This window comes from Balaenoptera acutorostrata, chromosome 15 (genome assembly GCF_949987535.1).
Source record: "Balaenoptera acutorostrata chromosome 15, mBalAcu1.1, whole genome shotgun sequence".
NCBI classification, from domain to species: domain Eukaryota; kingdom Metazoa; phylum Chordata; class Mammalia; order Artiodactyla; family Balaenopteridae; genus Balaenoptera; species Balaenoptera acutorostrata.
In genome coordinates, this window is record NC_080078.1 from 68,419,539 (window position 1) to 68,485,125 (window position 65,587).

A 65,587-nucleotide genomic window follows, 5' to 3' on the forward strand; every position below is an offset into this window, starting at 1 on the left:
GCATCAATTAGTGCTGGTTTGAGGACTTTATAGAAACGGCATTGCTCAGGACAACCTCTTTTATGTCTGGCTTCTCTCACCCAACTGCATGTTCAGGTAAGATTCATCTGCAGTGTTGCGTGTACTTGTAAATAGCTCGTTCTTTTTGCTCTGGAGGATTCCATTGTGTGGCTCACCTCAGTTTATGTATCCATCCAGCTTTGATGGATATTCTGTTGTTTCCAGTTAGGGATTATTAAGAATGTGCTATTGCCAACATTCTTGCACATGTCTTTTGGTGAAAACTTGTAATATTCTAGTAGGATATAAACCCAAAAGTATAATTGCCAAAGCCTCTTTTTCATAGCAAATATTTTATGCTTCCTTTCATTTTAGTTTTCTGAAATGAAATTCACAAGGGATAATCTACGGAAACACATGTATATCAATACGATGCCCAGTCTGTAATATAAAGGAGGTATAAAAGGTAAGTCATTTATAATAAAATCATGTGTATCTCCATATGTTCTTGGGCACAACTACCCAAAAAGACATAATAACCCATATCTATTCATAATGAGTAAGTTTGGATTCCAAAGATGTAAGCAGATCAGACACCCATAAATGCAAGAAGTGCAGAAAAATGACAGGGCAGGAGGTGCAGGTGGAAATTAAAATAAAAACGGTTGTTAGGGCAAGACCCAACAGACCCAACAACTCATTTGTATACGATAAGAGAAAGAGAGAAATAACCTTAATTGAAGTAGGGAGAACACACCAAGACACATCGCAACCTGTCAGGTGGAGAGAAAAAGGAGGGTGAACATCTAAGTGTAGTGATAAATAATTCCCATTTTATGGCACTCAACAGGTGAATGGTGTGACCACGCAGAAAACACATCTTCCTTAGAATCTCACTCCTCAACAGAGGGGTGCTTTCTGCCTTCAGAACTTTAAAAAAAAAAAAAAAAAAAAAAGCCTTTTACTACCACATCCCTCATTAAGGATTAGCAGATGGATCACAAGAGGAAGCTTTCCATTCAATGTTATCGAGAAACCATGTGGTGCATCCATGGGGACAGTTCCTGAGTAAGACTGAAAAACAACAGGTAACCCCCAAATAAAGCATCTCAATGTGTAGTTTTCACAACATAGATTCAAAGCAGCTGTCCCTAAAGAAACTCAGATTTCTTGCATCTCTAATTTAGTAATATTTGGCTCTAAACCTGTAAAAAAAAAAAAAAAAAGAGCTACATATCTCTTCTATTCAATATTTACAGTTGGTTTCACTGTCTTTGCTGTAATTGCATCCATGCCCTGGAAACTTTTCCTCTCAATATGTGATAGTCTAATACATTGACTAGACAGACTGCCGAAAGAGAAGATTATTCAATAACTGAGTTGCTGTCCTTATTCCATTTATGCTTCCCTGTCAATAACAACCTTCTCCTAAGTTACTGAGTTTTTCACATGATGTCTCATGAAAACCTTTCAGTACTGTGATGCACTAAAGCCTGACCTATTTATATGTGTCTTGTGTTTTCATCAGGTGGACATTTGAAAGTTGTGAAGGATGCAGGGCAATTACCAACAGGGTGAGACTATTCTGTGCGTTGTGAGATGCCCAGGATCCCTGGCCCTTGCCCCTAAATGTCACAAGGGCCCCCCAATTGTTAGTGACAGCCCAAAATGACCCCATGAATTTGTAAAATGCCCCCTAGAGAACTACTGGCTTAAATCTGCTTCATCTCAATCCTGTCCTCTTCATCCCAAACTCATTTGTTGGTATTTGGGTTCAAGTACAGGGTTTGACATTCACCCTTATTATATTTCATCTTCTTATATTCAGCCCATTGGTCCTGCTTGTCAAGGTCTTTGGACACTCTGGTTCTGATACTCAATGTCCTATTGCCCTTCCCAGCCACACTGTAAAGGGCCATCTTTCCATCTTAAAATGATGGACAGATAGTTGAACAGGATGGGGCTGGGACAGAACCCTGTGACAATCTACTCTAGACCTCGGGCCAGAGGTGAGCTGATATTTAACATCTTCTGGCTGCTGGTTATTTGTGGTCTCACAGGATGCAACCCACATTGCATCAGTTTCTTCTTAGAATGTTTACATTTTACAACTTCCTAGGAGTGGAAAGAGCACAACTCAGAACAGAGAATTGACTTGCCCAAGGTCACTTGGCAAATGAGGGTCAGAGACGGGGTACAGCTGGCTGCCCCAGGGCTGACACACTCCAGGCTCCAGAAGATTTACATTCCTCTAATGGCTACTAAGCAGCTCAGGGTGGACCATGCACTGCTCTGATCTGGTCTAAAAAGGGGTGGAATCCAGGGGCCTCTCCCAGCCAAGGGCACCGTGTCCACAAGTCTATTTTGGCATCTGGCTTGTCTCTGGAGAATGCGCAGGGAGCCAGCGCTCCATGGAGAGTGTGGGGTGAGCACTCATCAGATTACAGACACCAGCAGCCGCCAGCTCAGGCATCCGGGACAGAGTGGTGGACAGAGTCCCAGGACAGGTGACCCAAGCTGAGTCTCCATCCTTCAGTCCTCTATTTCCCTATCTGTAAAGTGAGAGCAATCCCTCCTCCCTTGCTTACCTCCCAGGGGTATTATAAGGAGCCAACAAGGAGGACCAGACTGTTTAGGCCTTCTAGAACATTCCAAAGACACTGTCTTTTACCCGGGGTTTGATGGGAGCCATTGAAGGAATTTGAGCAGAGGAGACAAGAGATCTGACTTAGGTTTTAACAGGTGTTCTGGATTCTGCAGGGGTGAAAGCTTGAAGTCGATAGACGCTGAGGGGGCTACCGCAACATCTGGGTGAGAAATGATGGTGGTAGTCCGGGAGGTGGTGATATATCTGGATATATCTTGGATATATTCGCATATATCTTTTTTTTTTTTTGGCCGCACCATGCAGCTTACGGGATCTTAGTCCCCCGACCAGGGATCAAACCTGTGACCCCTGCAATGGAAGTGTGGCGTCCTAACCACTGGACCACCAGGGAAGTCCCTATCTGGATATAACTTGAAGTAGTGCCAGTAGGATTTGCTAACAGATTGTGAGAGACAGGCATCAAAGATGATTCCAAGGGGGACTTCCCTGGCGGTCCAGTGGTTAAGACGCTTCCACTGCAGGGGGCATGGGTTCAATCGCTGGTCGGAGGGAGCTAAAATCCTACATGCCACCTGGTGCAGCCAAAAAAAAAAAAGAAAAGATGATTCCAAAGGTTCTGACCTAAGGAAGGAGGAAGTTTTCACTGTCTGCGATGGGACGGCTGTGGGAGGAGCTGGCCAGAAGTTTGATTTGGGACGTGGGAAGTTTGAGTTGCTTCGAGTGGGAATATCAAGTTGATCACCATTACATAAGTAAGCCCTGATGCTTCTCCCAGAGAGACACTTGACTCTGACAGTGTGCACTTGATTTTGTGATGGTAGCTTGGTCAAAAATCGGTGTCTGTATCTGGAACATCCACCCCTCCACCCTTGCTTGTTTGCTCTCTCTGCTTGCGCCTGGATATACTTGCCTCAATTCCCACCATCTCTTTTTGTGCCTCAGGTCCAGCTCTGCTAGATGGTAGCTGCCTTCTCCCTGAGATGCCCCGAGTAGACCTGGAAACCCCAACGTGAGTTCTGAATACTCTAGCGCGGCCTATATTTAACATCAGACTGTCCCAAACATACCCTCCCTGGCGTGTGAAAATCCACTCAGTTGTTTTCGTGTGATATGGTAACAGTTTATGTAAGTGGGCTGTAGTGCATGCAGAAGGGCTCTGGAACCCATTCCTGCTGCTGAAAGGTGAGGAATTATTAGTGAGCTGCTGAGTCTCTGAGCCTGTTTCCTCATCTGTAAAATGGCCATAATGTCCTTTCCTGGGTGGAAGGGAAGAAATAATCCCAGTGAGGTTCAGAACCGTGTCTTCCTGTCACTAGCTCAGGGTTAAACAGCCTCCTGAGTTAGGATTCTGGGATTCAGCCCCAACCGTCAATTGCACTGGAAGCAACCCCTCAAGACCATATGGTTCTAGCTCCCAGCCTCTAAGAAATCTAGGACCTACAAATGGGCAGTGGCTTTCTTATGTCACCCAGCAGCACAGGCCTGAACTGGAGCTGGGACCCCGGCTCTCCTGACCCCAGTCCAGGGCATTGCCCTTACCCCAGCCTACCCGCCCCCCCCAACATGCACACACCCTCAGGGTCTCTTAACCTAAAGTAAAGCAGTCCATCCTCCCAGTCAAAGAAAGATGGTTTCCACCTGCCACACGTTCTACCTTGCCCTGGAGCCTCCCTCTCTTCTCCTCCCTCCCTCCCTGGACACTCTCCCTGTCTGTCCTGCTGCCTATCTGTTTGGCCTTGCTCAGGTCTCCAGGGACTAGACTTTCAGGGAAGGGTCTGAACTTCGGGTCTCCCACAGGTCCCTGAATCTAAGTACAAACTTATTATGGTGTGTGCCAAGCGAATATAATATCGCTTATCCAATCTTCTTAGCAACACCAAGAGATGGAAACTATTCTTAGTCCCATTTTACAGATGAGTAAACTGAGGCCTAGCAAAGTTAGAAGGCAGAGCTGGGATTTTAAAAAGCAGCCATCAGGCACTTAACCACCATGCTCTGCTTGTCCAGAAATCTCACCGTGGTCGAGCACTATGGTCACTGCTACAGGCAGCCCCCTTGGCCCTCACTGCTGCTGGTCTCTGGTGTGGGAGAGCCAGGCCCCTGAGGGTGGCTTCCAGGGGAGATATGCCCAGGCTGAAAAGCAGGAAATGCCGACGTGGGGCCAGGCCAGCGTTGCCCCCTGGTACCTCCCTCCCCAGCTGAGGCCTGGCTGTGCCAGGGGCTGGGCTGAGCCCTGAGGCTAAGGACAGGCCACCCCCAGGGAAGGCCAGGCCCTGAAAAACAAGCCTCCTCCCTCTGCCAGCTCAGCCTTCCCAGCCCTGCTGGGGGCCTGGTGGCAAAGCTGCCATCCCCTGGGCTGAGGCTGTGCTTGGTGGGACTTTCAGCCCCAAGAGTTTGAGGCTCCCAGCCCTGCCCTGAGCTCCGGCTTCCTCTTCTGAAAACAGACTCCTGTTCCCTCCCTGAGCACATGTTTAGGCCCTTCATTTTCCCCAGTGCCAAGAGACAGGGAGAGGAGCCCCAGAACTCCCACAAGGACTTCTACAACTGGGGAGATTGAGGCAGTGAGTGTGGAAGTGACTTCCCCAAGGTCAGTTAGCTAGCAAAGGAGCCAGATATCTGTCTGTCTGACTCTGCAGTCCAGCTCCCCACACACCGCAGGGCCTCCCAGAGGAGGTGGGAAGAGGCTGGGCGGGTACAGTGTGTGTGGGAACCCCCAAAGGGGAAGGCGTCAGTTGCTACCCCTGGACTTGCCAGATGCTCCCGTGATGCCAGGGCCCACGATTTCCTGGAAACGAGAGAGTTAAGACAGGGCCCCTCGGGACTGAAACCGTTTCCTTAGAAAAGGAAAAACCAAAAGTGAAATGAAATGAAATCCAAAACCAGACAAACCCACAATGAGCAGTTAGACCCACCCCCAGCCCTGACATTTGAGCTACAAACTTAGATGATAAATCTGGCGGTGGCTTGATGTCTTCATTCATTCATTCACCAAACATTTGTTTGACCTCCTACTGTATTCCAGGCCCTGTGCTGGGCGTTTGGGATTCAGTAATGAGCAAACCAGTCCCAATTCTCCTGGAGGCAGACAAGTCAAGAGGCAATTACAAAAAGGCACATATGTGGCCAGCTCTGTATTGGGTCGGGAACTGGAGATGTGGGTGCCCAGAGAAGGCGTTAAACCCCACCTGGGGAACAGCATGGTCAGGGAAGGCTTCCAGCAGGAGGTGACATTGGAGCTGGGCTTTAAAGGATGTGTAGGAGTTCACTGGACAGGCAAATGATAACAGTAGGTGCAAAGACCTGGAGGAGCAGGAGAGTGCAGCTTTTTAAAGAACAGGTAGGAGGCCAGGCATCCTGAAGTGAGGCTTGGGGAACCCATGCAGATCCCTGATGCTTAGGTCTCTGAGTACTTCATGACCTGCTCTGACCCAGACAAGGGGCAGGAGGGTGCTGTGGGCATGCTGGAGACTGGGCCAACGACACTCAGCAGGGACAGGAAGCTGCAGGCCAGGCAGTTTCTTCGGAAATTTATAGAACAGACCCCTGAGCTCCTGACACATGCACAGCTCAGGGCCAGGGTGGCTGCTTTTCTGAACTTGTATATCCCATTTGAGGCTTCAACAGGTGGTGGGATCCAGGATGTTTAGAGTTAGAACTTGCTGGTGACAGAGATGGACACTTACTGTCACTGAGACCCAACATGGACTTGGCCTGGATCAGGCACCCCACAAACACAGTTTCTAATTCTTGCTGTTGCGTATTACAGAGGAGGCTGGGGAGGCGGATGAAGGTGCCCAGGGCTGCACAGTTGGTCAGAAGCAGAGTCGGGGCTGGACCCAGGAGTGTCTGACTCGAGCTTCTGCCAGGTGTGAACGGGGTCCTGAGTGAGAGGAAGCAGAGCCCGGGACAGGATTGCGTGCAGGTGGTTTATTAGGGAGTGTCTCCAGGAAACACCAGAGGCTGAGTGGGGAAGTGGGACAGGGCAAGGTAGGAGGTCAAGCAAAGGTGCACCAACCAGGTAAGTGCCCTGCCGGGCAGATGGGGCAGAGAGCTGGAGACTTTATTACCCTGTAGGCAGGAGGCACACCCCAGGAGTGGGCAGGGGGCCTCAGTTCCCAGGTACTCCCAGCTCCCCACCGGCATAGGAGATGGGGCTTCTGGCAGCCCGAGGCAGCCCAGGACAGAGACCCAGGTTCAGGCTGCGGAAATGAGCGCGCACCAGAAGCTGGTGTGAAGGAAACAGGAAAGAGATCCAAGGATGTGGGCAGAGCACAGCCCGAGAGCTTCTGAGGGAGCAGAGCCACGGTCCCAGTCCCTGGGCCAGCCCCTGTGGCCGCCTTGTCGTCTATAATATGCTCCTGCACTGTCTAAGCGTCTGCGCGTGTTGTGTGTGTTCAGTCAACCAATGGGCATCGAGTCCCTGTAACATACCCGCCATGTGCTAGGCTCTGAAAACGGAGGTGACTGGAATAGCACCTCATGGTCCCTGCCTGGTGGAGGTTAGAGCCTGGCTGGGGACACAGACACCAGACCATGACTGCAAATAGATGTGGGCTCTGAAGGGAGAGTGTGTGACTCTCTGAGAACAGAGGAACTTGACCTAAACTGAGGGTATCAGTGAGGGCTTTCTGGAGGAAGTGACATCTGAGGAGGATCTGGAGGAGGAAGGGGCACAATACAGGCAGTGGGAACCGTGCCTGGCACTTCCCAGACCAGGGTCTTTCCACCCAGGAGCTCCTGTGGGAGATGGGCCCTGCTCAGGACACTTGGACAAGCCAATTCCCTAGGCTGAGCCTCAGTTTCCTCATCTGTACAATGGTGCAGAGGAGGCTTGGATATCCAGCTCTGATCCTTGGCTCAAAACATCCACTGGGAAGTGGGAATAGCAGCCTTCTCAGGACTCTCAGTGACCTCTCTCCTTCCTCCCTGTGCCCTCAGCCTTCCTCCCTGTGCCCTCTATGATTAGACCGTGACCTCTGGACTTATCAGTCTGACCGCTGAGTTCCGCCACATATGATGCCTGGAGTTGTGAAACAACTGCCCAGTTCTCTGGAAGGCTGCCAGTTCAGACTCACTCTGCCCAGACCCCAGACAGCTGTTCTTACTGCCCAGGAAATGTCAGCCCCCAGGGGAGGCTGACCTGGGGTCATTGCTTTAAGGGACCTTCCAGAAACAGCTCCATTTCTGGAGAAAGCCTGGGCTCAGTGCTAGCAAACCTGGGTCCTGGGCTCAGAGCCGACAACGGCCTGGAAGCCTGTGACTGTACAGTCATCACATCTTATCCTTTTAGGGCTTTTAAACCTTCAGTGTAAGTTTCTTAATTTGACAAATATTTACTGCGTACCTACTATGTGCCAGGCACTGTTCTAGGCACTTGGAGAGACAGCAGTAAACAAAAACCAAGCAGAAAAACAAAAACAAAACGCTTGCCCTGGGACTTCCCTGGCAGTCCAGTGGTTAAGATTCCATGCTTCCACTGCAGGGGGCATGGGTTCAATCTCTGGTCAGGGAACTAGGATCCCACATACCTCGCTGCAGGGCCAAAACAAACAAACAAATAAAACCCTTGCCCTTGTGAAGCTCACATTCTGTTAAAGGAGTTGACAAAAAATGGACCACAATGTTGAGTGGTGACAAGTGCTTTGCAGAAAAATGCAAAAAGGATAGAAGCTACTAAATAAGACAAGGAGGTCAAGGAAGTATTACCTGAAGCGGCAAGATGTGAATAAAGTGAGAGAGGGAACTGTGTGGATATCTGGAGAAAGGATATCTCCTCCAAGCAGAGGAGAAGGCAAGTGCAAAGGTCCTGAGGCTGGAATGTACTTAGTATATGAGGAAGGGCAAGAGCCAGTGTGGCTGGAGTCCAGTGATGGAGATAAAGAGTGTTAAACGTCAGGGTTGCATCTGGGAGTTCACTTTGTCTGTCTGTGTGTGTGTGTGTGTGAGAGAGAGAGAGAGAGAGACAGAGACAGAGACAGAGATGCAGTCAGAGAAAGAGAAACCTAGAGACTCACAGTCTCCTGTCTTTCTTTCACCTCCCCCTCCTCATCTTAGCATCTCAAGATTAAGAGGGGGGAAAAGACAGATGATTAAATGATTTAAATGTGCAAGTAAAATAACACCTCAGTGAGTACATTATGCAAATCTATGCAATTAACATCACAAATGAGGTGAAGCCACGGGGGCCAAGGAACTAATTTCTCTGGGAGCTCCAACTCCATTCTTGCCCCTCCCTGCAAGCCAGAAACTTCTCAGGGTGGAAGGGAAGAGGATGGGCAGCCGCTCACAGGACTGAGGGCCTGCCGAGCGCCGTGTGCTGGGCTTGTAGGCAAAGGGTCTTTACCCTCCCTTTTCCTCCATCCTTCCTGCACCTGTCAGGAGCAGGAACAGTTATTGCTCTATGTTGTAAAAGAAAAACGTGAGGTCTGCAGAGAAGGAGGAGATTAGAACCCAGGTCTCCTGGGGTTAAACTTAGAGCTTTTTGCTGAAAATTTTCCGTTTCATCCCTTGGGGAGGTTTGAGCTTCTGGGAGGGGCCGCAGTTTCCTCAGGCCTTTAAGGAAGGCAAACATTCAGTAAAGGACCAGTTAGTAAATATTTCAGGTTTTTTGGGGGTTTTTTTGAATTTTTGAATCTTATTTTATTTATTTTTTTATACAGCAGGTTCTTATTTGTCATCCATTTTATACACATCAGTGTATACATGCCAATCCCAATCTCCCAATTCATCACACCACCCCCCCCACCCCCCGCCGCTTTCCCGCCTTGGTGACCATAGGTTTGTTCTCTACATCTGTGTCTCAATTTCTGCCCTGCAGACCGGTTCATCTGTACCATTTTTCTAGGTTCCACATATATGTGTTAATATGCGATATTTGTTTTTCACTTTCTGACTTACTTCACTCTGTATGACAGTCTCTAGATTCATCCATGTCTCTACAAATGACCCAATTTTGTTCCTTTTTATGGCTGAGTAATATTCCATTGTAATATATGTACCACATCTTCTTTATCCATTCACCTGTCGATGGGCATTTAGGTTGCTTCCATGACCTGGTTATTGTAAATAGTGTTGCAATGAACATTGGGGTGCATGTGTCTTTTTTAATTATGGTTTTCTCTGGGTATATGCCCAGTAGTGGGATTGCTGGGTTATATGGTAATTCTATTTTTAATTTTTTAAGGAAACTCCATACTGTTCTCCATAGTGGCTGTATCAATTTACATTCCCACCAACAGTGCAAGAGGGTTCCCTTTTCTCCATACCCTCTCCAGCATTTGCTGTTTGTAGATTTTCTGATGATGGCCATTCTAACTGGTGTGAGGTGATACCTCATTGTAGTTCTGATTTGCATTTCTCTAATAATTAGTGATGTTGAGCAGCTTTTTATGTGTTTCTTGGCCATATGTATGTCCTCTTTGGAGAAATGTCTATTTAGGTCTTCTGCCCATTTTTGGATTGGGTTGTTTGTTTTTTTTAATATTGAGCTGCATGAGCTGTTTATATATTTTGGAGATTAATCCTTTGTCCGTTGATTCATTTGCAAATATTTTTTCCCATTCTGAGGGTTCTCTTTTCGTCTTGTTTATAGTTACCTTTGCTTTGCAAAAGGTTTTAAGTTTCATTAGGTCCCATTTGTTTATTTTTGTTTTTATTTCCATTACTCTAGGAGGTGGATCAAAAAAGATCTTGCTGTGATTTATGTCAAAGAGTGTTCTTCCGATGTTTTCCTCTAAGAGTTTTATAGTTCTGGTCTTACATATAGGTCTCTAATCCATTTTGAGTTTATTTTTGTGTATGGTGTTAGGGAGTGCTCTAATTTCATTCTTTTACATGTAGCTGTCCAGTTTCCCCAGCATCACTTATTGAAGAGACTGTCTTTTCTCCATTGTATATCCTTGCCTCCTTTGTCATAGATTAGTTGACCATAGGTGTGTGGGTTTATCTCTGGGCTTTCTATCCTGTTCCGTTGATCTATATTTCTGTTTTTGTGCCAGTACCATACTGTCTTGATGACTGTAGCTTTGTAGGAGAGTCTGAAGTCAGGGAATCTGATTCCTCCAGCTCCGTTTTTTCCCTCAAGACTGCTTTGACTATTTGGGGTCTTTTGTGTCTCCATACAAATTTTAAGATTTTTTGTTCTAGTTCTGTAAAAAATGCCACTGGTAATTTGATAGGGATTGCATTGAATCTGTACATTGCTTTGGGTAGTATAGTCATTTTCACAATATTGATTCTTCCAATCCAAGAACATGGTATATCTCTCCATGTGTTGGTATCATCTTTCATTTCTTTCATCAGTGTCTTATAGTTTTCTGCATACAGGTCTTTTGTCTCCCTAGGCAAGTTTATTCCTAGGTATTTTATTCTTTTTATTGTAATGGTAAATGGGAGTGTTTCCTTAATTCCTCTTTCAGATTTTTCATCGTTAGTGTATAGGAATGCAAGAGATTTCTGTGCATTAATTTTGTATCCTGCAATGTTACCAAATTCATTGATTAGCTCTAGTTGTTTTCTGGTGGCATCTTTAGGATTCTCTATGTATAGTACCATGTCATCTGCAAACAGTGACAGTTTTACTTCTTCTTTTCCAATTAGTATTCCTTTTATTTCTTTTTCTTCTCTGATTGCCATGGCTAGGACTTCCAAAACTATGTTGAGTAAGAGTGGCGAGAGTGGACATCCTTGTCTTGTTCCTGATCTTAGAGGAAATGCTTTCCATTTTTCACCATTGAGAATGATGTTTGCTGTGGGTTTGTCATATATGACCTTTATTATGTTGAGGTAGGTTCCCTCTATGCCCACTTTCTGGAGAGTTTTTATCATAAATGGGTGTTGAATTTTGTCAAAAGCTTTTTCTGCATCTATTGAGATGATCATATGGTTTTTCTTCTTCAATTTGTTAATATGGTGTATCACATTGATTGATTTGTGTATGTTGAAGAATGCTTGCATCCCTGGGATAAATCCCACTTGATCATGGTGTATGATCCTTTTAATGTGTTGTTGGATTCTGTTTGTTAGTATTTTGTTGAGGATTTTTGCATCTCTATTCATCAGTGATGTTGGTCTGTAATTTTCTTTTTTTGTAGTATCTTTGTCTTGTTTTGGTATCAGGGTGATGGTGGCTTCATAGAATGAGTTTGGGCGTGTTCCTTCCTCTGCAATTTTTTGGAAGAGTTTGAGAAGGATGGGTGTTAGCTCTTCTCTAAATGTTTGATAGAATTCACCTGTGAAGCCATCTGGTCCTGGACTTTTGTTTGTTGGAAGATTTTTAATCAGAGTTTCAATTTCATTACTTGTGATTGGTCTGTTCATATTTTCTATTTCTTCCTGGTTCAGTCTTGGAAGGTTATACCTTTCTAAGAATTTGTCCATTTCTTCCAGGTTGTCCATTTTATTGGCATAGAGTTGCTTGTAGTAGTCTCTTAGGATACTTTGTATCTCTGCAGTGTCTGTTGTGACTTCTCCTTTTTCATTTCTAATTTTATTGATTTGAGTCCTCTCCCTCTTTTTCTTGATGAGTTTGGCTAATGGTTTATCAATTTTGTTTATTTTCTCAAAGAACCAGCTTTTAGTTTTATTGATCTTTGCTATTGTTTTCTTTGTTTCTATTTCATTTATTTCTGCTCTGATCTTTATGATTTTTTTCCTTCTGCTAACTTTGGGTTTTGTTTGTTCTTCTTTCTCTAGTTCCTTTAGGTGTAAGGTTAGATTGTTTATTTGAGATTTTTCTTGTTTCTTTAGGTAGGCTTGTATAGCTATAAACTTCCCTCTTAGAACTGCTTTTGCTGCATCCCATAAGTTTTGGATCGTCATGTTTTCGTTGTAATTTATCTCTAGGTATTTTTTGATTTCCTCTTTGATTTCTTCAGTGATCTCTTGGTTATTTAGTAATGGATTGTTTAGCCTCCATGTGTTTGTGTTTTTTACATTTTTTTCCCCTGTAATTGATTTAGAAATCAATTACAGGGAAAAAAAATCTCATAGCGTTGTGGTCAGAAAAGATGCTTGATATGATTTCAATTTTCTTAAATTTACTGAGGATTGATTTGTGACCCAAGATGTGATCTGTTCTGGAGAATGTTCCGTGTGCACTTGAGAAGAAAGTGTAATCTGCTGTTTTTTGGATGGAATGTCCTATAAATATCAATTAAATCTATCTGGCCTATTGTGTCATTTAAAGCTTGTGTTACTTATTACTTTTCTGTTTGGATGATCTGTCCATTGGTGTAAGTGAGGGTGTTAAAGTCCCCCACTATTATTGTGTTACTGTCGATTTCCTCTTTTATAGCTGTTAGTAGTTGCCTTATGTATTGAGGTGCTCCTATGTTGGGTGCATATATATTTATAATTGTTATATCTTCTTCTTGGATTGATCCCTTGATCATTATGTAGTGTCCTTCCTTGTCTCTTGTAACGTTCTTTATTTTAAAGTCTATTTTATCTGAGAGTATTTTGCTACTCCAGCTTTCTTTTGATTTCCATTTTATGGAATATCTTTTTCCATCCCTTTATTTCCAATCTGAATGTGTCCCTAGGTCTGAAGTGGGTCTCTTGTAGCCAGCATATATATGGGTCTTGTTTTTGTATCCATTCAGCAAGCCTGTGTCTTTTGGTTGGAGCATTTAATCCATTCACGTTTAAGGTAATTATCGATATGTATGTTCCTATGACCATTTTCTTAATTGTTTGGGGTTTGTTTTTGTAGGTCCTTTTTTTTTCTTGTGTTTCCCACTTAGAGAAGTTCCTTTAGCATTTGTTGTAGAGCTCGTTTGATGGTGCTGAATTCTCTTAGCTTTTGCTTGTCTGTAAAGCTTTTGATTTCTCCATCGAATCTGAATGAGATCCTTGCCGGGTAGAGTACTCTTGGTTGTAGGTTCTTCCCTTTCATCACTTTAAGTATATCATGCCACTCCCTTCTGGCTTGTAGAGTTTCTGCTGAGAAATCAGCTGTTAACCTTATGGGAGTTCCCTTGTATGTTATTTGTTGATTTTCCCTTGTTGTTTTCAATAATTTTTCTTTGTCTTTAATTTTTGCCAATTTGATTACTATGTGTCTTGGCGTGTTTCTCTTTGGGTTTATCCTGCCTGGGACTCTCTGCGCTTTCTGGACTTGGGTAGCTATTTCCTTTCCCATGTTAGGGAAGTTTATCGACTATAATCTCTTCAAATATTTTCTCGGGTCCTTTCTCTCCCTCTTCTCCTTCTGGGACCACTATAATGCAAATGTTTTTGCGTTTAATGTTGTCCCTGAGGTCTCTTAGGTTGTCTTCATTTTTTTTCATTCTTTTTTCTTTATTCTGTTCTGCAGCAGTGAATTCCACCATTCTGTCTTCTAGGTCACTTATCCGTTCTTATGCCTCAGTTATTCTGCTATTGATTCCTTCTAGTGTATTTTTCATTTCAGTTATTTTGTTGTTCATCTCTGTTTGTTTGTTATTTAATTCTTCTAGATCTTTGTTAAACATTTCTTGCATCTTCTCGATCTTTGCCTCCATTCTTTTTCTGAAGTCCTGGATCATCTTCCTATAATTATTCTGAATTCTTTTTCTGGAAGGTTGCGTATCTCCACTTCATTTAGTTGTTTTTCTGGGGTTTTATCTTGTTCCTTCATCTGGTACATAGCCCTCTGCCTTTTCATCTTGTCCATCTTTCTGTGAATGTGGTTTTAGTTCCACAGGCTGCGGGATGGTAGTTCTTCTTGCTTCTGCTGTCTGCCCTCTGGTGGGTGAGGCTATCTATGTGGCTTGTGCAAGTTTCCTGATGGGAGGGACTGGTGGTGGGTTCAGCTGGCTGTTGCTTTGGTGGGCAGAGCTCAGTCAATATTTCAGGTTTTGTGGCCCATACTTGATTGTGCCCTTGTAGTGTTAAAGCAGCCACAGGAGATATGTAAATAAATGGACATGGCTGTGTTACAATAAAACTTTATTCATAAAAACAGGCAGTGGGCCAACCCCATGGCTGTCATTTGCAATTGCTCTAAGAGATCTTGTTTAATCAGAGCTTCCCTGCAGCAGGGCAGCTAGCCACTGAAGTCTGTGGTACCCTAGGCAAGTCCCTGGTCCTCCTGAACCTGTTTCTTCACCTGAATAAGAGGGGATGTTCTGGGTGAGGTTCAGTAAGGAGAGGGAGATGAGACCCACACGGTGGGAGGGGGGGCTCAGGACTTTGGGTGGGCACCCTCTAGCAAGGCCACTGCTCTCGTACACTCTCAGCATTACAAACCACCCAAAACTTCATGGTCTAAGACAAGCATTTTATTTTATTATTATTTTTTTAATGAATGTTGATCTTTTTTTTTTTTTAACTTTTCTTTAATTAATTAATTAATTAATATTTATTTTTGGCTGTGTTGGGTCTTCGTTTCTGTGCGAGGGCTTTCTCCAGTTGCGGCGAGCGGGGGCCACTCTTCATCGCGGTGCGCGGGCCTCTCTCTGTCGCGGCCTCTCCCGTTGCGGAGCACAGGCTCCAGATGCGCAGGCTCAGCAGTTGTGGCTCACGGGCTCAGTTGCTCCGTGGCATGTGGGATCCTCCCAGACCAGGGCTTGAACCCGTGTCCCCTGCATTGGCAGGCAGACTCTCAAACACTGCACCACCAGGGAAGCCCAAGACAAGCATTTTATGATGCTCCCTGGTTCTGTGGGCCAGGAATTTGGATATGGCACAATTAGGGACAGTTTTCCCTGATCCATGTTATCAGCTGGGAACACTCGAAGGGTGATTCAGTGGCTGGATGCTGGAATCACACGGAAGCATCCTCACTTGCACATCTGGAGATTGATGCAGGCTGTCAGCTAGGGGCTGAGCGGGGCTATTGCCAAAACACCTACAAAAGGCCCCTCCTGGTGGTCCCTTCTATGTGGACAATTTTGGACTGCATTACAGTCTGGTGGCTGAGTTCCAAGATGTTAGCAAGACAGTTATAAGGAAAGGATGGGGTTAAACCAGACTACATTGTATTTTGCGGAAGTAGAATACAAGGCAATAAGAGAAAGTGTAACATGCGCTGGACAAGCTTAAATTAAGAACCAGAGTGTGAATTTCAGAACCTCTCTGTGTTCTCTTTACTGATGATTGGGAGAAAGGTGAACTATAGCCTCCTATAGGTCTTCACGTGGAAACAAAAATAGGTCTTAGTAATTAATGATTTTAAAAAGAACAAAGAATGCAGGAACAAACGACAGTGATCAGGCAAGAGAAGTAACTATAGCAAAGGTAATAAGTCAATCGTGAAGACTCCCAGTTCTGTTTCAAAGATAGAGATCAGCTTGAAGCACATTTTTGAGTTGTTTTGCAGGATCCAACCTCCCTTGAGCACTCAACCACCAGACTAACTGGAGCCTAAGGAATGAAGATACTGACCTTTGCTGACCCTCGTGATTTCACTCAACTAAATGCCTGGATTTTGTCAACCTAGAGTAAACTTTGCATCACTGGTGGTGCAATGGTTAAGAATCCGCCTGCCAATGCAGGGAGCACGGGTTTGAGCCCTGGTCCGGGAAGATCCCACATGCCGTGGAACAACTAAGCCCGCGAGCCACAACTACTGAACCTGCGCTCTAGAGCCCGCGAGCCACAACTACTGAAGCCTGCCCGCCTAGAGCCCATGCTCCACAACAAGAGAAGCCACCGCAATGAGAAGCCCATGCACCACAATGAAGAGTAGCCCCCGCTCGCCGCAACTAGAGAAAGCCCGCACGCAGCAACGAAGACCCAACGCAGCCAAAAATAAATAAATTTATAAAAAAAAAAAATTTCCATATCTAAAAAAAAAAAAAAGAAAAGAAAAGCATATGAGATGGTAGGGGCTCTCGCGGCCGCCTTTGGGAAATGCATCCCGCCCCATACACGTGGTGTGAGGGCCCCTGAGTGGGGTCTGGGCCCAAGATCTCCTGGTTCAAGGCAGCATCGGTGCTGTCACTGGGAGCCCGTATGGCTCAGACCCCTCCCTCAGACCACATCATGCCTTTTCTGGTCAAACCCAGCTCATGCTCAGTCTTATATCTTCTTCCAGAGCTAATCCTGGGTCTCTTCCTCAGCGGGAACATATTAACAGCCAGAGCTGCTAAGCCTTTTTCTTACAAACAACGAAGGAAACAAGAGCAGCCACCTCCACGCACACAACAGCCCTGGTGACCCCAGCTTTGCAGGATGGTCGGCCAAGCAGGTAGGGAAATGCTGAGACAAAACCAGCTGGGAAATGCTTCCTTGAGCCACAGGACGTGGTTATGTGTTGAGGGCTGGAGGATGGAGCTGGGATCCTGGCCTGGACCCACAGAGCAGAGACCCTTGGAGAGCAGATGGTAGAAATAGGGCCCCTTTAAGAGGCCAAGGGCACCCCTGTGTTACATGGTCATGAAGATTTCAGAGAAAGAATCACTGAGATCAGGATTGCTGAGATTCAGGGGCAAGATGTGAGAACCAGGCCAGCCCCCAGGTAGATTAGCAACAGCTCCCTGATCCAGATGATTCCAGACTTCCACCTCCTCCACCATCTGATACTCTCCCCAGTAACCAGAGGAGAATCTGGGGCCTAGAGAAGGGGAGGGACTTGCCTGGGGTCTCACGGTAAACCAGTGGCCAAGCTGGGACTTGAACCTGGGGCCCCATCTCCTTCCACTGAGGTGGTCCAGCAGAGGTCTCTTAGGGTTCAGAGTCCCTTGCAAATGGATCATCAATAATGATGCCACCTCCCATTTATAGCGCTCCAATGCTGAGCGTTACATGCATCTCTGGAATACTACTCAGCCATAAATAAAATGAAATTTTGCCATTTGCAACAACATGGATGGACTTGGAGGGTATTATGCAAGTGAAATAAGTCAGACAGAGGACAAATACTGTATGATATTACTTAAGTGGAATTTAAAAGATGTAGCAAACTAGTGATATAACAAAAAAGAAACAGGCTCACAGATATAGAGAACAAGCAGTTACCAGTGGGAAGAGGGAAAGGGTGGGGGGCAAGATAGGCATAGAGGATTAAGAGGTACAAACTACTATGTGTAAAATAAATAAGCTACAAGGATATATTGTACAGCACAGGGTATATAGCCAATATTTTATAACTATAAATGCAGTATAATCTTTAAAAATTGTGAACAGCTATGTTATACACCTGAAACATATAATATTGTAAATCAATGATACCTCAATAAAAAATTTTAAAAAAGAAAGAAAAAGTCATAGCTCCTGTTTCTAAAGAACTTAATGATGCCCCCTTTTCTCGGTATAAACACCAAAAAAGAAAGTTCATTTAAGTTCTGCTTTCTAGCCTCACAACAACTTCCATGCTCTTTTTGAGACGTCAAGTATCAAATTCTTTTCCCTCAGAAGTTCCTTTTGGGGGACTTCCCTGGTGGTCCAGTGGGTAAGACTCTGCGCTCTCAATGCAGGGGGTCCAGGTTCGATCCCTGGTCAGGAAACTAGATCCTGCACGCGGCAACTAAGAGTCCGCATGCCGCAACTAAGACCTGGCGCAGGCCAAATTAATAAATAAATAAATATTTTTTTAAAAACTTCCTTTTGGGATCCTTGAGCTCACATTTCATCTTCTATTGTTTCATCCCAGTTGCAAGGAACACAAGGCCCTAGGGCTTGCTGAAGCATGAAAAGAGACAGGGAGCAGAGGTGGTGAGTGCTGGAAGCAGTACTGAGCAGGACAGCCAGGCCTCAGGGTTGGGGCTCGGGGATGGGGGCTAGACCGGGAGCCAGGGCCTTTGCTACCTCTCGGTCTCTTGAGGCTGGCTCTGGGTGCATCAGTTTTGGTCCACCCCCAGGACTACTTTTCTGCTTTCTATGTACACAGCTGGACACAGTGGCCCTCTGAACTCAAGTTTACACATGCTCAGTTCAGAAACTGCCTAGCATCTCTGATTCCCAAATCCAAATCCTGGAAAAGGAATCTTATTGGTGAGCTTGGGTCACAGGTCTATCTTTTCATCCAACCGGTTTATGACTGAGGGGCTGTGGCACGGTATAAGCAGAGAACGAAAGGGGCGGGTGTTGGACATTCACCCTGTAGGAAAGGGAGAAGGCTTTTCCAGGAGGAGGGCACAGCAAGGTCAAAGTCTTAGAGATGGGGAATTGGAGGCTTCATGGGGACAGTCCTGAGTGGCTAAGTTTGTGGCAGCCCTCCTGTGACTGCTTAAAGGGCAGCTCCCATAGGACCATCCCTGTCTCTGTGCCTAGTGGCACAGACATGGCTCAGAGAGGGAAATCACAAGTGAATCAGCAGCAGAACCAAAGCTCAAACCATTTCCTTCTCCCAGCCCAAGCTTGAGTGTCTGAGGCTTAGGAGGGAGTCAGGTTAGAGGAGCAGGGAGAATGAAATCAAGAAATAAGAGGCTTCACAGGAGTGATAATGACATTTTAACTTGAAAATTGCAAGGAGACAGAGCTGTGGAGGCGTATGCAAATTTCCATGCAGATGAAATGCAAATGAGCTTGCTTGCTCCTGCCTGGTGCACCTGGATGTTGCTCAGTGACAAATCCTAATGGCGCCGCATGGCTGTGTGATTGATTATCAAGGCCAGCTGGGATGACAACTGCACTCTCTTCCTGGGAGCTGGCAGAGATGAGACTGTTTGTAGAGCGCCCTCTGATGGGGGACCCTGAGGGATGGCCCTCTGTAATTCAGGGATGGCAAATTTGGGACAAGGCTAGTATCTCTATAGTGGCCCTCCTCCATGGCAGAGATCATTAATCAGTCATAGAATTCCTTCTTACTGAGCCAGCCAGGTGCTCTAGGCAGTCCCTACTAATCAATCAAAGTTGGTATTTATTCATTCATCAATTCGTCTAACAAATTTTGTCGATTTTCTTCCCTGTGCCAAGGATACATTGAACAGGCAGGTTCAGTTCCTGCTCTTGTGAAACTCACAGTTTAGTGGGGGATATGAGCATTAATAAAATATTGCAAAATGGCAATTGAGATAAGTGCTATGAAAGAACTACATGGTCTTTATAAAGGGGGATTTTGACTCCTTCAGAGTGACCAGGAAAGCCTGACCCTGTTGATGATATCTGAAGGATAAAGAGGGCTTAACTAATTGAAAAGATAGGGGAAGGACATTCCAGGTATTGAGACAAGAAAGAGCTTGTAAGCAGAAATTGTCAGCGCTATGCTAGATTCCCTATGATGATTTTTTGTTTCTGTGCATCCCTCCTCTGGCTTCTATCTGTTTTTGTTTGTTTGTTTAAAGAAAAGAAAAAGCTTTATTAAGATATAGTTCACATACCATACAATTCACCCATTTAAAGTATATAAATCAGGGCTGCCCTGGTGGCGCAGTGGTTGAGAATCTGCCTGCCAATGCAGGGGACACGGGTTCGGGCCCCTGTCCAGGAAGATCCCACATGCCGCGGAGCGACTAAGCCCGTGCACCACAACTACTGAAGCCTGCGCTCCTAGAGGCCGTGCTCCGCAACAAGAGAAGCCACCACAATGAGAAACCCTCACACCGCAACGAAGAGTAGCCCCCCACTCACCACAACTAGAGAAAGCCCGTGTGCAGCAACGAAGACCCAATGCAGCCGAAATAAAATACATAAATTTAAAAAAAATAAAAATAAAAAATAAAGTATACAAATCAATAGCTTTTACTATATTCTCAGATACGTGCAACCTTTACCATAGTCAATTTCGGAACATTTTCATGACCTCAAAAAGAAACCCTTTGCTTTTTAGGGATTCATCTCCCACTCCACAGTCCCAGCCCTAAACAACCACTAATCTAATTTCTGTTTCTATAGATTTGCCTGTTCTGGACCCATTAAATACTAATTCTTTATTCCTCCCTCCTCCCAGCCCCTGATATACTCTAACCTACTTATGTCTCTATGAATTTGCCTATTTTAGATATTTCATGGAATCATACAATATTGGTCTTTTTGTCTGATTTATTTCATTTAGCAGAATGTTTTCAAGGATCATCCATACTGTAGCACGTACCAGAACATCATTCTTTTTATAGCTGGATAATATTCCATTGTATGTATATACCACATTTTGATATGCATTTGGATTATTTCCACCTTTTGGCTATTATGAATAATGCTGCTGTGAACATTGGTGTACAAGTATATGTTTGAGTCCCTGTTTTCAATTCTTTTGGGTGTATACCTAGGAGTGGAATTGCTGGGTCATTCTATGTTTACCTTTTTGAGGAACCACCAAAATGTTTTCCACAGGGGCTGCACCATTTTACATTCCCACCAGCAATGTACAAGGGTTCCAAATCTCTGCATCCTCACCAATATTTGTTATTTTCTGCTTTTTTGATTATACCCATCCTAGTAGGTGTGAGGTGGTGTCTCATTGTGGTTTTGACTTGCATTTCCCTAATGACTAATTATGTTGAGCATCTTTTTATGTGCTTGTTAGCCATTTGTATATCTTCTTTGGGGCAATGTCTATTCAAGTTCTTTACCCATTTTAAAATTGGTTTGCTTGTCTTTTTTTGCTGAGTTGTAGCAGTGCTTTATATATTCTGGATATTAAGCCCTCATCAAATATAAGATATGTAAATATTTTCTCCCATTCTGTAGGTTGCCTTTTCATTTTCTTGATAATGTCCTTTGATGTACAGATTTTAATTTTGATGAAGTCCTATTTATCAACTTTTACTTTTGTTGCTCATGCTTTTGGTATCATATCTAAGAACTCACTGCCAAATCTAAGCTCATGAAGATCTACCCTTATGTTTTCTTCTAAGAGTTTTATAGTTTTATCTCTTAAATCTAGGTTGTTGATCTGTTTTGAGTTAATTTTTGTATATGGCGTGAAGCAGAGGTCCAAGTTCATTCTTTTACATGAAGAAATCCAGTTGTTCCAGCACCATTTGTTTAAGAATTTACCCTTTCCCCATTGAATGGACTTGGCAGCCTTGTTGAAAATCAATTGACTGTAGACCTATGGGTTTATTTTGATTCCATGTGTCTAGATGTCCATTCTCATGGCAGTACCACACTCTTTTGATTACTGTAGGTTTGTAGTAAGTTTTGAAATTGGAAACTGAGAGTCCTCCAAGTTTGTTCTTCTTTTTCAAGTTGTTTTGGCTACTTGGGGGGCCCCTTGAAATTCTATAAGAATTTGAGGATCAGCTTTTCTATTTCTGCCCCAAAAAAAGGCTGCTGGAATTTTGATAGGGATTATGTTGAATCTGAGGATCCCTTTGGATAGTATTGACATTTTAACAATGTTAAGTCTTCCTACCTATGAATACAATGTCTTTCACCTCCTTGGTTAAATTTATTACTAAGTATTTTATTCTTTCAGATGCTTTTGGAAATGAAATTGCTTTCTTAATTTCCTTTTCAGATTGTTCATTGCTGGTGTGTAAAAACACAGATTTCTGTGTGTTGATCTTGTAACCCACAACTTTGCTGAATTTGTTTATTAGCTCTAGTATCTTTCTTGTGGATTATTTCGTATTTTCTATACACAGAATCGTGCCATCTGTGAATAGAAACAACTTTATTCCTTCCTTTCCAGTTTGGATGCCTTTTCTTTCTTTTGCAGGGTAACTGCTCTTTTTCTTGTCTAATCGGATTCCTTTTATTTGTTTTTCTTATCTAATTTTCTTGTCTAGAACTTCAGTACAATGTTGAATAGCAGTGGTGAAAATAGGCATCCTGTTTTGCTCCTGACCTTAGGGAGAAAGCTTTCAGCCTTTCACCATTGAGTTTGATCTTAGTTGTGGGTTTTTCATGAATGCCATTTATCACATTGAATAAGCTCCCTTTTATTCCTTGTTTTCAGAGTAGTACTTTTTCCTGTTGTTCTTGTTTTTTTTGTTTTGTTTTGTTTGTTTTGTTTTTAATCATGAAAGCTGTTGGATTTTATCAAATGTCTTTTCTGAGACAACAGAGATGATCGCGTTTTTCTCCCTTCATGCTATTAATGTGGTATATTACATTGATTGATTTTCTTATCTTTAATTACCCTTGCATACCTGGGATAAATCCCACTTGGTCACACTGTATAATTCTTTTAATGTGCTATTGTCTTTGGTTTGCTAGTATCTTGTTGAGGATTTTTACATCTATACTCACAAGGTATATTGACCTGTAATTTTCTTTTCTTGTGATATATTTATCTGGATTTGGTATCAAGATAATGCTTGCTTCACAGAATAAGTTAGGAAGTGACTTCATTCCTTTTAATGGCTGAATAACATCCTATTGTATGGATATGCTACATTTCGTTTATTCATTCATTGGTTGACCAATATTTGGGTTGCTTCTTCCTTTCAACTATGATGAATAATTCTGCTATAAACCTTTATGTAGAAATTCTTGTGTGGACATATGGTTTTGTTTCTTTTGGGTGTATACCTAGGAGTGGAATTGCTGGGTCATATTGTAACTGGATGTTTAACCATTTGAAAGTCTGCCCAACTGTTTCCCAAAGCAGCTGTGTTATTTTACATTCCCCCAGCAATGTATGAGGGTTCCAATTTCTCCACATCCTTCCAACGTTTATTATTGGACTTTTAAATTTTAGCCATCCTAGTAAATGTGTAGTGATATCTCGTTGTGGTTTTGAGTTGCATTTCCTTGATGGCTAATGAGGTTGAGCATTTTTTCATGTCCTTATTAGAATTTTGTGCGTCTTATTTGGAGAAATGCTCATTCAGATCCTTTACCTATTTTTAAGTTGGAGTTTTAAAAATTTATAATTTAGTCGTGAGAGCATTCTATATATTTGTAATACAGAATATTATCTTCTATGGGCCCACACCAGCAACCCTCCTCCAAGCAAGCACTGCCCTAGGGTTCCTGGACCCTGCTTTGTGTGGCAGGCTTTTGCAGAGGCCTGCAGTGCCTCGGGAGGTGTATAAATACCCTCCAGCATTCCCCATGTGATCAGGCAGAGGCTGAGCCTTGATCTGAAATTGTACATTGGTTTCCTTCCCTTCTCTGTCCTGTTTCCCCTTCCTGTGGTTCCTCTCATGATCTCCTCTTCAGCAAATCACCTGCACCTGAATCCTTATTGCCAGGTGTGCTTCTAGGGGAACTTGAAAGAACTTGGAATGGCTGAGGAACTAAAAGGAAGTCAGTGTTGTTGGAACTCAGAGACCATGGAGACTGGGGAGTAAGGTGAGGCTAGAGTGGGGGGCAGAGGCCTGACCCCACAGAGCTTTGTAGATTACAGCGATGGGCAGGATGAGGGTTATCTGGAGAGCCATGGGATGCCACTGGGCTCTGTTAAGCAGGGAGTGGCATTATTTTACATTTTGCAAAGGTCCCTCTAACCTCTCTGTGGAGGATGGATAAAAGGGCCCAAGTGGCTGCAGGAGGACCACTGAGGATAATGTTACAACTGTCCAGGGGGAGAGAGGATGGAGACTGGGATGAGGATGGGAAGGTGGAGGGAGAAAGAAGAAGAAGATTAGAGAGAGATGAAGGGGGTGGATCTGGGAGCTCTGGGGAAGTTCAAGGACAACTTGTAGGTTTTCAGCCTGGGTGCCTGGATGCATGGTCAGTACACAGAGAGGGAGGCAGGATTGGGAGGGCAGATCAGGAGTTCCACAGGCCAGACGACACACGTTTGCCATCCCTGGTCTTGCCCAATCAGGCCTGAGGAAGTGCGGTGGTTCACCCAGGTCCCTGTCATGCCCCAGACTGAAGTGGGTGGGATCCAAGGATCCTGCCGCCCAGCCAGAGGGCTTGTTTATTCTCCAGGAGGCCCACTGGCTCTGGCCTCAGAGAGCTATTTTGCAGCTGGGAGGTTTCAGGCCTGATGGGTTTGTCCTGGGCTGGAAGCCAGTTCACAGCTCACAGAGAACAGAACATCTCTGTTTCAGGAGGGCAGCCTGTGTTGCCTGCTGCCCTGTCAGGGTCTGATGTGGGTAACTTGAAGGCATGAGGGTGTGGGGTCCCCACCTCAGAATGGCTGACATCTGCTCTCCTGGATTAGGCATGGACAAGAACTAGGTCCAGATTCTGAGGTTTCCCCTTCTCTAGTCCTTCCTTTCCTTGCTGTGTGACCTTGGGCCAGTCACCTCCCCTCTCCAGTCCTCAGTCTTCTCATCTGTAAAATGGAGACATCCTATAGTGTGACTTTTGTGCCCTCAGGGTTGTAGGGAATATTGGATGAAGAAATGGATGGACAAAAAATACACCGTAGTCTGTAAAGTGCCTAGACTACAATTTGGGTTCAGTCCTACAACTGCCCCAGTGGGTTTCTCAGACTTTACAAGATGGCCACCCCTCTGGAGAGGAAGAGGCCTGGTGTGGAACTCAGGGATCCCAGGATCTTATTATCCTGGCCCAGCAGGCTTGACAAACCCATTGGACAGATGGGAAAACTGAGAGGCGGCCATCTGCTCAGAGTCACCAGGTTATTAAGCCTGGATTCAAAGGCTGGGCTCTCTGATTCCAAAGACAAGAAAGATCCTTATCCATTCAATGACCTGATTGTACAGATAGGGTAAATCAAGGGCCAGAAAGGGGAAGCAACCTGCCCGGGGTCACACAGGCAGCTGGCAGCAGGGCGGAAGTGTCACGTGAGGTCCCTGACTCCCAGGCCATGCTCCTCCTATCACCTCTTGCCCACCAACCCCTGGAGCTTGAAAAGCAGTTTCCTCCTCAGTAAAATGGGGTGAAACTAGTATTGGCTTCATTGGATTGTTGTGAACATTTCAACAAGCCCCGCAAAGCTTTTAAAGGGCTTAGCACCAAGTCAGACACAAAGAAAATGCAGAATAAATGTTGGCTAGTAATATTATTATTCATTATTATATTTCATTTCTGCATCCCCTTCTCCCCTTTGGGCTGCTGTGAGTAGACAAGTTGTGGGCGTTTGGCTCTTTCTGGAGACAGAGGGATGTACAAGATGGCTTTGGGGGCCCCTCCCTCCCAAGGATTCTTGGATTATCCATACCCCTCCTCAGCCCCCCTGAGCACTAGCAGTAGCTGTAGTCTCTCAGAAGTCAGTTTTCATCCTTGCACCCCGGGTACCCTGGCTCCCTGCCTGTGGTCCCTACTGGCTAGATGCTGTTGCTATGGCAACAGCATTTTAAGAGCCTTCGGCCCCCCTCTGAGTCAACAGGCCTGGATGGAGATGGACTGATCAAATGCCTCCTGCATCCTCAGGCCTGTCTGGACAGAAGGCAGGAGACTGGAATGCAAGAATCAGAGCTGGCTTGAGGTGGGGGTTGGGGGCGGCTCAGTTCTCAGCCACAAGGGTTTCCCAACAGCACCCCACCTCACTGTGTTGCATGAACACTTGGTTACACGTGCAGACTCCAGCCACCCCTGCCCCAAGGGTCTGGTTTTAACTATCTGGGGTGGGATCCCCTAAGACGTTGCCTTTGATCAGCTCTGCTCGTGGTTCTGAGGCAGACAGGCCCCAGACCACTCTTGACGAAATCTTAAGTCCTGGAAGATTCCTGAAGACATTTTGGGCATTGAGGTTTGTGTGGCTCTCTCTGCTGAGATTACTCTTTTTTTTTTAAATAATTTTTTAAAAGTTTACTTATTTTATTTATTTATTTTTGGCTGCGTTGGGTCTTCGTTGCTGCGCGCGGGCTTTCTCTAGTTGCAGCGAATGGGGGCTGCTCTTCGTTGCGGTGCGCGGGCTTCTCATTGCAGTGGCCTCTCTTGTGGCGGAGCACGGGTTCTAGGCGCACGGGCTTCAGTAGTTGTGGAGCGTGGGCTCAGTGGTTGTGGCTCGCAGGCTCTAGAGCGCAGGCTCAGTAGTTGTGGCGCACGGGCTTAGTTGCTTCGCGGCATGTGGGGTCTTCCTGGACCAGGGCTTGAACCCGTGTCCCCTGCATTGGCAGGCGGATGCTTAACCACTGAGCCACCAGGGAAGCCCGAGGTTACTCTTGAGAAACCCTGTTTGTCCTCCCAGGCCCGCTCTGGTCCTGCCTCCCTCTCCTTCCGCAGCCTCATCTTGTGGGAGGATGTGCACCCCACCCTCTTCCTGGAGCCAGGAAAATTCCAGGGCTGGGCTACCAGAGGCCATGTTCGTGATGCATCTCAGGGCAGAGACGGGCGCACTTTCTCAGGATAATGACATTCGGGGAGGCGCTAGCCATGGTCACTCTGGGCTGTCTTCTAGATGCTCTATCTGAAATCAGAGCATCTCAAGCCTCTTCCCACTGTCCTCCCGCACCACCTGCTGGATGGGGACAAGGCTCCCTACCCTCCAGCCCCAACCACAGCAGAACCCGATGACGCCAGGCCCCAGAGGCTGTGCCCAAAGAGAGGCTGGGCTCGGGGGTGGGTCTGAGGAGCTGTGGTGGGGAGGGGAAGAAGGCAGAGATCATGGGAGAGGGAGGTGGTCCTTTCTGGGGTTCCTTGAACTTGAGACTGATGCTCATGCCTGTTGGAGGAGCCAAGTGACAGAGTAGAGGTGCAGCAGACGGTCCCCCTCCCTTACCCCTTCCTTGTGCACTAACTGGCCTCCAGCAGGTGATTCTCTTTGCCCGAGGCCAGTGGCGTCAGTGGATAAATTACATGTGGTAATTCACTTGACAGCACCCCCTTTATTCCCTTCCCAGACTCGCTCCCCTGCTCCTCCGCCAGTGTTTCCTGGGATCACTGCCAAATAAATGCGCACTCGAATCCTTGTGGGATCTGTTTCGTAGGACCCTAAGACAAGAAGCCACTCCCCCAATCTCCCTACCCTGGGTTCTATTATGAGGGCAACTTTGCCCCTTGTGCCCCAAGGGGAAGCTTACATACCCCTGAACCCCAGGTGGGCATCTGGCCTGCCTAAGTCGGATGCCCAGGTGGGCATCTGGAAGGATCGGTACCAACAGCTCTTTCCACGATGAGACTGCAGGGTTTTGGAGCCAATCTCACGCTCTTCTGCGTCCTGCCCTGCCCTCCACTCTCACTATTCTGGATGTGTGAGTCACGTCTTCCCAGAGCTTCCTGGGGCCGGGAGCAGGCGTGCGTTCTTGTCCACCGAGCACGGGCCAAACTCAGTAGCCACGTCCTGACGGATGGTCCAGGGCTCCCCAGCTCTGTCTTTAGCTGGGCCCCACCCGAGCCATACCCATCCCTGCCGGAGCCTGGTGTGACGGACGGGAACTCCCAGCTAGAGGGATGCACGGGGACTTGTGTGGGGTGAGTCCTCCAGAGACGTCTGTGAGTCTGTCCCCTCTGAGGAGAAGCTGCCCCCAGTGGGCCGGGGGATCTGACTCTGCCTGGGGAGCCGCTGCCAGGAGAAGAGGGTGGCAAGAAAACGCTCAGGGGCAGGATCCAGGGGCCCATGCGGGCTTCTGCCTTCATCAGCCTCAAAAGCCTGGCCAGCTTCCTGGGGTGGACGGGCTGCTTGGAAATTTCTGTTCTGTACGCGTCTGGGGGCCCAAGGAGGCCAACAGGATTTTGGCGAACGATCCAGACCCAGTGAGTCCTGGAGGGGCAGGTCCCGTCTTCCCTTGTAAGTGACTTCTCCATTCAGGCCCTGGCCCTTGGCGGCCGCCCCTCTGAGTTCCCGGCCCGCCGGGTGGGAAGGGGGACCTGCCGGGCATGGACAGTGGGCCAGTGCCTTCTTCAGGAGGGTCTGGATCTCCTCGTGCCTCTCCCGGGCCTCCTCCCACAGGTCCTGGCCCAGGGCCTCCCAGCTCAGAGAGGCCACCTGCAGCCGCATGGCCGTGAGCTTCTCAGCAGGGAACTCCGATGCCAGGCGCTGCAGGTAGCGGTGGAGGCGGCGCTGGTCCCCAGGGCTGGCCCTTTGGGCCTTGCCCAGCCTGAGCTGGGCCATCAGGTCCTGGCAGTCCATGTGGAACCACGTCATCTGGGAGACAAGAAGAGAGGGAGATGGGGGTTCCATGAGGGCAGGGATATGCCTCTCTGAGCCAAGAGGAGGCTTAAAGAATAAATATAGCTAGACTGAATTAATACAAAAATGTCCAATCAGTGTTAGGGCCTCTCTTAGCACAGCTGTGATTTTCTCCACTGCTGATGACGACAATATTTCCCTTTCTTCCCCAGGGAACACCACCCTCCGTTACCCACCGGGAAACAGTCCCCAGCACCCTTGGGATCTTCAGGCACAGCCTTACAGACTTAGGGGCCAGCAAGGACTCACCCCTCTCTGGGGCTCAGTTTCCCCCTCAGTAAAGTAGAGGTTGTGATACATAATCATGAAAATTTGAGTGCTGAAAATTTGGATTCTCAGATTGTATGAACCCCTCATAAGTGGTGCTGAGGGAGGAGTCTGGCTAATATTTATTGAACACTGACTCTGTGCATCTCATGTAGGATCACGCTGAACCAGCAGCCCATTTCACAGAGGAGGAAACTGAGGCTCACACACGTGAAATCACTTGTCCCAGGTCACGCTGCAAGTCAGGGAGGAGCTGGGATTCAAACTCAGCTCTGTCCAGCCCTCAAGAGGGTATCTTCCAAGCACCTCCTTGCACAGGAGAAACTGGCCCAGGCAGGGCCCTGCCCTTGCAGTCACACAGTGAGACTGTCAGCCAGCCCAGGCCCGGAGACCCCCTCACTCGGGCCGGGCCTCTGCCGCATTTTAGGATCCTGCCTGTCCCCACTTCACCCACAGAATGTCTGCAGGCTGCAAAGGAGCCAACATGTTCCCAGCAGCTCGTGAAAAACATAATCTTTCTCTCCATTAATTTAGAAGCCAACAGCAAGCTGTTAGATGGTGGGGATTGGAGAAACATTTTCTCCGAGGAAACCATCTTTCTGCGGATTAAGGGAACTTGTCTTTAGATAAATGGCTTCATATTTGCAGAAGCACACTGAGCTCATGGCTGGGAAAGGGCTCCATAAGTCTCCGTTAGCGACACAATCGTGTTATTATTATTTAGTGCCAAAGCTGCCGCATGCCTGCTCTCCAGCTGGGGCTGAGCCCAGCGCTGAGCCGTCCTGTCTGTCTGTCTGTCTGTCTGGGACCAGATATTCCAGGCCAAGCTGGACAGAGGTGGAGAACACCTCGGAAATCATCTTGCCCCACCCCTTGTTTTGCAGATTAAAATTCAGGGCCAGAGAGGAGAAGGGGCTGTCGAGGGGAAGAGCTTTCCAGGCTGAGGGAACAGCCAGTGCAAAGGCCTCAGTGCTGGAGCCAGTTTGCTTTCTCCAGGAAAGGCCGATGGGGCTGAAATCAGCTAAAATTAGTAAACAAGGGAGAGAAGCTTCCAGATCCCCTTAATCCATGAGGCATTACTCCTACCACTACTACTAATGATAATAATAATATCGGTGTTAAAAATAATAATTCCAGATTTGAGCAAAGTCGGGGCTCAAATCTGGAATTATTAGGGGCAGGGGGAGGGGTTACTTATGTTTAATTTAATTCTCACTTCTCTGCACTAGAGCCAGATGACCTGGGTTCGAATCTCAACTACGCCACTTCCTAGCTGTGTGACCCTGGGTGAGTGACTTGATTTCTCTGTGTTTCCTGCCTCACAGGGTTGGTGTGACAATAAAACCATATGTGAAATGACTAGAACAGGGCCTGCAGACAATAAGAACTCCGTACGTAAGCATTGGTTATTATTATTATCATCATTATTCTTGACAAGGAGCTGAGGCCCAGAGCAGTGAAGGCCACTGTTGAGATCACAGAGCCCATGCAGGTGTAGTCCTGACTCTAAGTCTCAGATCCTGCTGTTGTCTCACTCTCTAACTTCTGAACAGCTGGGCGTGGGGGATCCCTTCGCTGCCTCTGCCCACATCTACCTCCCTTGCCTGAGGGAGACAGAGAGTGGCCTGTCCTCCCAGTGCCCCAGGTGTGAGTTGACCAAGTCCCTCCCGCTGGCCCCGAAGCATCTGCGTTCTTGGTGCCCTGTGTGCTGGGCTGGCCTGACAGCTGGGAGGCTGGGGTCAGGCTCTTCCCATGCTCCATCCTCAGTGGCCAGTGCGAGGGGCAGCTGAGGGCACTGGGCCCAGGCCAGAGGTGTGGGTTCTTGTCTCATCTGGGTTACAGCTCTCTCAGGCTGCTCCCTTGCTCCCCCAGGCCTCAGTTTCCCCATCGGAAAAATGAAGGATTTGGCTAAATGGATTTAGGAGGGGCGGGGGCTCTGAAGTCAAATCCTGCTTGACCAACCCGGCTAGGGGATGTTGAGAAAGCCACTTTCCTCTTTGGACCTTAGTTTCCTCATCTGTAAAATGGAAACAATGTTGGTGCCCTTCCCTCACAAAGATATGATGAGAATTAAATCGGGCAAGGTTTGCAAAGTGCTTTAGGAGGGTCTGGCGTGGAGAACACAGTCAATAATGTGGGCTACCCCATAATAGTCATCTAACCCTCATCACCATCGTCATCACGTCTGCTTGGACACAAGAACTGCTTGTCATTTCCCTCCCCTTTGGAGAAGAACATAGCACATGGACACATCTGGGTTCAAATTCCAGCTCTTCTTTTCTCTAGCTGTGTGGCCTTGGGCAAGGTACTGCCCCTCTCTGGGCCCTCAGTTTCCTCATCTGTACAATGGAGCTGGTCAACCTTGCCACATTGGGTTCCAAGAGATGACAGATGCAAAGTAATGGAGTTATTCTTGCTTCCTAACTCACCTCTGCCCATGCCCCCGACCCTTGCCCCAGTAGCCCTACCCCCTCCTCCTCCCTCCTGGCCAAACACTGGGTTCCTGGTTAGGACTGAGGCCTCTGTTCTGAGGATGCTCAGAGCAGCCTCTGGGCCCACCCTCAGCCAACTGTCCCCTCCTTCCTTCCCCAGTGTCCCCCTCCAACCCATCTGTGCAGGGCAAGGTGGGGCATGGGAAAGAGCACAAGAATGGTGCCATGGCTTGCTGTGTGACCTTGGCTAAGTGATGGCACTTCTCTGATCCTGTTTCCCTAACACTGCAATAGAGGGGTGGGACGAGATCAAGGTTCTGAGCCTGGTCCTGACCCTGTGAAGTTGCCTGCAGAGGTCTACATGTGGAGGGAAAGTCTATGGCTTTGATCAGATTCTCAGAAATCCCCAGGATCCTACCCCTAATCCCAGCGTTTAAGAAGCAGGTGATTTCCTTTGAGAGGTGATATCTGGGTCACTGGGAGACTGCCTGTGTAGTGGGACAAGCTGGGGTCAGGGATTAGCCAGACCTGGTTTAAGGAGGGTAACTTAACCTTGCAAACCTTGTTTCCCTTCTGGAAAATGCAGGTAATGCGTTTTCCTCCTCACGGGACTATGGAATGAAAAGAGCCTAGTGCTGTGTCTAGGCTGCTCCTTGCCTCCACCCTACGTCCTAGGTGTTGGCGGGGGGGAGTCTATGCAGGTGGGCCGCCAGGCTCACCTTCTTGCAGAAGTGGTGGAGGTGGAGCAGCGTCTCCAGGTCTGTGCGTTGCCGCTCGGCTGCCATGTAGAAGTGGGTCAGCTTAGCCTGGAAGGCCCGCTGGGTGAAGGTGAAGCCTGCCAGCTCCGGGAGCTCTGTTCCTCCCGCCTCCCTGGCCCTGGCTGCAGCTCCCAGCTGGGCCGCCTGCTTGCACAGCTCCAGGCCACGGCGGTACTGGGCCTGAGCAGGGAGGGGAGGGGTGTCTACTCAGCTCCAGCCTTACTACCGGGTTACGAGACTTCCTGAGCCTCAGTTTCCTCATCTATAAAATGGGAACCCAGGGTTTACTTTGCCTGCTGGGATTCTGCTTAGCGTCACCCTCTTCTGGCAAAATTCTCTAACCCCAGAGTCTGGGTTACAGGCTCCTCATCTGTGTCCCCACAGTTCTCCCTTTCTGGCTATTTTCCTGTTGCCCCCAGCCCCCCATCTTGTCTCTGCCCTCCACTGGCCTGGAAGTTCCCCGAGGGCTGAAACGAGGCTGAATCATCCTGTGCCCTAGGGCCCAGCACATCAAGGATGCAGATTCTCTCCCCCCACCCCAGCTCTCTGAGGCTGACTCAGTAGGGCTAGGGTAGGACCCTGGAATGTGTATTTTAAGAAACCCTCCAGGCATTCTGAGATGTGTCACCTTTGGACTTGGTAGTCAGGGAAGGCTTCCTGGAGGAGACAATATCTAAGCTGAATGCTTTGTGATCCAAGTTGCTTTCCTCAGTGTCTTGGGAAGCTTTCTTGCACTTTCCCACCTCCACAACTTTTCCCCAGCAGTGCCACCCCCGTCTCCTGCCCTCTCTATCTGCTCCCACCCCCACCCCTCAGTTTTAGAAACACACCGCAGCCTGAAGGAAGAAGTCCTCAAACTCTGCGTGGGCTTTCTCCACTGTCTCCAAGCTTCCGTCCTTGGGGGTCAGCACTTGCAGGCACTGGCTTCCTTCCTGCTCCATCCAGTTGCTGACCTGGGGCAGGGGAGGGAGGTATGGACATGAGGGGTTGCTGAGGAGACATCCTTAGGCCAGTTCGTTGCCTTCCTGGGAAGCTGAAGTCTTGTCCTCAGTCATCTGGGGGCTGGGCCTATGCCACCGGCCTGGACTGAAACCCTCCCAATTCTGGGGAGGAGAGGAGGCAGCTTGGGGTGGGGGTGGGGTGGGGGTCACACCGTCATGTTCTTCAAGTATCCAAAGGGGTCCCCGTCCCTGGGGGCATCCAAACAGCGCCAGAGGAAGGTGCACGGACCTGCCATGAACTCCCTGTGTGAACTGCACAAGTCACTTCCCCTTTCTGGGCTTCAGTTTGTTCAGTGGCAAAATGGGGTAGACGTGAGGATTCAAGGAAGGACAGAGGGGGTAAGATGGCTCTCGATCCCATGAGCAGAAGTCTTCTTCGTATTCTGGGGTGTCTTAAAAGAGCATCACCCACTTTATCCTCACAAAGCCCCGTGCGGCAGGCACTAATATTATCCCCCATTTAACAGGTGAGGAAACCGAGGCACTGAATAGTTAAATACCTTGTCTAGGGTCACACCGCTAGTAAGTGCTAGAGCCAGCACTGGAACCAGGCCGTCTGGCTCCAGGCACACTGTGCTCCACGGCCCAGAGCCTGAAGGGGTACGTTGGTTCTAGGCATCAACAGTTGGACAGAGTGGTTCCAGGTGTGGGCTCCAGGATCAGACCCCCAGGTGTGCGACTACGGGCAGATGACATAATGTCTCCCAGTCTCAGTATCCTTATCGATGAGTAGGAGAAATCCTAGCATCTTCCCCACATCACTGGTAAGGGATGAGGTTGGAAAGCGGCGATGGACACAAAGGCTCTGGCCCAGGGCTTGGCGCAAAGTTGGTGTTTAAGAAATGCAGCTTCTGGAGTTATGTCTTCACCTATCCAGCACTATGGAGTGTCTGTCATGTGCTCCAAGAAGTGCCAGCCTGGTGTCATTATACCAGAGCAAAGCGCCTGGCTGGGGTGGGGCCTGGACAGGCAGGAGCCACCCACCCCACCTCACGTCCCAGGGCCAGCCTCCTCCTCCTCTCTCACCTGGTGGATAGCAGCTTCCAGGCGGCCCAGGTGGACGCGGAGCTCCAGCCTCCTCAGGAGGTGGTTGGACACAGTGACGAGGACATGCAGCTGTTCATCCACGTGGCTGTACAGGGCAGCAGCTTCGGCCAGATGGCTTCTGGGAGGCCGAGGAGTGTGAGAGAAAACCCAAGATGCTGACCCCCTGCCCTGGAGCCCCAGCACCCCCGCCCAGCACAGGCATGCCTCCCTGGCTCCCACCAGCTCTGTGGCCCTGGCCTGGCTATTTCAGCTGCTGACTTGCTGTGTGAGCTTGGGCAGGTCCCTACACCTCTCTGGGCCTCAGCCTTGGCCTTCCGTGGGACTGGGAGGACCAGAGGACACAGCGAGAAACCAAATGACCCTCCTTTTCCCCAGGAGGGTATGAACCGAGCTGGAGAGATCTGGGTTCAAATCCCAGCCCTGCTACCTTCCGGTAACAGAACCTTGTGCAAATTTCTCAACCTTTCTGTGTCTCCGTTTCTTTAGCTATAAAAAAAATGGGGATAACAGAACCCATTTCACAGGGAGGGTTGTGAGAATTAAATGATCTAACCCCTTGGCTCTCAACCCTGGCAACACAATTAGAACCTGCTCTGGGAGCTTTAAAAATCTCAATGCCCAGGCCCCTCCCGGACCCACCGGAGTCCTGCTCAGAGTGTGGCATGGACCTCAGCGCTTTCCAAAGCTCCTCAGGCAAACCCGCCCTCACGCACTCAAAACACTTAACACAGTGCCTGGCCCGCGGTGCTGTTAGCGCTTGTTATTTCTTTTTTAATTAATTTTTATTGGAGTATAGTTGATTTACAATGTTGCATTAGTTTCTGCTGTACAGCAAAGTGAATCAGTTATACATATACATAGATCCACTCTTTTTTAGATTCTTTTCCCATATAGGCCATTACAGAGTATTGAGTAGAGTTCCCTGTGCTATAGAGTAGGTTCTTACTAGTTATCTATTTTATATACAGTAGTGTGTATATGTTAAGCCTGATCTCCCAATTTATCCCTCCCTCCCCCTTCCCCCTGGTAACCACAGGTTTATTTTCTACTTCTGTGACTCTATTTCTATTTTGAAAATAAGTTCATTTGCTTATATGTGGAATCTAAAAAAATGGTACAAATGAACTTATTTACAAAGCGCTTGTTATTTCTATTGTAATGATGACAAATGGCTGTAACACACCTCTCCACTCTGGCCTCTATTTTACAGATAGGAAAACATTTACACGTAGGAAAACTGATCCTGCAGAGAGAGGTTCTGACTCACAAGCATGGCAGTCTGAATTGGAACTCAGTCCACGGCCTTTTCTGCACATGATTTAAAAAAATGATCAAAGCCAGCAAGACATAAATGAGGGGGTGAGGATGGGATTTCAGGAGAAACTTGGGTGAAGGGAGGAATCTCAGGGCTTTCCCAACACCCCTCAAATCCCACCCCACCCTCCTCTGCCCTTGGGGTCCTTTAGAAGGAAAAGGAAAAAGAGGAGATGGAAGGAGAGCCCGTTTTCCTGGTGGGAGCCTTGCCCTAAGCCTCCTTATCTGACTGTAGCTTCTCACAGGTCACTGCCCTTCCATGGAAGGGGTGAGCACCCGGGGTGCGTGAACAGGATGGAAAATGCCAGTCTGTCTGGCAAAGGGAGGGAGAAATGGGCGGGCAGGCAGGAGCTGCCTAAGAAACACGCAGTGGCTCACGTGGGACCACAGCGCCCCCTGGTGGAGCTGCTGGTGGCCAACGGTCTGGAGGGGCCTAGGTTGGACCAAAGGGGCTTGGGGGCCCAGTCAGTGAGGCAGGGGCATGCTGGGAAGGGCAGTGCCAGCCCCACCAGGCTGTGTGAGGGGCAGTGAGGACGACACTCACTGTGACAGTGAGTGCCTCACTGACACTCAGTGCGTGAGGGCGGGTTTGCCTGAGGAGCTTTGGAAAGCGCTGAGGTCCATGCCACACTCTGAGCAGAACTCCGGTGGGTCAGGGAGGGGCCTGGGCAGTGAGGACACCGAGCACCAGGGTCCACTGCTGCCCAGCGCTCACATCAGCATGAATCTCTCTGTGGGCAGGGCTCAGGGTGGTGTGTTCAAGATTCTGGGCTAGGCTGCCTGGGTTCAAGTCTCAGCCCCACCACATCCCAGCTGTGTGGCCCTGGGCAAGTCACTTAACCTCTCTCTCAACCTCAGGCTCCTCCACTGTAAAATGAGGGTAATACTAGGATCCCCTTTGTGGGTGGGAATTAACCACGTTAATATTCTTAAAGCCCTCAGAACGATGCTGTGTTCATACTAAGTGCTATTGGGAGGAGGAGGAGGAGGAGGAGGAGCTCAAATAAATAAAATGTTCTTGGAAGCTTATGCAAACTTTGTAATTGTGCTCATTCTAACAGAGATAAAATACATACAACTACCGGCTGATTTAATTACTGATTTGCACCCCTCCTCTACCCCACCCCTAAATTTAAGAAAATTGGTTCTTTCTAGGAATGTGTATTTCTTGCTCTGTGGTTCTGTGACCCTGGCCCACCACGAGGTTCCCCTGGCCCCTGCCACGAAGGGTAGGGCAGTGCAGGGGTTTGTGCTCAGCTGGTCTGGCTGTTACTTCCCTTCGCTTAGCCTCAGGTGTCCATCAGCCAAATAGGAGGATGTGAGCCTCACATGGTCTTTTGAGGAATAAGAGGTGGGCTCTTAAAGGGGCTCAGCCCAGTGTCTGGGTCAGAGAGCGTCCTTGGTCCATGACGGTGACCAGAAATGGGGGTGCTGTCCTCTGATGCCTGGGCTGAGGAGGGGCAGTGGAGAAGGGACTTGTCAAGGTATAGGCTGGGGGCCCGTGATCAGGCCTCAGCCCAGGATGTGGGCCTGGCAAACACCCCATCCTGGGCATCTTCAGAGCCCACCCTATGTGTCCCCTCAGCGAAGTGACCCCAGCTCCGAGTCCCAGCCTGGGGAACAGGATGGGGTGGGGAAGGAAAAGCCCGGTGTCCGTACCTGACGTCCGGGTTGAAGTTCAGCCTGCTGCCTTCCTGTCGCAGCCTGGCCAGGGTGGCTCCGCCTTCCCGCTGGAGGCCCAACAGGCCTGGGTCCCTGAGCACAGCCTCCATCAGCTCCTTGGACTTGCTCAGACACCTGGAGGCCTCCTGCCAGGGTAGGGAGGTAGCCTGAGGCTCAATCCCCACTTTCCTTCTATAACCTTCCAGGGCTCCCCACACCCCAATCACATGAGTGGTTGACTGGGCCTGACTCCCCCAGTTTGGCATTCAAGGTTCTACAGAAAGTCTCTCCTTTCCATCTCTAAAACATCTCCTCAAGCCGAGCTTCCTCTCATCACTGTGGCAACCTCACTGGTCCAAGCACCATCATCTCTTGCTGGGACGCCCATCCCAGCCTCTTCACTGATCTCTCTGCGGCACTCTGGCTCCTCCTGCAGTCTGTTCTCTGAACGACAACCGGATGGATCTCAAACTGCCAATCTGATCATCCCAGTGCCGCTGCTTAGAACTCTCCAGCGGCTTCTCTGCCCATTTAGAATCAAATCCCAACCCAACTCCTCCCTGATACAGCCCCGTGGATCCAGAAGATCCTCTCGTTCTATCCTCCCCTCCCCCACTCTGTTTCACACTGGCCTCCTTGCTCTTCCTGAACAGACCAAGCACAGACCAAGTTCCATTGCTCCGTCTCATCCTCCAAGGCTCAACTTCTATACCCTCCTTTCCCATTTTTCTCAATCTTACTTTCACAGCATTCAGCATCACTTGTAATGACATGTCCATTTCTGTTTAGTTTTTAAATTATGACCTCTCGCACTGTACCATGAGCCCCATGAGGGCAGGGACAAGTCGATTTGCCCCAGGCTGGGTCTCCAGGCCGTGACACATGGTGACTGTCCAGTAAATATCGGTTGAATGAATGAATGAAAACAGAGCCCCTTCGCTGAGCCCTTGGTCCATGAAATAAGGGATGTGGTGTGGTTTCCCCACCTCAGGCTCTTGTCTCACCTGCACCCCTCCAGGGGGGTCACCCTTCTCAAACTCCTTGATGGAAGCCTTTAGCAGCGAGGAGGCCTGGCGGAGGTCAGCAAGGAAAGGGTCCAGCTTCTGCAGGAAAGGAGGCCAGAGTGGGGATGTTAGCCTGGGCCAGTGAAGAGGGTGCCTCTCCCCTCTTCCCACCAGGAGGACACGCGGGGTGGTGGTTCTCAAACTTTAGCTGCATCAGAATCACCTGGAAAGTCAATTAAAAAGCAGGCTGCTGAGCCTTTCTCCTGAGTTTCTGGTTTAGTTTCTCTGGGGTGGGTCCTGAGAGTGTGCATTTCTAACAGGTTCCCAGGTGACGCTGATGCTGCTGGCCCAGGGACCACAGTTTGAGAACCACTCATGCTGGGAATGAGAGAGAAAAAGAGAGAAGACAGGCCTGACCTACTCCCAGGCCTGTGGGAGAGGGAATGGTAGGAGGGGGTGAGAGGGCAGGGGTAGAGGACATCCTCTCCGGGTCCCACTTCAGCCCAGCTCCACCACTTACTAGCTCTGAGGCCTTGGGCAAGTTTCTTAACCTCTCTGTGCCTCTACTTCCTCTTCTGTAAAATGGGATCATTTCCCCATTTCCTGCCTTAGAGGTTTGTGGGAGGACTAAATGGGTTTATTTGTGCCAGGCACTTAGAATAGCACCGATACTCATCCTCATTATCAGTTTTATATGCTGGCTCTATAGGTAAGATTTCATTTAAAGGGAAGGTTTTAAAGCAAAAATATAGTTCAAAAGCCCCTGGATTAATTGGAGGCCTCTGGAGAGGGGAACTGGGGGCCTGTGGGACAAATAGGAAAAGAGATTTTTTTCAGTATATACCCTTTTGTACCATTTGAATTTTGAACACAGGGTCTATTCAAAAATAGACCCAATCTTAAGAAGAATAGCACCAGGCCAAAAGCAAATAAGCAAACAGCCACGTTAGGCAATAGACCAGTGGTTCTCCGTGGGTGATGGTTTCGTACCCCAGGGGACATTTGGCAATGTCTGGAGACACTTTTGGTTGTCATAATTTGGAGGATGCTATTGTCAGAGTGGGTAGGGGCCAAGGATGGTGCTAATCACATGAAAGTGCACAAACAACGCCCCCCAGAAAAGAATTATCTGATCCCAAATGTGAACAGTGCTGAAGTCGAGCTGCCCTGGTCTAGAGAAAGCCCTGGGCGGGCAACTACGGGCACTGGTCCTGGTGCGGTTTAAGCCCATAAGCTCCTGTGTGTGGCCGTGGAAGTTGTGCCCATCCTATGCATCCTCACGTGTTAAATTGGGCATGAGGTGCCCCCTCGCAGGGTTGCGGTGAGGAAGGATTGAGGTCACACAGGAAAGGAGCCCAGCCCTGGAAGTTTCCTTACTTCCTCCCTCTTACAGGAGGGAGCACATCTGCCTCCCTCACCAGACCCCAAGCTCCCCGAGTTCTGTGTGTCCACAAAGCAGATGTCTGTAAATTTATTTGCAGTTAACACTAGCATCACTCTTAGCATGTGCCAGACACTCTTCTAAGCTCTTTACACACCTTAACTCAAGCCTCACATCAGCCCCATTTTGTCATTGAGGAAGAGGGCTCTGAGAAGGTGTATAACTTACCCAAGGTCACACAGCAGAGCTGGGATTGAAACCCAGGCCTTCTGGCCCCAGAGCTTGAGCTCTTAGTCACTCCACTCTGCACCCTCATTATAAACACTTGTTGAATGACTGTCTTTGAACCTGATAAGTTCAGTGGATCCATGGGGCAGGACAGTGAAGGGAGAAACAGAAGGGGTGAGGGTGTGGGGTGAAGGCTGTAATGGTAGGCACCTGGAAGAATTGCACCCATTCACCGTGGCAGTAGGGGAAGGGGCCTTCCAGGGCCATGGGCAGCTGGCTGGGGTCCACGTGGTGGCTGAGGGCCTTCAGTGAGGTCAGCACCTCTACCTGCAGACAAAGAAGCAAGTCAGAAGGACCAGGGGACTCAGTGTAGAGACAGATGTCTGAGAAGGTCCTGCCCAGACCCACGTCCTAGCACCACTCCACTTCCCATGGGTAAGGCTGGCCCTGGCTTTAAGAGCTGCTGTCTGGGCAAGGGAGCTTCTCTGGAAACTCTGACAAATCAAAATTGAGAACCAGACCCTGGGTAAGGAATGGCAAATAAACAGCATTTGTACTGCCACTCTCCTAGCCTGTGCCCGAGGCAGATATTAATCAATCACAGAATTCCTTCCTTCTGAGCTGGGCTCTTTCCCAGCTCAGTTGTCCAGGCAATCAAACAAACCGACTGAAGCTGGCCCATGTCATGTAACTTCTTTGTAATCATTGTACTGTTCTCTGGAGACCCATCAAGGTACTATCTTCTTGGGGCTGTTGAGAAAGGTCACCAAATCCTAACAGTATCCCCTAAGACATGGAGCAGGGACTAGGTGACCGCATCTCCCAGGCAGTGATGCTTGAGGCTTATGCTATGAATGGCTCCAGATACCTAAGCTTGGGATGGGGAGAATTCTGTGGCGTTTTGGAGCCCATTTTTCATGTCTGGTATTTAAAGTGTGGTCCACAGACCAGCAGCACCAGCATGACTTAGGAGCACGTTAGAATGCAGAATCCCAGCTCCCATCCAGAACTACTTAATCAGAACCTGCACTTTGACAATCCCCAAGAAATTCATAGGCACCTAAAAGCTTGAAAAGTACACATCTAGTTTACAATGTGCCTCTTTGCTAACCAGGAGGTAGAAGGAGACCTTTAAAATCATTTCCTGAAACAGGGCAGAGGGCAGGGTGCCCACTCTCGTGACTGTGGTGCATGGCACTGATTAAAGGGAGCTGCAGTGCTCTTTCCTGTGAAGTCCCGAATCAACTTAGCATATAAGTTGGAGATGCTGAGAGAAACTAGGGAGAGAGATACAAGAAGAGCCAGGTAAGGTGTGGAAACGGCCCCTCTAGCTTGCTGTGTGGCCTTGGACCTCAGTTTCCCCATCTGAGAAGAAGGGGGGAGGGGTTGACAAGATGAAGCTTTCAAGTGGGTTTCACGCTGTGCGCAGCTCTCAATCACGTGGTACTGCCCACCGGGAGCTGCTAGGGTTGCCAGGGAGAAATAATTCTGGGGCTGATTTGGCAATGCTTGCCATGGGGGGCTGGGCAGAAGAGTTGTAGCATCCTGGACTCGTATCTAATGGACCTACACTTGATTATTTCAGGGCCTCTCCTAGCTTGTGAATTCTGCCATTCTTCACCCCAGCTCAGCTCCAGCCCACCTCCCCTCCGCCTCAGCCGATGCTGCCTCCCCCTCACCTGGATGTCAGATAATGCCTCCAGCTGGAGAGCGGCCTCCTGCTCCCCCAGGAAGAGCATAGCACGGATGGAGGTTGGGACCAGAGCCTGTCAGAGAGAATCATTTCAGAGCTGATCTGCCTAGGCTTTCACTGAGCCTCCCGGCTAAGGTGTAGGCAAATGGGCCACAGGGATGGGGTGAGGGTTCCCATGGCTGGGACCCTTATGTGGTATGGAGGGCTCGGATCCTTATTTGGAGGGTGAGTCCAATGACTTATTGGGAGTCATTGGAAGTCAAGAGAACAGCAGGTTCAAGCTGGACTGCAAACTTCCCAGGTGCCCCACCCTCTCTGGGTCTCAGTTTCCCCATCTGTAAAGGGAGAAGGAAGAGGAAGAGGGGGTGGAGGTCATGAGGTGAGCATATGCTAAACTTCCATTTATGCTGCTGCCCATACTGGTGAGTTAGCAATCTCTTCCCTCCCCCATTCTCAGTGCATGAGCTAAGCCTAAGCCAATCAGCATGTCACATTCCCCTGACACAAAGATTGGCTGATGGATGGACAGCTGAGCGAACCTGGGCTAAGGAGACACAAAGAAACTTTTGCTGAGACTTCTGGGAAAAGAATCACTCTTTCCTACTGGACTTAAATGAAAGCCCATATGAAGTTAGAGCTGCCGGGAACCACACTGCCACCAAGAGGGGGACCTGGCTGAGAATGGCACTCTCCCAGGAGAATGGGGCCAGAAATAGGGAGATAGAAACCCGATCTTGGTGGCAATATTTGAGCCCCTGAATCAAGCCATACTTGAAGTTGGATTTAACTCCCGGACAGTCGAGTCAGATAAACCAACGAATGACCTTTGTCTTTAAGCGTGGCTGGGCTGGGGTTTCTGTTATGTGCAGCTAAGACTCCCTACCTGGGCTCCTGGTCCCAGCTCTGAGCCCCTCAGGATCTGTGAATATCCTAAGGCCCCCGGTGCTCCCAAGACTTGCAAGGCTGAGGCTGTCCACCTCCCACTCACCTGGGTGGCCTGCAAGGCACTGACCAGACCAGGATGTGGAGGCTGTTTCCTGGCATCAATCACGACCGCCAGCCCCTTGGTTTTATCTTCAGGCCTGTGGGTGGTAAACAGAATTGGCAGTCTTGCTGGATGAACTAGGGCCCTCAAGGGGGAAGGACCTAGTGGAAGCTGAGGGAAACTGTCTGCTAGAAGCCTGGATTTACTGGTGAACTCTTCATCCCATGGGACAAAGTTCCAGTGCCTCCCTGTGCCCCTGACACACACCACTTCCAGGAAGCCCTCCATGATTCTTCTCTAGGCAGAGTCTGTTATTCCCTCTTCAGTGCTCCCACAGTACCTCACACAGCTCTCTCTTACACCCTAATAATCATGAACTATAAGCTACTATCCCAGTTGCAGTAGGAGTCACCTAACCTTCATCCACCCCTTTTGTGTGGTCAGAAGGTTCACTTTGTTCAAGAATCCAATTCCCTCCATATAATCATGTCCCTCCTCTGCCAGGGGCTGGTTTCTGATTGGTTGAGGCCCACAGTAGACCCAATTACCCTGGCCAATGATTGGGTTAGATAGGGAACATGTGACATTTTCTGGCCAATGAGATGTGAGGGGATGTTTGCTGGGGGCTTTTGGGAAAGATATTCTCTCCTTTAAAAGGTTCTTACAAAGAGATATAAGGCAGAGACATAGACTGATACATTTCCTTAGCAGGTAAGACATTTTGAATTGGAATTTGTTACTTGCAGCCAAAACACCCTCATTGGTTCACAGTGCACTTTTCAGTGATTACCTTAGGATTTTCCAAAGTGGCCCAATTGCAGGACTTGTTAAAATACCAATTCCTCACCCCCACCCCCGCTCCATCCCCCAAGAAATCTGTCCAGCAGGCTGGGGTTGGAGCCAGGGAGTCTATGCTTCCAAGTGCCCTGACCATTCAGCCAAACTGGGAAAATAACCCCCAACCGCCCTCAAGCCTTACAAGCACCCCATTCATAGACGAAACCAGAGGTGGCCAGTGGGGGGAGTGGAGCTATGGCAGTCAACCGGGCATGCTGTTTCACCTCTCTGGGGGGATAATAATCGTGCGGGCTTCAGGGGGCTGTGCTGAGGACTGACGGATTCATTACTGTAAATTCATTACTCAGGGGCCGCGCAGAGTAACAGGCATGTCAATGTCTGCTGTCATCACTATCCTAGGGGGGAAACTGAGGTACACGGCGGTGGCATAGCAGACAGTGAGAGGAGGCTCTCGGAGGTGAGGCCAGGGCTCTGACTTCGTGCCCCACACCTCGCCTGCCTCTAGCTATGCCCATGCTGGGAGAGAGGCTTATTTCTACACCTGCCTCCACTACCAGCCTGGATGCCCGTAGAGGTCAAGGCCCAATATAGGAGTATCTGGGTCCCTAGCATGGCCCAGCATGAAGCCTGGCCCAGGACAGGTGCCCAGCAATGGAGTGGAGAAGCCAGCCCAGCGTATGAGAACCCTATGCATAGTTCACACTGCACCTCACCCCCACCTCTTGTGACCATGCTTGGTCCTCAGAGCCCACTTAGTCATCCCCCTTTTTCAGGGAAGCCTCAGAGAGGGGAGGTTACCACCTACAGGTAACACAGCAAGTTGGTGGGATTCCAGCATTCTGTCTACCATGCCAGTTAGCACAGAATGGGGGTTTCCATCTCCTCCTCAGACCAGAAAAGCCACTTCACTTTGGACAAGAAGAAAAATCTCAGTGGCCAGCAGGTGGTGGTGATGGCTCCTGTGGGGTGGAGAAGGTTCCAAAGAGTTCCATCAGTCCCTCCACCCCCTACCCCAGCAGCAGAACCTCTAGGTTGGGATCTATAGCCACAGTCCCAAGCAAACACCACCTCTGAGACTGCTCTGGCTGGGGGCTGGGACTCAGAGGAAAGATGGTGCCTCTTCCCCAGCCAGTCCAACATGAAGTCTGAATGGGGGGTGTGGAGGGAAGGGGAGGTGTTAGAAATCAGCCTGGTCACTCATCACTCATTCATTCTTTTACTCTCTCACTTATTCATTCATTCACCCATTCATCTTTTCCTTCATTTGTTCAACAAATATTTATAATTCATATGCCAGCTCAATTATCACCTCCTCAGAGAAGCCTTCCCTGATTTCTCAGTTGAAATTAGCTGCCCCCCACCCCCTTCTCACTCTACAACAGTGGCTCTCAAAATGTGTCCTCAGCCCAGCAGCATCAGCATCACCAGGAAACTTGTTAGAAGTAGATGTTCTCAGTCCTTATCCAGACTTAGCGAATCAGAAACTCTGGGGGTAGGGCCCAGCCATCTGTTTTTACAGACCTCTGGATGATTCTGATGCCTGTTGAGTTTGAGAACCACTGATCTACAACATCCCTGTTTTCTTCACCACATTAACACCCCTGAGAGCTGCTTGTCCATGTCTGTTTCTTGCACACCATCCACCTCCCCCACCAGCCTGTGAACGCCCTGATGGCAGGCACCAAGTCTGTCCTGCTTTCCCCCCTGGTCCCAGCTGGCTCCGGACCAGCTCTGGAAACAGATGACTGGATGGAAGGATCCCTCCATCTGCTACCTGGTGCTGGGCTCTGGGCTGAGAAGTCGAGGGGGGATGGGGTGGTCAGGCTGGCCCAGCCCCTTACCTGGGGATGGTGCACAGGTAGGAGAACAGCTTGGTGACCTCTGAGGCCGTGCACCATGGTGCCTCCCAGGGCCCCTTGGTGGTTGACACCAGAAGCAGGGGCCGCCCTGCCCTGTCCCGACCTCCTACAGGAGAAAGCACACACATTGAGAATTCTGGTGGAGCCCCCTCTACGGGAACCTGCTCTGTGGCCTCCAAGCCTTTGCCTGTACCGGTCCCTCTGCCTGGAATACCCTTTCTCTCCTACCCCTGTGAACTCTGAACTCTTATTCATCCCTCAAGACCCAGCTCAAAAGCCACTTCCTCAGAAAAGTCATCCCTGAAACACTCCTCCAAGCAGAGGCAGCCTCACCCTCCTCTGGGCACCCTCTGTACTGGGCAACCTGGGAAACGAAGCTCATGGAATGAGCTTTGGGGTCACACAGACATGGGTTTAAGTCCCAGCTTAAACCCATGTTTAAGGGACACACTGACTTGCTGTGTGTCCTTAGGCAAGTCAGTGTGTCTCTGAGTCTCAGTTTCATCATCTGTTAAGTGGGGAGAATACAATACTGAACTTATGAAGGTATTTTGAAGACTAAATGAAACAATTCCTGAGAAGCACTTGACACAGGGCAAGGGCCTGATAAACAGCAGTCGTTATAACAATCATCATTTCTGTCCTCATCTCAGCCCCCCGTGTGGTGAGTGTGCAGCCCATGGCTGCCAGCTCACTATTTATTCTTGCTGACTTCCAGCCATGAGTTCTCCACCGACTATTTCCTGTTCCAGGAATCAGGACAGGGTGCCCCGTGCTCCCCACAGGGGTCAAGAGTCTGAGTCCCAGGGGGTCAGCACAGCCTGTCTATGCTGCGGGGAAGGGGAAGTACAGGGGGAAAGAGTCCCAGGCCTCTGGAAACTGAGTCTGTCCTGCACCCTGGGCTCGGAGCCCTGCCCCCCAGAGTCAACTCATTCAAGGCCGCCCTGCAATGAGCAAGATCTACTGCATGCGGGTACAACCCTCCACAGTGTATAAGTGTGTGAGACCCTTTGTAGCTCATGAAGCCTTGGACAAACTTAACCACCTTCACAAGTGCTCCCTTACACAGGGGTGCAACCATCTAGAGCATTCTTCCTTTCACATATGTTTGAAATTTTTTTAATTAAAAAATTTAAAAATCTACATTTGTATATACATTTTATGCAAAAATATATACCTTAATATATACATTTGTATATACATACAAATATATATATTTGTACATATATGTGCATATATATGTATATATATATTTTTATATCCTCTTGATATCATGGGTTTGATTTTTCCTAATATTCATTTATACTAAATTCCAAAAGGAAAACATTTTGTTGGGGACAATATGAGAAATTTGAATATGAGCTGGGTATTGAGTAGTATTAGGAATTATTTTTAATTTTTTTAGGTGTGCTTAATGACATTGTGGTTATTAGGGAAAATGTCCTTGTAGTTAAGAGATGCGCATTAAAATATTTACAGGTAAAATATGAAGATCTGTAATTTACTTAAAATACTTCAGAAAAAAAAAAGATGAAACATGCCAAAATGTTAAGATTTATTAAATCTGAGTAATGGGTATGTGGGTTTCATTATTGTATAGTCTCTACTTTTCTCAATGTTTGAAATTAATCATAAAAGAAAGTTTTTAAAAAGTAAAATAATTAAATCATGAAAAAAATTACATAACTTGCAAAGTTAGAGATGTTTGTACATATCCCTCTGAAATCCTCTCAGAGCCATTGGGTCCCTCAGGTCAGGAAATGCTACTTTATGTCCCTGAGCCCATTTTATTGATGAGGAGACTGAGGCCTGGAGAGAGGAAGCAGCTTCCCCATCTGCCACAGTACCCAACTTGCCAGTTAAGGTGGGGGTCATGCCTGATTCAGCCCTTGACCCTGGACCACACCGAGAGATGAGCTTTTGTCTGCTGTATTGGAGCTCAATCACAGCTCCAGTGGTGCTACTCCCCTGCTCTAGAACCTTCCATGGCTCCTCATGGCCTCATGCAGAAAGCACAAATTTCTCAACCTGGCACTTAAGTCTCCCCAGGATCTGCACACTCTTCCAGCCTCATTTCATATACTTTGGGTTATGATCTGAATTGTGTCCTCTCCCCCCAAATTCATATGTCTAAGTCTTAACCCCCTAATACCTCAAAATGTGACTGCATTTGGAGATAAGGTCTTTAAAGAGGTGATTACGTTAAAATGAGGCCATTAGGGTGGGCCCTAATCTGACTGGTGTCCTTGTAAGAAGAGGAAATTTGGACACAGACACACATTGGGAAGACCATGTGAGGACACAGGGAGAAGATGACCATCTACAAGCCAAGGAGAGAGGCTCAGAAGAAACCAGCCCTGCCAACACTTTGATCTTGGACCTCTAGCCTCCAGAACTGAGAGAAAATAAATTCCTGTTGTTTAAGCCCCCCAGTCTATGACACTTTGTTAGGGTGGCTCTAGCAGACTAATGCACTATGTCTCTCCTTGTCACCGATGGCCCAGCTGGAATGAGTCATCTGTCATGGCGTAAATGAGCCTGACCCTTTCCCACCTCCCCACCTTTGTTCACACTGTTCCTTCTGCCAGAGGTTCCCTTCCCTCTCCCCTCTCCATCTGGTGAAACTCTCCTCAGCTTTCAAAGTCCAGCTGAGATGCCACCTCCTCCAGGAAGACATCCTCCCTGCCCTCTGTAGAGACCTTTCTCCCACCCCAGGTTCCCCCAGCAAACCTAGGCCTCTTTTAGATCCCGCAAGACTGAGGGCTCCTTAAAGGTGTTCACTGGCTCAAACTCTTTATATGCCAGTGCTCAGCACAGGACGGGAGCCAATAATCAATGTCAGGAATTGACCAATGAATAAATGGTCAGAGTAGGGCCTCTCAAACTTTGGTGTGCTAGGGATCTTGCTACAATGCAGGCTGTGGTCCAGCAAGCCTGAGATTCTTCATCTCTCTCTAGCTCCACGTGATGCTGATGTATCTGGTCCCCGGACCACACTTTGAGTAGCAAAGGGTTCAAGCACTCAGGACATTCCATACTGGGACACAGTGACCAGTTCAAGTGTCTGGTCCCCCCACCAAGCTCTGCCTGGCACAGGGCTCTGCACACAGCCAGGGCCGGCTGAGCACACAGATGCTGGCTGAGTGCACTGGAGTGATGGACAGCTGTCCACCTGACCTGCTTTCACCTGGGAGGGCCCTTTGCCCCAGATGCTGCCCTCATCTGACAGCTGGTGCCAGGAATACCATCATTAGCATCTCAGAGCCTGGCTGGAAGCTGCGCTGTTCACATTGGGTTATGATCTCAGGAAGAAATGGAGACAGCAGGTTGGGAGGTGGTGGGTGGGTGGTGTTACCCAAAGGCACTGAAAAACTTGTTGTACCTTCTGAAGCACTCACTCCAAGTCTTGCAGGGGGTGGGGATGCTAGTAATTTAATTGGCAAGCAATTTAAAGCATTTTTAAAATATTGAAATATATATTTCTATATAAAAGTGTAAATATCATTCTTAATTATAAGAATTATAATAATGTATAGAAATTTTAAAGACAAAGATTTTAAAGATATGTACAGAGCAACTGAAAGCTCAGGGTGAGGTCTCAACCCCTGGGACCCTGTTCCCTCTCTTCTGCATCAGGGGCTTTTTGTGAAAAGCTCTCTCCAGAGGCTCTGTGCCTGTGGTTGGCAGACTCATGGCTCCAAAGATGTCCATTCTGGAATCCCCAGAGCCTGTGGATGTGCTAGCTTACCTGGCAAAAGGACTTTGCAGATGTCACTAAGGTAGGACCTTGAGATGGGGAGATAATCTAGGCCTAGATTATCTAAGTGGGCCCAATCTAATCACATGATCCTTAAAAGTAGAGACCCTTTCCTGGCTTCAGCCAGTCAGAGAAAGATATCAAGATAGATGAAGGGTCAGAGGGCTGTGCTGTTGCTGGATGTGAAGGTGAAGGAAGGGACCACAAGCCAAGGAAGGTAGGCAGCTTCTAAAAGCTGGAAAAGACAAGGTATGGATTCTCCCCTAGAGTGTCCAGAAAAGAACACAGCCCACTGACACCTCGATCTCAGCCCAGCGAGATCTGGGCTTTCTAACCTATAGAACTGTAAGATATTACATTTATGTTTTTAAAAGCCACTGAGTTTCTGGTAATTTGCTATGACCACAATTGGAAATGAATACGTAACTCCCACCCTCAGAATGGGAGCAGTCATTCACACCTTAGTGTTGAGTAGTCTCTTTCCTGAGAACAGATCTTTGTGGAAAGTTTGGAGCTGAAGGGACCTGAGGAGAAGAAAGGAGGCAAGGAGGTGAGGGAAAGATCCTAATGGGGAGCCTGGGATGCCTGCTTCACACGGGCTGGCCTGGAGCAGATCTTGATCTTGGAGCACAGACTTTGGGGACTGTGTAGTTTCAGCTACAAGGAAACTCCAATGGAAGCAAAGAGACCAGTGAGGATACTACTGTAATAGGCAAGCAACTATGCTGGTTTGGCCCTGGGTGGTGTGAAGTCATCAAATTCTGTATATAATTTGATGGAAGAGTTGACAGGACTTGCTAACAAACTGGATGTAGGGTGTAAGAGAAAGTCCTCCAGGATCTAGTGTTCTAGGAGAGACTAGAAGCCTGGGAAGGGTGCAGGGGGGAGTGAAATCAGGAGTCCATCTTTGGTCATGTTAAGTTAGAGATGCCTGTTAGACATCTAAGTAGAAACATCAAGTACACGGACGGATGGATGAGTATGGAGTTCGTGGGCAGAGTCCAGGCTGGAAAAATAAATGTGGGGGTTATCAGTGTAGAGACAACATTTAAAACAAATATTCACCAGTGAGATGGGATGAGATCGCCAAGGAGGTGAGTCTAGGGGGAGAGGAGAAGGGGTCCAAGGACTGAACTTTGGGGAGCCTCCAAGGTTTCCAGGTTGAGAGATGAGGAGGCGGCAGCAAAGGAGGCTGAGAAGGTGTGGCCGGTGAAATAGGAAGAAACCCAGGTGAGAGTAAAGACTGAAAGACAAGTTGAGAAGGGCTTTCAGTAAGGAGGGAGCAGTCATCTGTGTCAAATGCTGCTGATGGGTCAAGGAGGATGAGGACTGAGAATTGACCATTGGATCTAGAAACATGGAAGTCATTGGTGACCTTGAAAAGACCTGCTCCAATGTCAAGGTGGAGGAAATACTCTGATTAGAGTGAGTTGAAGAGAGAATAAGAGGAGAGGAGGTACTGAGATACAGAGCACAGACAACTCCTATGTGGGGTTTTGATGTAAGAGAAAGATGAGAATAGGGGCGTAGAATGGGTCATTCCAAGCTGGGCATGCTCTTATGCTGATGGAAATGGTCCAATGGAGAGGAGGAAAGGTGATTATATAGGGAAGAGAGGAGAATCTTGCCAGAGGGATGTCTTTGAGTAGGTGGGGAGGTGCAGTGCACCAGTGGAGGGACTGTTCCCTGTATCTGGAATAGAATGCTGAGGGGGTGGGTACCGATGCAGGTAGGTAGCTAAATGGGGTGGCAGGAGTTTGTGGACTCTCCTTTTGATTTCTTCTACTTGCTCAGTGAAACAAGAAGGAAGGTCATCAGCTGAGAGTAAGGCTGAGGGAGATGGTGGTGAAGGTCAGAGGAGGGAGCAGGTGTGAAATCTTCATTCAGAAAGGACAGTGGGGGCACCTTTCAAGACTCTGGAAGAGTAACAGGATCCATGGGCACCAGTGGTACCCACTGGAGGCCAGTGGTCAGGAATCACTGAGTTTGGGCAACCAGTCGGTATGGCTATGTGGATTTTCTGGCTTTGTTCAGCTGTAAAGGTGCAAGGGGGGAAAGCAGGCAGAGAGTTGGATTTAACTGAGGTTGGGATTTCTCCAGGAAAGTACAAAGGCAGAAGAGAAAGGCAAGGGACATGAGAGTGTTTAAAAGGAAGTGATCACGTCGATGAGCCATGTAATGGACGCTGGGAAGGAGAAAGTGGGGACATGATGGAGGGTGGGGAGGGACAGTGAAAAGGTGGTTGGATCAATGGGTTGAGAGTTCTGGGGGACAAAAGGGCTATTGAAATTGAGGTAATGTGTGATCTGGGAAGAGAGACACTGTAATGAGGGAGGGAGCAGTGAGTTATGGGGGACGGCCATGGGAGGAGGAGCTGGGGTAATGAGGACAAGATCGCTGATGAAGAGGAGGTCAAGGAAGGGAATGGAAAGAACATTCATGTGGAGAATGTTCATTCACTCCAATATTTTTGAGCACCAACTATGTGCCAGGCACAGTTCGGGCACTTGGGACCCATCAGTATATGTTGCAAGCCAAACAAATTACAAGAGCGTAATTGTGGAAAGAGTGACAGCGAGTCAAGTCCAATCTGCTTCCTCTCCTTCTCCTCTTACACAAGGAGGAGCGTGAGGCTCAGAGAGGGCAAGTGACTCTTCCAAGGTCACACAGGGAGCTCGGGGTAGAGCTGGAACTAGAATGAAGGTCTCCAGCCTCTAAGAACAGGGACTTGGATGTATAAAATCTGAGCTCTTGTAACATGACAGCCCTAAAAGGATCGTGAGATTCTGTGTACATTAATATGGGAATAGACAGCATGAGCTTCAACAGTGATGACCAAGAAGGTGACAGACAAAGCTCCCCAGGAGCTTCAAAATGACAGAGCAATGTCCCCACAGACGTGTCCTGCAGAGATTTAGAAGTCTATGAAATAAAACAGAATTGCAGAACACTCAGTTCCCAGAAAGCACGGTGGTTTCTCTTGCTGCCAGAACTTTGCACATGCTGTTCCCTCAGCTTGGAACACCATTCCCACCACTTTACATGGATAACACCTACTCATACTACAGGACTGAGCTTCACATTACTTCCTCCACCCCAAGCCTAGGCCAGGGGCCTCATCTGTCCTCCCACAGCCCCCTGTACTGCCCCACAGTCACAATTTTTTTACACTGTATTGTAATAACCTGTTGAATTTTCTCCACCACTAGAATATAGGCTTCCTGAGGGCAGGCTTGGTTCCCTGCTGAATCCTCAGTGCTAAGCCCAGGGCGTGGCACACAGCGGTGCTCAGTAAATATTAATTGCAAAGATGAATAAATATTAAGCAGGAGTGATAATGCTCTCAGTATTGGATGATGTTAGTGCCCAACCAGACCCCTTCATCAGGCCAGAGCACCCGTCCCCCAGAGACTGTAATTATTGTCTGTAAATTGGCTTAGAGACCTCCCCTTGTCTGAAGAATTGCCCTCGGCTGAACTGGATCATGGGCTCACCTGCATCCCTATCCCAGGGTCAGCCTGCAGTTGATGACTGACAGATCCAGGGGTACAAAAGTCAGCCCCTGAACCTTAAGATGGAACCATCTCTGTGATGGAATTCATGCTCCAGGAACCGGCCCCCATCCCCCATCCCCCGCCCTGGGGAATCAGGCCACATCCAGGCTTAGCTCCTCCCTTGCCCTGCCCTGCTTCCCTTACTCCCCTTCCCCTGAGAGCAACCCTCAATAAAAGAAATCACTTTTCCAAGGATCCCTGTCTTAGGCTCTGCTTCTAGGCAACCTGACCTAAGACATCCACCTTGATGGCTTCGCTGAAAGTAAGATGGAAGGATGGATGGATGGATGGATTGCTAGAAATTGCTTTAACCTCCTTCATTGGAAACATATGGAATCTGAGTCCCAGGGAGGCTTGATCCAGAACACAGGCCTCTAGGACTTTCCCTGCCTCCCCTATACCCACCCGCATCTGAGGGTACTCAGGGACCCCAGCCCCATTCCCCATCCCCACAGCTCTCTCCCCTCCACCTCCACTTGCCCCTACAATCCCTGAGGACCTGGCAGGCATGCTATCCTGGAATGGAAGATCTCCATGCTCAGAGCCCCAAACCTGGGCTCAGGCCCTGGGGGCTCCTCGTTCAGAGTGGGGCCTTTTTCTGGAGGGCCTGCAGAAGCTTCTGGGAAGCCAGCCTTTTCCTCGGTCAGTGGGTCTGAGTCAGCGTCTGGGCCAGATGTTTTGGTCTGAGTTGTTCCAGCTGCGGAAAAAAAAACAACAAAGAGTGTTAAGCAGAAGATGGATTTTCCCATGGAAAATGTTTTCTCTTTCACATTCTAATAGTAACAGCTTACAAAATTGATCTCCTTCTATGGGGCAGGCATTGTGCTAAGCTCCTTACTTCTGGTGTGTCTTTGACCCTCAAAACAACTTGAGGAGGCAGACGAGATCCCCATTGTATAGACAGGGAGACCTGGACTTAGAGACGTTACGTCCTTGATCATGTTCACCCAGCCAGTGCGTGGCCAAGCTGGGGTGTAGACTCAGGCCATCTCAACACAATCACAGAACCTTGCTCAGTTCCAGGCCCATGAGACCTCAAGCCTTTTGACATGCCACCCCATGCTCTAAATCCCTGAGACTGAGCCAGGCCAGGTGGGTCTCTGTCCCTGACAGCCTGTGCCACCTTGTCACCTGATCACATGCAGAGAACAGTTCCCCTGTCCAGCTGAGTGAGTGGGCAACTTACCTTTCCCCAAGCACTTGTCTCGGTTGGGTTTGGGAGAGTAGAGTGAACACAAGACTTTCCAGGGCCCATCATGCTGGAATGAGGCTTTCTCCTGGGTCACAGGGCCTTGCTTCTGCCTCTTTAAGAAAGAGAATTTGAGCCCAGGAGTGGGGGAAGTGTTTTGACGGGGCCTGGCCACAGGCTTGGGAAGTCTCCCATTTTCTTGTTGGGTCCTCTCTTCCATCTTGGTTTCAGGGGCTGGAGGAGCAGGAGGGGAAGCTGGGCGCAGCCGGGCAGAGGATGCTTGTTTTGGTCCCGGACTGAACTGGACTATATTCTCTGAGTCTCCCAGAGGTCCCTGTGTCTCGGAGGGAGATGGCTCTTCTGAGACACCTGGCCCGAGGCCAGAGGCACAATGCAGTGGGTTTACAAGGACGCTGAGGTAGGGCTCTTGGGGCTGGTGTTCTGAGTCTTGGGTGGGAACTTTATGATTAACCTTTCTCCTCAAGTCCCAAACACAGGGTTTCTCCCCCGAACTTGCTGGCTTCTCACAAGTCCATTTTTCCAAAGAAGGCCCCCCATTGGCCCCTGAGAGAGGCAGTATCCTTTGAGAGAAAGGGATTCCCTCCTCCTGTGCCCCAAAAGGATACCCACTGGATGTCTCCACCTCCTTACTGGGAGACCCTCCTCGGTTCTCTTGGGAAAAGTCCAGGAGAGACACATAATCTCCCTCCAAGTCCTGGCTGGCCACTTCTTCCATCCTGAAGCCCGCCTGCCCAGGCCCAGCTTGCTCCACTTTGATGAGTCCTGGATACTTGTCCCCATGTGTCCTGCCCTTGTCCTTGGCCAAACTCTGGGCAAGTAGCACCTGGCTGCCTGGGGACCTGGCCTGGTGCAGCTCTTGGGGGCTGCTCAAATCCAGTGCCTCTAATTGAAGGGATCTCCAGGCTGGGGAGAGGACATTTACTGCTTGGGGTCTGTCATCCACAAACTCTGGGCTGGTTATTTTGGTCCAGGGCACAGGGGCAATCCCACCTTCTGAAGCTACCAGGCAGTTGTGTAGGGGACTGCCCTCAAAGTCACTGTTGATGGCCTCCAGCCAGGCTTGGGTGAAAAGTATAGGGTAGGATGACTCGGGAACAGGCTTCGTGTCCACTGTGTGGAGGTCCACAGAGAGGCACTTGATCATGATGCAGACGGACTGCTCCTCCCGGGGCTCAACTTGGAGGTAGAAGTCACCTTGGCGCAATAAGAGGGGATTGAGGGATGCCAGGTGGACCACAACCTCATCGCGCAGGCACAGAGGCCAGCCTTCATGCAGGAAGAGGTGGTGTGAGTAGGGGGTCTGCAAAGAGAAGGGGATGGCATCAGAGAATCTGGCCCTGAAAACTGCGCCCACGGGTTTGCTTCCTTCCCTCTCCCAGAAGGAACCCTGAACAGGTCGGGGACTCAGGTGAGGCAAGAAAGGTGCCTAGGACACAGCATCCAAGGAGGCCCCACTCTCAGCATCCTGCAAGTCACACAGCCCCAAGAGGGAGCGCCTCCTTAAATGTTGTGCCTTCCACGCCTCTGGCTCACCCTAGTCCTGGCCCTGACCTTGAAAATACTTGCTAGCCTACTGGGCCAAAGGAGAAAAGCTCTGAGTGCCAGGCACCAGTTAGCAAGTGCCTTTCCCATGAGGATCGTCCTGCTGGCTCCCTTCTCCTCTCCACCTATCGAAACTTCTCTCAACCCAGCTCAAGCTAAACCCTCCCCTTTAGCCAGGGAGACATGGTTTCCAAGGTCTGAATCACTAATTTGTGCAAATGACTTAACTTCTTTGAGTCTCCATTTCCCTATTCGCAAATAGGAATAATGATACATAGTGGTATTATTGGGTTGGTATGAGGATTAAGTTAGATTATAAATACATTTATGTTTTTTTAAAAACCAACACAATGCATAACATAGAATAAGTAGATGTTCAATAAATATTATTTCCCTCTCCCTTTGACAATATTTACCTTTTGAAAAATTGTAGGATTTCCAATTTTTAAAAAAGGTTACTTACTGCCTTTATTCCATTCTCTAATTTGTAAAGTAGAGAGATTACAGAGTGAAGTAGAAACGCTACTAAGTGAGAAGTTAGGAAATCTGACCCTGCCACGAACTTGCTGGCTGGCCCTGAAAAATCATTCCGCTCTTCTGGGTCTGAAAGTCAGACCCAGAATATTTATCTGTTTGTTTATTATTTATTTATTTCCCATTAGCAGTTAACAACATGGCAGGTGAGGCTAAACAATAAAAAAAAATTTAAACAGAAGGTGCCAGCAATTCTCTATAGAGGTAGACACAGCAAGTCATCCTGGGGCCTCTCCAGGGGGCTGTCAGGGCTGTGCAGACCCAGTGTTCAACAGTGATACCATGTGGCAACAACAGAAACAACAGCTTCACCAGACTGAAAACAGGTCTTTCTCTACCTGACTTTTGGAAAAGAGTCTGATCTGATTCCTACAGATCGAATAAGCCCTGGATAATCTCATATAATTTGGATGTGTATACAGGAGACCTCCAGAGGGTGACACTAAACTTCCTGTTAATTAAGCAGGTGTTTCCTGGAATGATTAATTGGGGAAATAATGTGATCTGACCATACTTGTACCTACCATGTTGATAAACCAGTTCATTTCAGTTACACTGCAGATTCGGCTGTCTCCAAGAAGCTTCATATCCATAAACCCCACGAGTCTGTGTTACTCCAGCCTTTTCACATAGCCTTCTGCTGTTTACAACATCCTTTCCATCACCTTCTCAGTGAACGAGACGAAACAGCCCAGAGGTATTTTGCAAATAGCAAAGCACCATAGAAATGACTGTTGCGATCATCTTATTTGACTCTCAGTAACTCAGTGGTGCAGGCAGTTCAGGAAAGTTCCTCAACTTTACAGATGAGGAAACCGAGGCTAAAGAATTGCCTCATAGTCACACAGCTGACAAGTAGCAAAAGCAGGACTTGTGCCTAGACTTTCACATTTGGAGTCGGCTGTATCTGTCCTTAGTCCCTCTAGACTTCATTGATGGTGGCTGTCTTTCTGGGTGCTGGTGGCTATAAAGGCAGACTCCGAGGCTGGTACATTCTTATTTCAGAGGGAGAAAGGAGACAGTGGGAAAGTAACAGCCAGCAGCTACTGAGCAATTACTTCATGCCAGGCTCTGGGCTAAGCTGTGTGTATCATCTTGGTGAGGTACATACATCCTGTGTTATTAACATTCCCACTTCCTACATAAGAAAACTGAAGCTCAGAGAGGTGACATAGATCCCCCAATTTCATAGTGATGGAGCCTGGATTTGAACCTGGGGCACCTGACTCCTGAGGGCATACATTAATCCCACGCTACTACCCCCTGCTCTGAGACGACACGAATTCACCTATAATTATGATTAAACTTAAAGATAATTGAAAATAAAGAAATCTAAATGTTGTGACCCTTGTCCCTGGAAGAAATGGGGAAAGAGACAGTGCAAATGCAACTTTAATGGCCAAATAAAGGAAGCAGGCAGTTGTACAGCTTGTCAGGGAGAAGAAATAAGGATGGGGAGGATATGGGTTAAATAATGTCAACATGGATGTGTGGAAATTGGCTACAATGTTTCAGTGAGACTCTTCCTTCTCCTAAAAGAACAGCAAATGTGTATGGAGCTATTTCTGTGTGTCAGGCACTGTGCTAAGTAGCTTAAATGAATGATCTATTTCCTTCCAGTTCCAACCATCTCTAATTCTGGCTCCTAAGCCTGAACTTTTAGCTGCTACATTCAATTTCTTTCTATCACTGAAATGACGCACATGGTCCCTCTGCTTATTTGTCCTCCTGGTGTGCCAGGTCCCCGACAGGCATGACCAACTCAGGAAAGGCTAGTAGGACCTAAGATGCTGTTAGCGATGCTTGACGCTGGGGCAGTAGGGGTGAGCACTGAATAACAGAAGAGTAGGGCAGAGTCAGCAACTCTGTGAAGGGTGTGGGTAAGTTCTAGCAGTGGGCATCTGAGGCTTTGGTCTCCAAAGGCCTCTCCCCACCCTTTCTTAAAACAGTCTCCACCCTCTGAGCTTAGAGGTAGGCATATGACTCAAGCCTGGCCAATCCTGGTATCCCATTCCTCTGGCTGCAATAATTGGTCCAAGCATGGACACAGGATCCAAGCCTGGCCGATCCTGGTACCCCATTCCTCTTGCCACAGGGATTGGTCCAAGCAGGGACACAGGACCCGAGCCTGGCCAATCAGGATCCTTCCTTGTGATTTTCTATCTGCAACTGATGGGGAGGAGTTCATTTTCCTCTCCAGAGTAGGATTTTGATCCTACTGCTGCCCTGGGCTCCAGCCTTGAGAAACACCTAGCCTGTAAGAATGATTCTGGCAAGCAGTAGAAGCAGAGACAAGAGACAGAAAGAGTCCTCGAGGAGTTTGATCAGTGGAACATCTCAGGCCTTGGTCCAAATCACCCTGTCCTGGTCTGAGTAAGGATCTGTCATTTGCAGCCAGTGAGTCCTGCCTAAAACACTTTTCTTTCCCCTTTGCCTCAGGAGAGGCCTCCCTGAGATCTGGGTTGAAGGAGTCTCCAAAGAAGAAAGTGAGAGTCCTGATGCCACGAGGGCTCCAGGGAAGGTCTGGGACATTCTCTACTATTTCCATTGAAGCTGCACCACTTCAGCCAAGACAGCCAGATGATGCCCACAATGCCAGTTCCTGGGGGGCCAGAGACCCACAAGGCTGGCCTCCCTCCCTGTTAGTCAAAGTGCAAACATGATTGATTCCTAGATGTCAGAGGGTAAAGGGCCAAGTGACCTTCCTGTCCATTTGTGGGGCTGAAGTCTTTTTTGGAGCAAGCAGTGATACCTGAAAGCCATCCCACGTCCCCAGTTCATGCTCTTCAACAACACACTCACCAGCCCACCTCCTTCTCTGCTCACCTCCAGCCCCTGGCCTTCTGGGAGAGCTTGTCCCCCGGTCCCACATCCCTTCTGACTTACACAGGCTGCTTCGCGCACTTGTTCACACAGGCGCTTGGCAGGGATCAGGAAATCCAGGAGGAAGTTCAGTCCATCGCCCCGGAAGTCAGAATCCAGGAGACGGAACACCTGACCCAGGATGGTGGGTGCTGTGGCCTCAAAAGGGGGATAGAGGCCTGCCAGGGCATGCTGGATGGCTGCATCCAAGGATGGGGGGTCCTGTGGGGGAAAGGAGGAGAGGATGAAAAGTGATAGTAGCAATAATAATAAGGGTAGGGGCCACTTCCCCTGACCTTCCTGGCCTCAGATAACTAAGGCTCCTGCTAACTCTGAACTCCTCTGCTACACCCTACCACTCACACACCCCCTTCAGCCACACTGGCCTTCTTTCCTGTTCTTCAAACATACCAGGAACAATCCCATCTCAGGGCCTTTGCACTGGTTGTTCCCTCTGCCTAGAATACTCCTCCTTAAGACATCCTCATTCCCTCACCTCCTGCAGATCTTTGCTCAAATGTCATCTGCTGATCCAAGGTGGAGTAGAGGAACAGGCGAAGGCATCCAGGTCAGGGCCAGAGGGAAAGGAGAGGTCAGCATCCCCAAATCTTGCCACCTGGCTGACCTGCAGACCTGCAGACCTGCAGTTTGAAGCTGAGCCACCAGCGAAGCCCAGCCTAGATGAGACAAGCCCCAGTCCACATGCAGACGCATGAGCGATAATGAGTGATTGCTGTTTTATACCACTCATTTGGGGTGGTTTGTTACACAGCAGTAACTAACTGATACAAGTTGATGTGATTGATACGAGCTCCATCTTCATCTATCCAGGATGCCTCCTCTAGATGTTTATGGGGCACAGACCATCAATACATAAATCTAACTCAATACCCTCCTAAGCCTACTTCTCCCCCCACATCCCTACCTTAGTGATTGCCTCCCCATCCAGTCAGACTCCTAAAGCAGAAATCTGCTCATCATCCCGCCCCTTCCTCCTGCCTCCCCTGCCCACAGACAACCCTCAGCCACATCCTATACAGTCTTCTCGCCTCCATCAGCTCACCAACCCACTCTCTCCGCTCTGTTCGCCTGCTCTGCCCAGATCCAGGCCCCCATCACCTCTTCCACTGAATCACCTCCTCACTGGTTTCCCATCTCTAGTCTCCCTCCTCTCCAACATTTCTCCACCAGGACCCCTGGGTGATCTTTCTCAAATGCAAACCTGGCCTTGTCAGTCTCCTGCTCAAAGGTTCGCCACTGCCTTCAGAAAGCACCTGGCCTCACCTCCAGCCTCACTGCTCTCCCTAGGCTTCTGCCACTATGACACACACGTTCCTGCCCTTGCCTCCAGGACTTTGCACATGCTGTTCCTTCCTCCAGGGATGCCTTCTACTTCCATTCCCACCAGGCTAACTCCTCGTTCTGCAAGATCCAGGTCAGCTCTCATCTCTTCTAGGATACTTTCTCTGATCTCCCACTCCCACCCTAGCTGGGTCAGGTGTCCCCATTTCTGGGCTCCCATGGCAAATCCCACGCTGATTTTTGTCTCCCTCAGTGGACCCCGGGCTCCCTGAGGACAGGAGTGGTAAGCAAAATAATGCTCCCCCCGCCCAATGCCCACATCCTAATCTCTGGAACCTTACATGGCAAAGAAGAATTAAGGTTGCAGATGGAATAAAAGTTGCTAGTCAGGTGGCCTTAAAGTAGGGAGATTATTCTGGATTATCCAAGTGAGTCCAATCCAATCACAAGGGTCCTCAAAAGTAGAAAAGAATGCAGAAGGGCCGAGAGTCAGAAGGAAAGGTGACTGTGGAAGAAGTATCAGAGAGAGGCAATGCTGCTGGCTTTGAAAACGGAGGCAAAGCCAAGGAATGTGGGCGACTCCTGGAAGCTGGGAAAGGCAAACAGATTCTCACTGAGAGTCTCCAGAAAAGAATGCAGCCCATCAACACCTTGATTTGAGCCCAGCGAGGCCCATGTTGGACAGCTGATCTATAGAGCTGCAAGATGACACATTTATGCTGCTGTAAGCTAGTAAATTTGTGGTCATTAATTTCAGCAGCAATGGAAACTAACACAGCCGGCACTGACTCCTATTCTTCTAGGGTTTTCAGTGCCTGGCACAATATAGGTGCTCAGTAAATGTGGAGGGATAAATAAAGTGTCCCTCTCTGAATCACACCTTTTCTAGCTGTAAAATAGGCATGTGGGACAAGGCCAGAGGGTCCCAACCAGGTATAGTACTAGGATCCAAGGGTTGTGATTTTCGACTCTTAAAAAAGCCTGATGAAAGCCATTCTGGTTGCCCCAGACTGACTGCAAGTTCTGAGTCTATCTATCGCTGAAGGATGTAAAGGAAGATGAGAATAAACAAGAATCCAGCGTAAAGGGAGCTTATTTAGAACAGAAAAATCACTTTTATAAATGAGGCCCCTGGAGCCAGGGAAATAAAGACTTTGAGGGAGAGGAAGAGAGCATGTCTCCATCCCAGAAAGATTCTAATGCCAGGAGGCTGTAAAATAGGAGACGCTAGCCCAGGGCATTTAGACAAATGTTGGTGTCACTGCTGTGTTCCCAGCACCCACACAGAGCTGAGCACAAGGTAGGCCCTCCATCGCTATCTATAGAATGAATATATGAATGAAGGAATGAATGAATGTCTACAGCCCCCATTCTGAAGGAAAGGGTCCTGGCACTGTCATTGGTAAGCCCAGAGGGGACACACACACACACACAAGTGTACAAGCCCAGGAGGGACTACTTTCACATTGAAGTCGGGGTGCGGGTTCAATCTGGCGGAACAGGGAAAGGCTCATCTGGCCTCGTGACCTCCCTCCAAGCAAGGCCAAACCCCAAGCATGCACAATACCACCTCCTCTCCCCGACCATGTAATACTGAGGACAGCAGTGAGGACAGGAAGTTGGGGGACCCTATCTGACATCTCTGACATCCGTGAACACATAGACACACTAAGTCGGTTAGGCCAATACCCCTCCCCTGCCACATCCCTCCCCTCACCTAGGTTCTACTTCACTGTGCTGCCTTGAGTAGCGCTTTCCCTCTCTGGGCCTCTTTCCTCATGTGCACATGGAGTTGGGCTAGCTGTATTTTGTTTTGTTTTTGGAAATTTAATCATTCACTGTCACCTACATGAATGTTAGCATAGCTGAATACCTTTTGTACTATTATCACTTACTGTTTTTCCCCAAATCCACTTACTTTAAAAAATGTACATAATTGCATTTTAAATGGAGACTCTATGTCACCGTACTGGTTATGAGAATGTGGCCAGACTGCCCGAGTTCAAATTCTGGCTCTGCCACTTACTGGTCATGTGATCTGGCAAGTTACTTGCCCCTCTCTGCTTCAGTTTCCTTATCTTTAAACGTGGAGATTGGGACTTCCCTGGTGGTCCAGCAGTTAAGACTCCACACTCCCAATGCAGGGGGCCCAGGTTTGATCCCTGGTCAGGGAACTAGATCCTGCACGCTGCAACTAAGACCTGGCACAGCCAAATAAATAAATAAAACAAAACAAAGAAAAACCTGGAGACTGTCATTGTACCTGTCTTAAAGAGTTGAGTGAGGTTGAATGAGAGAATACATGTAGATTCTCTGCACAGGACTAGCACTTACTAGGTGCTCTTTAAACAACAGCCATCACTTCTATTTTTGTAGTCAGATTATAGTTACTATTATATGGATATCACTACTTTAAATGGAAAAATCAGTATCAATTGGCATAAATAGAATGTAACTCCAAAAATAAATCAATGATGCACTGGGTGGTTTTTATTTATTTAAATATATATATTTATATTTTAAAAATTTATTTAAATATATATTTATTCATAAGTATATTTATATGTATGATTATAATAGCTATGTATATATCTTATGTAAGTATATATTTATATAAATAATTTAATATAGAACTATAAAATAATTACACATTTATTATATAAAATCTATTTTTACCATTCAATTTCTAGAAAAATAAACTATTTTTAAAAGAAAAAGTAATGGATAAATAACAAGGTCCTACTGTATAGCACAGAGAACTATATTCAATATCCTATCGTAAACCATAATGGAAAAGAATATCAAAAGATGTGTATATATGTATAACTGAACCACTCTGCTGTACAGCAGAAATTAACACAACATTGTAAATCAACTATACTTCAGTAAAAAAAATATTGACAAGAAAAACTAAATAATGAAAAGAAATACTGTCATTAAATTCTAGGGACATCTGGTGATCTCCTGAAAGTGAAGACATCTCTCTTTCTTCCAAAAGGAGATTGCCACACCCTAGAAAGGTGTTAAAGACATCTTTTCACCAGAGGGAGACTTTCTCCCTGGGTCCTCAGAAGATCAGAGGAGAGTTCAAAAGAGACCGATTCTTACCACATGATTCCATGTTATTTAGTTTTGGTCTGTGACCACCTGTGTCTCAACTTTGGTCTGCATTCCAACTTCTGGAAAACAGTGACCTGCCTCAGTTTCCCCATCTGTAAATGGGGATTCTAGTTCCCATCCTGCCTTGCTCAGATGAGTATTCTGGAGATAGAAGGGGATAACAGATATAGGAGTCTTAAGAAAAGTAAAGTTGTTGCTGCTGTTGTTTTTGCTGTTGTTATTTATTTTTACTCATCCTGCCGGACAAAGCTCAAGTCTCAGCCTCTGTTTGAAGACATCTTTCCCCTCCTGGTCCCTTCCTGAATCTACAAGTGTCACCCCCATAATAATGACAGTTTCTAGGTGCCTGCTATTCACCAGGCCCTCTACTCACATTCTCTTTCTTGGCCACACAACCATCCTAGGGGCAAAGTAGGAACATCCCATTCTGCAGATAAAGAAACTAAGACTCTTTATCTGGCCCAAGATCACAGAGAAGGGGAGAAAGACAGAGCCAGGATCCAACGCAGGTCTGGACGGGTCAAGCCTACCCTCTGCCTCTGTCCCTGGGTGTCTGCCTTGGGGCCACCACCAGCCATCAGCTTTGGAGGCGGCCTTCCCAGCTGTCTATCCTGCACTGTTTCAAGTGGGGCCCAATAATGATGTTTACCTCTCACAGACCAAGGCTTGCAGCCTGGAACGCCTTGGCTTTCACACACTGGCTCAGCTGGCCGCACACTGTAACCATATAAGGGGCAGCCAGTAAAAAGGAAGAATGTTCCAAGTCAACGGGACTCTGAGCTCTTGGCCAGAGCATTACCTGCTGCTACAGGCCTGAGCCCCAGGGGCTCATAAGCTGTCCAAGTATTGGGGGAAGCACACGGTGACGAGGCCCAGGCGGCTGCAGGGAGGAGAGCTGGCTACTCTCCACTCAAAATCAAACGGGCAGCCCAGCCTGGGACCACAGGAACCCAAACACCATCGGCCAGACGTGGGCCCCTCAAAATGATTTCCGTGAAACTTAATCGACATGTTTCCATTCCTCCCGCGTGAGCGCAGCCAGGCCGGGACTTTAACTGTTCCTCGACAGGAGCTGAGGCAGGAGATGGTGTGAAGCTGAGAAAGACGAGGGTGCCACAGGCCAGAGCCAGTCTGAAGCCCTTCAGCCCCCTCCCCTGTGACTCAGGGCCAGAGATGGAGCCCACCAAGGGGGCTGGCGCCTATATGATGCTCACAGACCTTCTGGACTGACCCAAGGAACCTTGTATGGTGCCAAAGGACACAGAAGAGTGTCTGTTCCCAGCAGTCCTGTCTGGGCAGGGGAGGAGTGGGAGTACAGGTGTTTGTAAATTTCTGATCAATGTCTTTGCAATGAGCCTCTATTATTATTGTGATCTTAAGTCTCATCAAGTAAAATAAACAAGTATAAAGAGCATAGGTTGATGCATTGTTACCTCTGTATGTACCCTTGGAACCACTACCCAGATGGACAGACAAGATTTCCGCCACCCCAGAAAGAAGCCCCCTCCCAGGCCAAGCCCCCAGTCCAGCAGTAACTACTCTTCTGACCACTGGAATTTTTAAAAAAATTCCCATGCAGTGTGATCTCCACTGTGTAAAAGTGTGTGTAAGCCAAGAGGCCATGAAATAAAGTGTTAACTGCAGTTACCCCTGAGGGCTGTGAGGGACAGGGGCCTTGTAAGTCACAGTTTTAATTTTCCTCATAGTTGCTGGATTTTCCAAACGTTCTGTTACCAGACTGTAGAGCTCTTATAATTGGGGGTGGGGATATAAACATGTGATTGTGTGTGTGTGTTTTTAAGTCTGGTTCCCTTTTTAAATGGTCTCACCAGATGTTGTTAGTTGGGCCTTCTGAGAGGTGGACTGAACTCTTCTTAAAGGTCCAGATTTATCCATTTACTCCAACAGGCAAAGATTTTAGCATCACTTAGCATCGATACCTCCTAGCTTGGGAAGAGAGAGAACTGAGGAAATCTGAGGTAGGCAGTGTCCTAGAGCTACTACCTTCAACCCCTGCTCTCCTCCGTGGCAGAAACGCCTAGGGAAGGTGAGATTCCACCCTTGACTCACTGGGTTATCTTAGCCTCAGCTTCCCCATCTGTAAAATGGGACCATTGGGCTTATCTATCTCTAAGGGCCCTTCCAAGCGGGGCCTTTCTAGAATTCAAGGTACAATCAGGTTCAGGAAGGTTTGGAGCTGGGATGGTTCCCAAATGGGATCAGTTAACTCACAGTTGGTGAGAAAGGTTACAGAGGTCTGTCTCATCCATCTCCCTACTCAGGTCCAGGGAGGGTCTAAACCAGCAACCACAAATACAAATGCCTACGGGGGCCTGAGAGTTGACATGGAAGACAGAATTGGTCCAAGTGTGAGAAAATAACCCCTCTAGCCCCTTGGTAAGTGGCCCCTGACAGTCTGCCTCAGTGTCAGGGCAACAATAGGGAGTGGTGGGGCCTGGGGTGCACACCGCATCTCATCAGCTCCAGCCAAGAGTTGCCTTTGTCCAGCATTGCCAGGTCTATTGAAATTTTAGTAAAACCTCCCAAAATTTTAAAGGTTGGCCAAACCAAACACATCTGTGAGCCAGATGCAGCCCAGTGGGCATCAAGCTGCGACCACCAGGCTCAACTACCGGGGGCCCTCCTCTTGAACTTCTCCAGGATGGAGAGTCTAAACCCAGCATTCTGTTGCTCTGGCTGCCAGGAAGTTATTGCTCACATCCAACTAAAGCTTCTCCTGCTTTAAATCCTTTTTTGTGTGGGTGGAAGTATGAGTGAGAATTGGCTCCTTAATAAAACCTTTCAGAAACTGGAAAAACAACCCAGATGCAGTGATCTGAGAAGTAAGTGGGTGTTAGAAGACCC

At 48.2% G+C, this 65,587-nt stretch overlaps 1 protein-coding gene across 1 annotated transcript; it reads right to left on the reverse strand.

Moving 5' to 3' along the window:
- Positions 1-27,586: 27,586 nt before the first annotated feature.
- Positions 27,587-59,416, reverse strand: KIAA1755 (KIAA1755 ortholog). The gene is made up of 14 exons (XM_007193370.2): positions 59,372-59,416; positions 58,325-58,522; positions 53,339-54,662; positions 52,652-52,849; positions 44,824-44,947; positions 42,188-42,281; positions 41,186-41,272; positions 39,717-39,833; positions 37,898-37,996; positions 36,891-37,039; positions 33,897-34,035; positions 32,700-32,822; positions 31,831-32,049; positions 27,587-28,367 (listed from the first exon to the last, which is right to left on the reverse strand). Exons 1-14 carry the CDS (start codon positions 59,414-59,416, stop codon positions 27,666-27,668), a joined length of 3,618 nt encoding a protein of 1,205 aa, XP_007193432.2. The 3' UTR covers positions 27,587-27,665.
- Between the last annotated feature and the right edge of the window lie 6,171 nt (positions 59,417-65,587).

Bases quoted from the DNA above. Each gene is read 5' to 3' on its own strand.
- KIAA1755 (XM_007193370.2), bottom strand. From the start codon at position 59,416: ATGGGGGCCTGGATCTGGGCAGAGCAGGCGAACAGAGCGGAGAGA. The intron at 52,850-53,338 runs GTAAGTTGCCCA...TTTTTTCCGCAG, and splicing joins AGACAAGTGCTTGGGGAAAG to CTGGAACAACTCAGACCAAA. The intron at 32,823-33,896 runs GTGAGAGAGGAG...CCCCTGCCCCAG, and splicing joins TGGAAGCTGCTATCCACCAG to GTCAGCAACTGGATGGAGCA.